Raw genomic sequence first — 72089 nt, 5'->3', positions numbered from 1 at the left:
GAGGTCAAAACCTCTCCAAGTCCAATAAAATCAAATCTCAAACATTTTCTCCCTTCATTCTTAACCTAAATAAACAACTTCTTTTTTTATAAATAGCATTAAAAATAAAGCGTAGACATAAAACTAGGAAAACGGTTCCTATAGAGTACTATAGTCGTTGCGGGTGCCGAACACCTTCCTGTAACGAAAACGACCCCCGAACTTAGAATTTCTAAGGGTTTTCTCAATTTTGCCCTTCCCAAGAAAAAATAGAGAATATCAAAGATTGAAAGGTTCAAGCCTAATTAATGACTTGATACCCCGAAATCGTGATAACAGAAATGGCGACTTCACTGGGGATGTTTTAAGCGGGTCACGCCTAGTTTTTCGTAGTTTATGTTTACGCTTTGTTTTATTGCTTACATAAGTGAATATTTGTTTATTTTCATTTGACGTGTGGGGTGAGAATATCAAAAGTCCTATACCCGGGCTGAGTGAACTTATGAATAGGTAGAGATATAATCGACAATTCGATCCGAGGGTTGCCCCGTGTATTGGGTTATGCGATCAATCTCACATAGCTGAGGCATTTTGGAAGTAATGTTGTCGGCGTGTGTTGTCATGCTTAGGCACTTTGCTTTCAATTGTTCGACGATGCTATGGACCGTAGTTACCAAACCCATCCCTGGCCTTTTTAGGACGTAGTGCGGTGGCTAAATTGAGTGTTGTCTCAAGTTTTAGTCGTCACGCGATACTACACTCAAACTAGACCTTCTTGCGAATAAACATGGAACGGACGTTGTCCCGTGCTACCATGATATACGCAAGAGAGGTTGCAGTTTGGGAACTTCATTAGAACCTCGGTTACTATTATCCTAAGCCCTAGTTTACCGGACACCGTGTCCACCCGTGGCCCCTCGACTTTGAATCTCAACCCTCCATGTTTTCTCTGTAATTGAAAAACAATCATGCATACATGCATTCATGCATAAATTTTTCTCATGCATTCATCGAAGGACTGGACAAATTAAAAACTTTGTAAACATTACAGGTATGAAGAAGACTAAATCCTACAAGTTCAAGGAGGTTGATTTGGTTAGTTTGAGAGAATTGGCACTCAAGGTTAAGAATCAAACAGGTTTCCGACTCCGATATGGTGGTTTGCTTACTATTCTCCGGACCAATGTTGAAGAGAAGCTAGTGCACACTCTAGTGCAATTCTATGACCCGAGTTTCCGTTGCTTCACTTTCTCGGATTTCCAGTTGGTCCCTACTCTTGAGGCTTATTCCTACTTGTTAGATTCGCCTATAGCTAAGGAGACGCCTTTCACTGGTCCCGGGACTTCTCTTACTCCTTTGGTTATTGCTAAGGACCTCTATCTCAAGGCTTCCGATGTCTCCAATCATCTTACTACTAAGTCTCACATCCGAGGGTTCACTTCAAAGTATCTACTTGAGCGGGCTAATCTCAAAACCACTTGTCAAGACACACTCGAGGCTATTCTTGCATTACTTATCTATGGGCTCATTCTCTTTCCGAATCTCGACAACTTTGTGGATATGAATGCTATTGAGATCTTCCACTCCAAGAATCCGGTTCCTACTTTGCTAGCTGACACATACCATGCTATCCATGACCGAACTCTCAAAGGTCGTGGGTACATCTTTTGCTGCGTGCCTCTCCTATATAGGTGGTTTATTTCTCACCTTCCGAGCTCTTTCCATGACAACTCGGAGAATTGGTCTTACTCACAGCGGATGATGGCTCTCTCTCACTCCTAATGAGGTGGTCTGGCTCACTCCCGCCGCTCAGGTTAAGGAAATTATTACCGGCTGTGGGGATTTTCTCAATGTACCTCTTCTTGGTACCCGTGGGGGAATCAACTACAATCCTGAACTTGCTATGAGACAGTTCGGGTTCCCAATGAAGGCAAAGCCCATTAATCTTGCTACATCTCCAGAATTCTTCTACTATTCGAATGCCCCCACCGGGCAAAGGGAGGCTTTCATAGACGCTTGGTCCAAAGTTCGTAGGAAGAATGTGAAACATTTGAGTATGAGATCCAGTATTGCTCATGAAGCCTATAATCAGTGGGTAATAGATCGAGCCGAGGAGATTGGTATGCCTTACCCTGTTATGAGACATGTGTCTGCATCTGCTCCATCTATACCTTTACCTCTACCCCCCACTACTCAGGAGATCTATTAGGAGCATCTAGCCATGGAGAGTCGTGAGAAGCAGATGTGGAAAGCCCGATACAATGAAGCTGAGAATCTAATCATGACTTTGGATGGCAAGGATGAGCAGAAAACTCATGAAAACCTGATGTTGAAGAAGGAATTGGCTAAGGTCCGAAGGGAACTTGAAGAAAAAGACGAGTTGCTTATGCGGGACTCCAAGAGGGCTAGAGGACGACGTGACTTCTATGCTAGATACTGCGGTTCGGATTCGGAGTCCGAGTCGGAGGATCATCCCACCACTTCCTATGCTTGAGAGTTTTATTTGCTTGTATTGTTAAAATTTCAAAGTCTTCCCTTGGCTTAGTACTTCAAAGGGATTCACCTTGTAAAAACTTCGTATTGCTTTGCTTGTTTAATATTGTTTACAAAGTTCCTAATTTGTCTGAAAAACCCTTCGATGACAAAAAAAGTTTTTTGCATTTGCATTTGCACATATCATGCATCATATGCATCATTCATCAGTCACCAAAAGGTTTCCAAGTGCTCACTGCCTCCTGGTTCTTCTGCCACAGTTTGAAAGGTGACTCGTGCTCGGAAAGTCTACGAACCTCACAGAATCCATCGGACTAGATCATACAGAAAGAAGAATTTGGTAGCTATGGAAGAAGAAAATGCTCAGCTCCGTACCGAGTTAGCTTCTCTGAGGGAAGAATTGGCTAAGGCCAATGATACCATGACTGCTCTGCTAGCCGCCCAGGAACAATCAGCCACAGCTATCCCTGTAGCCACAACTATCCCTATAGCTACAAGTGTGATCCCAACTGCATCTACTGACGCTCGCTTCGCTATGCCAATTGGGTTTCCTTATGGACTTCCACCGTTTTTCACTCCTAGTACTGCAGCAGGCACTTCTGGTACCGCTAACAATGGCCCGATTCTTGGGACGAACACTGTCTCCATTAATACTACCTTGCCTCAGACAACGGCAACTGTCACTGAGCCTCTTGTGCATGCCATATCTCAAGGTGTTAACATCAACGCGCATCACGGAAGCATCCCCGTGATTAAAACCATGGAAGAAAGGATGGAAGAACTTGCTAAAGAACTCCGTCGTGAAATCAAAGCTAACCGAGGGAACGGGGACTCTGTTAAGACTCATGACCTCTGCTTGGTACCAAAGGTGGACGTCCCCAAGAAGTTCAAGGTCCCAGAGTTCGACCGATACAATGGGCTGACTTGTCCCCATAACCATATCATCAAGTATGTCCGAAAGATGGGTAACTACTCAGACAATGATTCGCTCATGATTCACTGCTTCCAAGATAGCTTAATGGAAGACGCTGCAGAATGGTATACTAGCTTGAGCAAAGATGACGTTCATACCTTTGATGAATTAGCCGCTGCTTTCAAAAGCCACTATGGGTTTAATACCAGATTAAAACCAAACAGGGAATTTCTCAGATCCCTTTCCCAAAAGAAAGATGAAAGCTTCCGCGAGTATGCACAGAGATGGAGGGGGGCAGCTGCCCGCATCACTCCCGCTCTTGATGAAGAAGAGATGACTCAGAGATTCCTGAAGACTCTGAAAAAGGATTATGTCGAAAGAATGATCATTGCTGCTCCAAATAACTTCTCTGAGATGGTCACCATGGGGACTCGTCTAGAAGAAGCTGTCAGAGAAGGCATTATTGTATTCGAGAAAGTTGAATCCTCTGTAAATGCATCAAAGAGATACGGTAACGGTCATCATAAGAAGAAAGAAACAGAAGTAGGGATGGTATCTGCCGGAGCCGGTCAATCCATGGCTACTGTTGCCCCTATTAATGCTGCCTAGTTACCTCCGTCGTACCCATATGCGCCATACTCTCAGCATCCCTTCTTTCCACCATTCTATCATCAGTATCCTTTGCCATCGGGTCAACCTCAGGTACCCGTTAATGCCGTCGTTCAACAAATGCAACAACAGCCACCAGTTCAACAACAACAGCATCAACAAGCTAGACCTACCTTCCCTCCGATACCAATGTTGTATGCTGAGTTACTCCCGACTCTACTTCTCAGAGGGCACTGCACAACCAGACAGGACAAGCCTCCACCTGATCCGTTGCCTCCCAGGTTCCGTTCTGACCTCAAGTGTGATTTCCATCAAGGTGCTCTGGGTCATGATGTCAAAGGATGCTACGCTTTGAAGTACATTGTGAAGAAGCTCATTGATCAGGGAAAGTTAACTTTTGAGAACAATGTCCCTCATGTCCTCGACAATCCTCTTCCGAATCACGCTGCTGTAAACATGATTGAGGTATATGAGGAAGCTCCCAGACTCGATGTTCGTAACATTGCAACTCCTCTGGTGCCTCTACACATCAAGCTATGCCAAGCCTCTCTGTTTAACCACGATCATACCAATTGCCCAGAATGCTTCCGTAATCCTTTGGGTTGCTACGTTGTTCAAAATGACATCCAGAGCTTGATGAACGGCAATTATTTGACTGTCAGCGATGTCTGTGTGATTGTGCCAGTCTTCCATGATCCGCCCGTCAAAAGCATACCTTCGAAAGAGAATGTTGAGCCTCTAGTGATAAGGCTGCCCGGACCAGTATCTTATACTTCATAAAAGGCTATCCCTTACAAGTACAATGCTACCATGATTGAGAACGGAGTAGAAGTGCCTCTGGCATCCTTGGCCATGGTGAGCAACATCGCCGAAGGAACTACAGCAGCCCTGAGAAGCGGAACGGTCCGTCCACCGTTGTTCCAAAAGAAAGCAGCTACACCTACCACCCCACCCATTGACAAAGCAACTCTGACCGATGTTTCTCATGTTACTAGAGATGCGAGTCGACCAAGCCAGTCTATAGAGGATTCCAATCTGGATGAGATCTTGAGGTTAATCAAGAGAAGTGACTACAAGATTGTAGATCAGCTGCTGCAAACCCCATCAAAGATATCCGTCCTGTCACTACTCCTGAGTTCCGAAGCTCACAGGAACACCCTTCTGAAAGTATTGGAACAAGCCTATGTGGATCACGAGGTCACTATGGATCGCTTCGGCAGCATAGTTGGAAATATTACTGCTTGCAATAACCTGTGGTTCAGTGAGGATGAGCTGCCTGAAGCAGGAAAATATCACAATCTGGCTTTACATATCTCTGTGAATTGCAAGTCTGACATGCTATCAAACGTGCTGGTGGACACTGGCTCATCCCTGAATGTGATGCCTAAATCGACTCTGGATCAGTTGAGCTATCGAGAGACTTCTTTGAGAATAAGTACTTTTCTGGTAAAAGCCTTTGACGGATCCCGTAAGAATGTTCTTGGGGAGATAGATCTGCCAATGACTATCGGTCCTGAAACCTTTCTGATCACGTTCCAGGTCATGGACATCAATGCTTCTTATAGCTGTCTCCTGGGAAGACCATGGATACACGATGCTGGCGCAGTAACCTCTACCCTGCATCAGAATTTTAAGTTTGTAAAGAATGGAAAGCTTGTTACAGTCCATGGAGAAGAGGCATATTTGGTTAGCCAGTTGTCGTCTTTCTCTTGTATTGAAGCTGGATCTGCTGAAGGAACTGCCTTTCAAGGTTTGACTATTGAAGGTATGGAGCTCAAGAAGACTGGGACTGCTATGGCTTCTTTAAAAGACGCTCAGAAGGCTGTTCAAGAAGGACAGGCTGCCGGCCGGGGCAAGTTAATACAACTCCGTGAGAATAAGCACAAAGAAGGTCTCGGGTTTTCCCCAACATCAGGTGTCTCCACAGGAACTTTCCATAGTGCTGGGTTTGTCAATGCAATTACCGAAGAGGCGACTGGATTTGGTCCTAGGCCTGTGTTTGTTATACCAGGAGGCATTGCGAGAGATTGGGATGCCATCGACATTCCTTCAATCATGCATGTTTCCGAGTAATGTGTTTTGTTGCTTAAGTGTTTTGTTTTTCAAAATAACAATCCTCTCGCTCTGCCCGAAGCGAAAGTGATATTTTCTGTAAGGGCATGTTTGTTTCGGCATCGCCGTTATTAATAAAAATCGTCGTTTCTTTCACGACTTTTATTTTTAGTGCTTTTTCTTGGAAATAATGGTAATGCCAGAAAAAAAACCAAAACATCTGTATTTTCTTATTAATTTCAAAAATCTGCATAAAAAAACCTCTTTCTAAAATCATCCAACCATTTTACGCAGATTAAACCATAATAAACCCGTTGGGCACAGTAACCCTACGTTTCCTCCGAATTTTGAATTCCCGATGTATGAAGCCGAAGCTGAGGAAGGTGATGACATACCATATGAGATCACTCGACTGCTCGAACAAGAAAAGAAAGCCATTCAGCCTCACCAGGAAGAGATTGAGTTTATCAACATAGGTACCGAAGAGAACAAGCGAGAAATTAAGGTCGGTGCTGCTCTAGAGGAATGGGTTAAAAAGAAGATCATCCAGCTCCTCCGAGAGTATCCGGATATTTTTGCATGGTCGTATGAAGATATGCCAGGTCTAGATCCTAAGATTGTGGAACATCGGATTCCCACGAAGCCTGAATGTCCTCCCGTCAGGCAGAAATTGAGAAGGACTCATCCAGATATGGCTCTCAAGATTAAGAATGAGGTTCAAAAGCAGATTGATGCGGGTTTTCTCATGACAGTCGAGTATCCTGAATGGGTTGCCAATATTGTACCTGTGCCAAAGAAGGATGGAAAAGTCCGGATGTGTGTTGACTTCAGAGACCTGAACAAAGCCAGTCCAAAAGACAACTTCCCATTACTGCATATTGATGTGCTTGTTGACAATAATGCTCAGTCCAAGGTGTTCTTCTTCATGGATGGCTTCTCCGGTTACAATCAGATCAAAATGTCCCCTGAAGATAGAGAAAAGACGTCTTTTATCACCCCATGGGGTACGTTCTGCTACAAAGTGATGCCGATCGGTCTAATAAATGCTGGTGCTACCTACCAAAGAGGAATGACTACTCTGTTTCATGACATGATTCACAAAGAAGTCGAAGTATATGTGGATGATATGATTGTGAAGTCAAAAGATGAGGAGCAACATGTCGAATACTTGACAAAAATGTTCGAAAGGTTGAGAAAGTACAAGCTTCGATTGAACCCTAACAAATGTACGTTCGGCGTCAGATCTGGAAAGTTACTAGGCTTCATTGTCAGCCAAAAGGGCATTGAAGTCGACCCTAATAAAGTTCGGGCCATCCGAGAAATGCCAGCTCCGCAGACCGAGAAACAATCAGAGGTTTCCTCGGGCGATTGAATTACATCTCCCGATTCATATCTCACATGACCGCAACCTGCGGGCCGATCTTCAAGCTACTCAGGAAGAATCAGCCTATTGTATGGAACGATGAATGCCAAGGAGCTTTTGATAGCATCAAGAATTACCTGCTGGAACCACCAATCCTTGTCCCACCCGTGGAAGGAAGGCCTTTGATTATGTATTTGTCAGTATTTGATGAATCCGTGGGATGCGTACTTGGTCAACAAGATGAGACTGGAAAGAAAGAACATGCTATCTACTATCTAAGTAAGAAGTTCACCGACTGTGAAACTCGGTATACGATGCTTGAAAAGACTTGTTGTGCTCTGGCCTGGGCCGCCAAACGCCTGCGTCATTATTTGGTGAATCATACAACTTGGTTGATATCCAGAATGGATCCGATAAAGTATATCTTTGAGAAAGCTGCTGTTACTGGGAAGATTGCATGCTGGCAGATGCTCTTGTCTGAATATGATATTGTGTTCAAAACTCAAAAGGCAATCAAAGGTAGCATTCTTGCCGATCATCTTGCCTACCAACCTCTTGATGATTACCAACCAATTGAGTTCGATTTCCCCGATGAAGAGATCATGTATTTGAAATCAAAAGACTGCGAAGAGCCGTTGATTGGTGAAGGTCCAGATCCCAATAGCAAGTGGGGATTAGTCTTTGATGGTGCTGTCAATGCTTATGGTAAAGGAATCGGGGCAGTCATTGTATCCCCGCAGGGGCATCACATTCCTTTTACCGCCCGGATTCTGTTCGAATGTACAAACAATATGGCTGAGTATGAAGCATGTATCTTTGGGATCGAGGAAGCAATTGACATGAGAATCAAACACCTCGACATCTATGGAGATTCTGCACTTTTCATCAACCAGATAAAGGGTGAATGGGAGACCCACCACGCCAAGTTGATTCCTTACCGTGATTACGCGAGACGTTTGCTGACATATTTTACAAAGGTCGAATTGCACCATATCCCTCGGGATGAGAACCAAATGGCTGATGCTCTTGCTACTTTATCCTCCATGTTTCGAGTAAACCATTGGAATGATGTGCCAATAATCAAAGTGCAACGCCTTGAAAGACCTTCGCATGTGTTCGCTATTGAAGATATGATCAGTCGGGCTGATGAAAATGTGGTTGACAATAAACCCTGGTATTACGACATCAAGCAGTTCTTGCTAAGCCGTGAGTATCCACCGGATGCTTCCAACAAAGACAAGAAGACCCTGAGGAGATTGGCCAGTAGATTTCTGTTAGATGGAGACATTTTGTACAAAAGAAACTACGACATGGTATTGTTAAGATGTGTTGATGAACACGAAGCAGAGCAGTTAATGCATGATGTACATGACGGTACCTTCGGGACCCATGCTACAGAGCATACTATGTCAAGGAAGTTGTTACGAGCGGGTTACTACTGGATGACCATGGAGCATGATTGCTACCAGCACGCCAGAAAGTGCCACAAATGTCAAATCTATGCTGATAAGATTCATGTGCCTCCGCACGCTCTCAATGTTATTTCATCCCCATGGTCGTTCTCAATGTGGGGGCATCGACATGATTGGAAGAATTGAACCGAAGGCTTCAAACGGTCATCGTTTCATCTTAGTGGCAATTGACTACTTCACCAAATGGGTTGAAGCGGCATCTTATACCAATGTAACTAAGCAAGTGGTAGCCAAGTTCATCAAGAACAACATCATATGTTGATATGGTGTTCCCAGCAAGATCATTACCGACAATGGTACTAACCTGAACAACAATGTGGTGCAAGCTCTTTGTGAAGAATTCAAAATTGAGCATCATAACTCTTCTCCTTATAGACCTCAGATGAATGGTGCAGTTGAGGCCGCCAACAAGAATATCAAGAGGATTGTCCAGAAAATGGTAACCACTTACAAGGACTGGCATGAGATGTTACCCTACGCTCTCCATGGCTACCGTACTACAGTGCGCAGTTCAACCGGGGCAACCCCTTTTTCTCTTGTATATGGTATGGAAGCAGTCCTTCCTTTGGAAGTGGAGATCCCATCTCTCCGTGTGATCATGGAAGCAAAGTTATCCGAGGCTGAATGGTGCCAAAGCCGGTATGATCAGTTGAATTTGGTTGAGGAAAAACGTATGGATGCCATGGCTCGTGGACAGTCATATCAAGCAAGAATGAAGACTGCCTTTGACAAGAAAGTCCATCCTCGAGAATTCAAGGAAGGTGAACTTGTATTGAAAAGAAGGATAAGCCAGCAACCCGACCCAAGGGGCAAGTGGAAGCCTAACTATGAAGGTCCTTATGTTGTCAAGAAGGCCTTCTTCGGTGGTGCTTTAATTCTTACACACATGGATGGTGTAGAACTTCCAAATCCTGTGAATGCTGATATAGTCAAGAAATACTTTGCCTAGATATATGAAAAGAACAGCGTGGTAGGTCGAAAACCCGAAAGGGCGGCCTAGGCAAAAATGCGCTTCCCGGTGGATCGAAAACCCGAAAGGGCGGTCTAGGCAAAAATAAGGGACAAAAAAAAATATGAAAAGCTCGTTGAGATTGTACGCAACTCAGGCAAGAATGAGCGTCTCGATGAGCCGAAAACCCGAAAGGGCGGTTCATGCAAAAATGAGATTGAAACAAAGGCAAGTAACTATATCTGGCCAACCACCGTCCCCTTGGGGCATCTGCAGCTGTTAATGACCACCTTCATCTAAAGCTTCTGTGCTTGCGAATTCAAAGTTTCCAGGAAATGTAGTGATTACTGTGTTCAATGTACCACCAACCAATAAAATTACCATTTTCCAAGCTTTGTAAATCCGTGGAGTCACGCCTTCGGCTGACCACCACTCTTATACATCAATTTGAGCCTGTGCTTTTGTTTGAAACTCTACTATCTTCCTACTTTCAAAGCTATGTACAAAAAACATTTTCTTTCTATTTTGATAATGACAAATGCTTGAAACAAACATCTTGAAAATTGAAAAAGTTTTTTGTCTATTTTGAAAGCAAACCTGAGCAACAAGGTACATTCAAACGAAACATGCATGAGCGAGTGTATGTTGATGTCTATTTCAATATGTGTTACAAGCAGGTTCTTCCCCAGGATAGTCTGTGGTCAATGGCAAGAATGAAAATGCATGAAAATGAATGGGCTTGCTAAGTTGAAAACCCGAAAGGGCGACTTAGGCAAAAATGAGCACCCCACTGGATTGACAACCCGAAAGGGCAGTTCAGGCAAAAATGGGGCGATGAAAAGAATTTATTTCCCCGGTGGATCAAAAACCCGAAAGGGCGATCCAAGCAAAAATGGGATGCAACAAAAAATAAAAATTGAGAAAATGACATGCAAAAAGCATTGACCACAGATGCGACATCCACAGTACACCCAGCACTGAAATGCCCAGCAATGACGGCATTATCCCCAGTAGAGCCTTCCGAGATTCTATCCCCAGCAAGTTGCATAGCTACCTGCCCTCAGCCATGGTTCCGATACGTCTCCCAACGGCGTTATCTCCAAAGAGGATTTCCAGGAATGTGTAATATTGCACGAGCCACTACGTGCCCAATACTCCAATGTCTTGTCTGTCTCTGCGAAACTGTGTCTACAAACTGCCAACAGTCATGCATTACAAGCATTCATACATGCATAATCATGCATATTACGTGCCCATACATTTAATGAAACTGTTATATCATCCATACATATTGCATTTCCAATATCAGCATCAGTCTCAAATCAATACTCATGTCAGGTTCTCTGTCAAAATCTTGTGAGCCAATGATATTGGTCAATTTCTACCTTTCAAATCAAATCGACGTCAAGTCAGTTTCAATCTATATTTTGTCAAAAGCTAATCCCCAGCGAATTTGTTTCTGTTTGGTCAAGTGGCTAGTTCAAGTCCAAGAACAGCTTGTACCTGTCTATTTGTTTCTGTTCGGTCAAGTGGCTAGTTTGAATCCAAGAGCAGCTTGCACCTGTCTGTTTGTTTATGTCTCCAGTGGAGTAACCAGTTTGAATCCAAGAACAAGCTCGCACCTGTCTATTTGCCTTTGCTTTCGGTTGAGTGACCAGTTCGAATCCAAGAACAACTCGTACCTTTCTACTTTTCCGTGTCCCCGGTCGAGTGACTAGTTCGAATCCAAGAACAACTCGCACCTGTCTGTCTGCCTTTATTCCCGGTCAAGTGCCCATCTCAATCCAAGAGCAGCTTGTACCCGTCAGTTCGCTTCTAGTTTCCTGTCCACCTTGTTATCTGTTATCTTGTCGATGTCTATCAGTCCCGCAATGGATATGACATCTTTTGTTAGTTCCAACTCTTGTTTGTCTTGCATTCATAATCCAAATGTTGCATGGCATTCATGATATTTGAAAATGTGTAAGCGTATTTTTACGTCCAAAAAACAGTGCAAATGTTGATATTTAAGTGTCTTCGTCCCGTCAAGCCAAAGACTCCGTCTCTTGACCCTCCGGACAAAGAAACTTAAATATGGGCAGCTGTTATACCCTGATTTTGGACCTAAAAATACTCGTTCAAATTTCTTTTCTAACACTGATATTTGTCAATTTACTGTTGTTTTACTCTGAACCTTTACTCTCTTTTCATCTGCATATTTTACTGTCTCTGTCTCGAAGTGTGTTCAATCATGATTTTCTTGCATAAAACTATCCAAAGTATCTTTTTTGCATTACAAGTCATTTGAAAACTCTCTGAATCATTGCATTACTTTTCTTGCATTTTATTTCAAAAAATCATACAAAAAAGGGTATTTTGGTCATTTCCTGCATTGGAACCCATTTTAGTCCCTGTGTCTGTCTCTGAGTCTTTTTAACTTGTCTGTACAAATCATTGTTGAATCTCTGTCTAAAATCATTTCAAAAATTGCATCTGAGTCAGTTTGAGTCAGTTTAGTCCCTAGGGGAATTTTTGTCTTTTTCTGTCAAAATTTCGGCAGAGAGGTATTTTAAAATACCTCATTTTTGTAATTGGTTCATTTTAGTCCTTTTTGTTGATTTTATTTGTGGTTTCACTTTACGTTTTGTCCAATTTTAGTCCAATTTTATTTTTATTGCATTTTAGTCCCTGAAACAGTTTCTAAAATTGCATTTTTAGTCCAATACTTTTTTAAAATTGCATTTTTAGGTCCTTTTTCTTAATTGCAGTCCAGTCCTTCAATTTTCTTATTTTGCAGAAAGGTCCCTAAGTCCAAAAACAGATGTCACCATTTCATTGGTCCAGAATCACACATGGCAGCCTATAAAAGGTGCATTCACTGCACAAATCTGCAGAGATCCACAGAATCAGTGACACATCACCAAAAACAGAATCACAGTTTCTCTCTCCATTCAGTTAGATCAAAACAGAAAATCATCAAGAACATTCACAAAAACCCTAACTTTCCAGAACCGAAAATCAACACAGAATTCAAGCAAATTCGTCACAATTCTCAGAGATTCAACACTGAATCTTCATCATTGAATCGGCTCCTTCGCAATACAAGTGCGAATCCATCACTGTTGGTGACGGACTCAAGCACGATCACGAAGAAGACTTGAAGTTTGAGAGAATAGAGAAAAGATGAAGAAGAATTGAATCGGTACCAGTGAAGAAGGAGAAGAACCGATTTATTTTCGGATTCAATAACGAAATCAACGAAACAAATCAGATCGAAGTTTTCCGAAGATTTTCGTTCGAAATCTCCGTTTAAATCACAGGTAACACTTGAATCTTCATTTTCCTTTCTCAAGAACAATAACAAGAACGAATCAATGTAGATCTCCCAAGTTTCAAAGAGTTTCTTTCAAAAAAACTAAAAAAAAACCCTTAAAAGAATTTTCGAAAACCGCAAGAAAGATTTTCAGATCCACGTTGCTTCGAGCTTTGCATGCAAAATCCAGTGCCAGATTCGTGTTCAGAACAAAAAAGGATATCCAAAAATGTAAAAATTTTCGAAATCGGAGAAACTTGCTCAACTCCGGCGGCGCCGCCGCCGCCCTTGGGGCGGCCGGCCACCACGCCGGTTGAGCAAGCTTCACCGGAGAAGATGAAGATCATCTTCATTTCCAGAATCCGGCGAGGATGAGAGAAGTGAGAGCTTCTCTCACTAGAATGAGAGAAGAGAGAGAAAGAAGAGGAAGAAATGAAAAAAACCGGTCCCCAAGCCTTTTTATAAACAACTGAACCGGTCCGGTTTATTTCTGGTTCTTTCCCTTCATTCTGAGCCTTTAGATCTAGGGTTTGGCTTCCTGGATCAATCCAACGCTCCCTGTGTATCCGGATCCATGGGTTTTGGGCTTGGGCTTCCAGTTTGTTTGTTTCTGCATTTTTTTCTTATTTCATGCTATTTGCACCCTGCTTCTTGCTATCCGAACCCCCTGCTTGTCCAATTTTCTTGCAAAAAATTCCTAAAAATTCCTATATGTTTCTTGATGTATTTTTAATACTTTTGTGATGTTTTTACATTTTAAAAAATGATAAAAATATATGTAATATTTTCTTGTTGATTTGTTCATTTTTTTTTTATTAAACTTGTGAATTTTCTTGCCATAATTTGTTCATGAGATCTTGACATGATATGAGTGATTGATATGCAATTTCATGTTGAATATGCTACTGGTTGTGTGATTGTTTTACTGTTTTAATGTGATTTGTTAATTTCTTTTGTTACAAGTAATGTGCATTTTTTACATTTTGGTTATTGTTGTCACTTTTGCCGTTTCGACTCGTAATTCTTTTGCTTACTTTTCTTACCATTTTACACCTTATTTTACTAACCATTTTATTTCTTGTTTCATTCACCTCATAAGCATTCTACCATTTCATCTCAATTTCTCATAGTTTAGGCATTTTTACCTTTTAATTTCTATGTTAAAATGTCATGTAATATTTTAGGTAGTTTAAATTTCCTTTTAATTTCTTGCAAGACCATAGAATGTAAATTAGGGCAAATGTAAAGGACAATGGACTCTCTAATGATGTACACCGACACAAGCACCGACACGCACACACGTTGTATGTTTACCGCTTTAGATGTATGCTTAGGAAACGCGATACTTAGAAAAATATCAATTTTCCAAAATAAGCAAATTCCATCACTTGAAATTTTTTCCAAACAAACCTTGGAGTCAAAACTCCATTGAATTTTCCCTTTATTTTCTTAATCAAACTCAAATGAACTATAATTCCAACTTAGACCTTTTTTTTATAATAATTGAACCAACTATTCACCATTTTTTCTCTCATGCCTTTACGGCCTCTTTCTCTTCTTCAAAACCATTTTCCAAAACTTAAAATCAATCAAACACACAAAAACATTTTTGAAAGAGAACTACATGGAATTTTGATCCCTTAAAAGGGTATGTAGGCAAGAGGTCAAAACCTCTCCAAGTCCAATAAAATCAAATCTCAAACATTTTCTCCCTTCATTCTTAACCTAAATAAACAACTTCTTTTTTTATAAATAGCATTAAAAATAAAGCGTAGACATAAAACTAGGAAAACGGTTCCTATAGAGTACTATAGTCGTTGCGGGTGCTTAACACCTTCCCGTAACGAAAACGACCCCCGAACTTAGAATTTCTAAGGGTTTTCTCAATTTTGCCCTTCCCAAGAAAAAATAGAGAATATCAAAGATTGAAAGGTTCAAGCCTAATTAATGACTTGATACCCCGAAATCGTGATAACAATAGAAAACACCTCAGACTTAGATCGAAGAAAATATATCCAAGTAAAACGACTGTAATCATCAATAAATGTGACAAAATATTTATAGCGAGCATGAGAAGCTATAGGAGACATTCCCCACACATCACTATGAATCATCTCAAAACAATTGGATGCACGATGAGCACCTGACGGAAAAGGAAGTGTTTTACTTTTAGCCAATTTGCAAACTAGACATGAAATAGAAGCAGTACAAACGACTTGTTTATTTCCCAACAAACCAGTTTTAAATAAATGAGACAAAACAGTAGAGTTTGGATGGCCCAATTTTCTATGCCAATCCTCATAAGAATTCAAAACATTATTACAAGGAAGAGATAAATGATTAGAAATAAACTGAAGCGGAAACAATCTTCCCACTTTAGGCCCCTTCGCGATCACCTTCCCCGACACCTGTTCCTGCACAACACAACCAGCACGAGAAAAATTAACATTACAATTGTTATCCACCAATTGACCAACCGACAATAAATTAGAAGCAAGTCCGGGTGATACAAGCACGTTACGAAAATCGGAGTTGATGTCACCAACATCAGTGATGGAGAGGTTATTTCCATCAGCAATTTGAATTTGTTGATTACCATGATAAGAAGCTAAATTGTGCAAGTATTCAGAGGAACCCGTCATGTGATTGGATGCACCAGAATCAAGAAACCATGGACGAGAAACATTAGAAGACTTAACATGAATTCCCATATATGATAGAGCAGCAAGTACCATTTGTTGAATCATTTCAGGCTGTAGAGAAGCACCATCAGATGCGCACTAGTAATTGAAGGAGTCGCTGCAGAGCTAGTAGTAGCATGTAAAGCTTGTGTCGGATATTGTGTTCGCCGTGGAGGACGGATGGGACAATCAAAGATAACATGAACATTTTGTTTGTAGTATTTGCAAAACTTAGTGGTACAGCTGCGTGCAACATGTCCAAATTGTTTGCAGGTGAAACATTGTACTTGTCGCATATCACGTCCCTTACCTCTACTTTGAGCAGCATATGCAACTGACATTGGTTCAGATATGAAAGCATCATGAGACATGGTTCCTTGAGTAAGGAGACGTTGTTCCTCCCTAAGAAGTTCACCAACACAAGTATCCAAAGAAAGAACATGATTCCTATTCAGCAAAGCACCTCAAACTACCTCAAATTCCGGACGAAGCTTCATGAGAAATTGATCACGCCTACTAGTGTTGTGGACCTCTTGAACAACCGCCAGAGAAGCCTTGGGAACATCAGCATGTATAATAGTAGAGTGTTCTGTCCATAAGTTCAAAAAACCAGAATAAAACTCTTGAACAGACAAATTACCTTGTTTGTAATTGGTTATCTCTAACTCCAACTGAAAACGCTTGGCCGCATTATCTTGATTATAAATACGCTTCAAATAGTTCCATATTTCTTGAGCAGTTGCAAAGGAACGGAAATTATTAATCAAAGGATCAATGGAACTATTTGCTTAAAACAAATCTTTCAAGAATGTGAAACAAGACACGCTATGATGTTGTACCAACATGTCAAGACATCTAGTCCAACATCTTGCTAGAACACTTGTTTTAACAAAATGCGGCCAATCACAATGTAAAAACCTAACAAAGTGAATAATTGCCTTCATAATTTGTTAAAATTTGACTTTTGATAAGTTGGTTAATCATTTGATGTATTAGGAATAGTTGTATTAATTAATTCATCAAATGTGATTGTTGCTAGTTTTCATTTGATAGTGATTTGTTGTTTAAGTCTTAGGTTTGGTTTTAGACTTTTACGGATCTATAATGAAATTGTGAATTATTTGATTGTGATATATTAATCCAATTATGAACATGTTGTTCAAAATTGGTTGATCATGAACATTGTTTTAGTGAGATTTTCTTAGTAGACTCGTAACCGTTTTGATAGTTAAACGTTTGGCAAAACTTTTTAAAATTGTTCCCGTACGTAAATTTTTAGAGTGAATCTATTCACACCCTCTCCCTCTAGATTCTCAGTGCTATCGTCGTATCAATCAACACTTGGGAAGCTAGTTGTTTTAGATCATGAGAGACTTGTGATTACACGTCATCTTACGTTATTTTAAGTATGCCTTCGAGTCAGTTTATTAGACAATGGAATAATTGTAGAGGAGTTTTAGAGAAGTTATTCATGGTTTAATGGAAATTTTGTATTGTTTCAACTGAGTCTTGTAATTTTGTTTCTTCCCTAAACCATACAATTTCATAGGTGTTTGAGTCTTTGTTGATAGATCATGCAATTCGGCAAGCAATACACCTCATGGAAGTTTTGTAAGACATGGAATGAAGAGGATCAAGGTTCAATTAGGATTTGAAGACATTATAAGTTGAGAAAATTCTATCCAAAGTTCCAAGAACAAGTCGGAGAAGGAAAACACTCAAAGAACGACAGAAAAAAAAGGCAAAATCCACACTTGAGGCTGAAGCCATGCGCCCCTCCTATGGCTCACGCGCCCTGCACATGCTGTTTTGAAAAAAACAATTTTTTACTGGTGTTTCCCTGTGGGTCGGGGGGAAAGCCCTGAATTTCATACCAATATCATTTTATTTTAATACTCTTCTTTCTTTGATCAGTTCAGTTCGATTCTGTCGCGTTCTAAATTAGTTATGTTTTGATTTAAGGAAGGCTAAGCCTCCATTTTATTTTTGTTTGACACGTTTTATGCCTATGTTTAATAACGAACATTAGTATGTTTGGTCTCATACTTTTCAGTTTTTCTTTATAAAAAAATATTTTATTTTTGACTGATGAGTATTTTATATCAAAATTGATTCAACGATAAAATGGATTGGTCTTTTTAATTTTATATATCATATTGCAATTTTACAAGTTCTATTTAAGATAATTAACTTCTCGTGTTTCACACCGATCTAAGTACTAGTTATTAATTGATAGTTGGTAATTAATATATTTTTTTGTAAATATTTTAAAAAAAATAAGACAATAGATTACATCATTGGGATGCAACCATCCTTCATACTTTAAAAATAAATAAACAATTTAATAAAAAGAAAAAACCTTGATTGATACCTATAAAGAAAAGACAGGTAAAACAGAAGTATTTTTGTGTATGACTTGAAAAGGGGTATAATTGAAAAAGGGAATAATTTTTTTTAAGCAAAAAAAGGGAATATTTTAAAAAAAAGTCTTCCTGAGAATCTTAAAAAGTTATATTCAATATTTAACTTTTTTTTCATTATTAATTACTCTTTATGTGTATTATATATAAAAAAATTACTAAATATAAAACAATCTTTTCTAAGAAAACTAAAAAAGAAATCAAATTTTATTATAAAAACTTAAAAATTATAATTATCTATATTGGAAGAAAAACAATAATTTTGTTATGTAATTCTATTTAAATTATTTATAATTGATTGCTTGATTTTTTGGGATGATTCTTACCAAACTCAAATCCACGAAACTGATGAGCGCTTATTTTTTAGGCAATTTCATCCACTAGTACCCCTTGTATTGTGTCAAAGACTAACTTGGTATTTGTTGATTTTTCGTAGCAAAAAATAACACTTTTCTTTATTCTCGTTTTTTGTGTATGCAATTCGTAATAAATAGTATCTCTCTCTCTCTCTCTCTCTCTCTCTCTCTCTCTCTCTCTCTCTCTCTCTCTCTCTCTCAATACTTGTCAATATATGCCTCTGTCAATTTAAAGTAATATATAAACACACACATGTTTTGATAGTCATCCACATTCAAAATACCCTTCAACCATGGCTTCTAATATTTGTCTCTGGTTATGGTTTTCCTATATTACAAGTCTTCACGTGATTTTCACATTGGCTCTCTCTGATAATTATATTATTCATATGAATTTATCAGATATGCCTAAATCTTTCTCAAACCAACATAGTTGGTATGAATCCACTCTTGCTCAAGTTACTACTACCAACAATAATCTCAATAATTCTACCTCATCTAAGATCTTTTATACGTACACCAACGTTATGAATGGTTTTAGTGCAAACCTATCACCTGAGGAGCACGAATCCCTCAAAACCTTCTCGGGTTTCATTTCTTCAATACCCGATTTACCCTTGAAGCTTGACACAACACACTCACCTCAATTTCTTGGCCTTAATCCATATAGAGGGGCATGGCCAACTTCTGATTTTGGTAAAGATATCATTGTTGGTGTAATAGACACTGGTGTTTGGCCAGAAAGTGAAAGTTTTAGAGATGATGGAATGACTAAAATACCCTCAAAATGGAAAGGCCAATTATGTCAATTTGAGAATTCCAACATCCAGTCAATCAATTTATCTTTGTGCAACAAGAAACTCATTGGAGCTAGGTTCTTCAACAAAGGCTTCTTGGCAAAACACTCCAACATTAGTACAACAATTTTGAACTCCACACGTGACACAAACGGTCACGGGACACATACTTCAACAACAGCAGCTGGAAGCAAAGTTGATGGTGCATCTTTCTTTGGCTATGCAAATGGAACAGCAAGAGGTATAGCTTCATCGTCTAGAGTAGCTATATACAAGACTGCGTGGGGAAAAGATGGAGACGCACTTTCATCTGATATAATAGCTGCAATTGATGCTGCAATATCTGACGGTGTTGACATTCTTTCAATATCACTTGGCTCTGATGATCTTCTTTTGTATAAAGATCCAGTTGCAATTGCGACATTTGCAGCTATGGAAAAAGGTATTTTTGTGTCTACTTCTGCAGGTAATAATGGACCCTCGTTTAAATCTATTCATAATGGAATACCATGGGTGATAACTGTTGCTGCTGGTACTTTGGATCGTGAATTTTTAGGAACTGTTACACTTGGTAATGGAGTCTCACTCACTGGTTTGTCTTTCTATCTAGGAAACTTCTCTGCTAACAATTTTCCAATTGTTTTTATGGGTATGTGTGACAATGTTAAAGAATTAAACACAGTGAAGAGAAAGATTGTGGTTTGTGAAGGCAATAATGAAACTCTTCATGAACAAATGTTTAATGTGTATAAAGCAAAAGTTGTTGGAGGTGTTTTTATATCAAATATCTTAGATATTAATGATGTGGACAATAGTTTCCCATCCATCATTATTAATCCAGTAAATGGAGAAATTGTGAAAGCTTACATCAAGAGTCATAACTCTAACGCTAGTTCAATAGCAAACATGTCTTTCAAGAAAACAGCTTTCGGTGTTAAATCAACACCTAGTGTGGATTTTTATAGCTCAAGGGGACCATCAAATAGTTGTCCATATGTGTTGAAACCTGACATCACTGCTCCTGGTACATCAATCTTAGCTGCATGGCCCACAAACGTTCCTGTGTCCAATTTTGGGACTGAAGTCTTTAACAACTTCAATTTGATAGATGGAACATCTATGTCATGTCCACATGTTGCAGGTGTAGCAGCGCTTTTAAAAGGGGCACACAATGGTTGGAGCCCGTCATCTATTAGGTCGGCAATTATGACAACATCAGACATATTAGACAATACTAAGGAACATATCAAAGACATTGGAAATGGTAACAGAGCAGCAACTCCTTTTGCATTGGGAGCTGGTCATATTAACCCTAATAGAGCACTTGATCCTGGTCTTGTTTATGATATCGGTGTACAAGATTATATTAATCTTCTTTGTGCACTTAACTTCACACAAAAAAACATCAGTGCCATTACAAGATCTTCTTTCAATGATTGCTCTAAACCTTCCTTAGATCTTAACTACCCTTCTTTTATTGCTTTCTCCAATGCTCGTAATTCTTCAAGGACAACAAATGAATTTCACAGAACAGTTACAAATGTTGGTGAGAAAAAGACAACATATTTTGCTAGCATTACTCCCATTAAAGGGTTCCGTGTCACTGTTATTCCAAATAAGTTGGTGTTCAAGAAGAAGAACGAGAAGATAAGCTACAAGTTGAAGATCGAAGGCCCAAGAATGACACAAAAGAATAAAGTAGCCTTCGGTTACCTCTCTTGGCGGGATGGGAAACATGTGGTTAGGAGCCCTATTGTGGTAACCAACATCAATTTCAATTTGTAGATCACTATATCAAACCAAAGATAATAAAATAGTACAATTTGATTAACAAACTAGTACTTCCTACAATTTAGTTCAACAACGATATTTATGATCATCATCACTTAAATCTACCATGTTTTACTGTTTTTTACATTTAAAGTTTCATAAAAATACTGGTAATAACACCTATAATAATTTAATTTATGCAATAACTTTTAATATCTAATTTGTTATAATTGAAGATGACAAGTCCATTTAAGGGTGGATAATTTTTATCTGAATTTATAGTTAAAGTACAACACAAATGATTTTGCAAAATGTAAGAGAACTATATAAGTGATTCTGAATACAACCTATGATATTTGAGCCACTCAAATGTTTTTTTTTTTATGTAAACTTAGGATGGACTTGTATTTTCTTCTGATATTGGTTTTCAGTTCACAGTTATACCTTAGTGCACGGTGGACCATAATTATGACAAATCCATCGTGATATCAAACATGAACTTTATTAATTATCGTTTGAGAGTTGAGACAGTTGTTATAATCTTTTAGTTCAAGAAACTGTATGAAAAACAACTACTTGTCATGTTTTTTGAAGCCTTAGTTTATATGAATCTTTTGTGTTTTTTTAATAAATAACAGAACTTGGTTTGGTATAATATATCTATAATGTTGGGTTGCTGTAAACTAAGGATGTATCTATTTTTCATATATTGAGTTTATGCGATGAGTAGCAAAGAGTCTTACCGAATTAATGTTCATATTGTTTCAGTTTAAATGTTTGATAGGGCATATCGTTTACCACCAATTAAAAAAGTTGAATTATATATTAAGAAAATAGACAGAAAAAGTGAAATTGATGGAACTAGAGATGAAAGCAAGCCCCGATTTTCATGCAAACATGTTGCATTCATGATTTTATTTCTTAATTTTCAACGGTATAAACTCGTTTAGTATTAATTAGTCTCAATATTTAAATATTGAAACAGTTTTAGTCAATGCTTAGCTGATCACATCTTATTTACTAAACATAATCGGTCTATTGCTTAACTAGTTTAGCTGGCTGATATTGTCTTGGTATATGATTCCTCCACAATTACATGTTATTAAAGGCATTTTACATAGTCATATTTTGTAAAACAAGTTACTAATTATTATTATATGTCGTAAATATATAAATCCTATTAAGTCTCCTACCCTACATCCGAAGAGGGAAAAATCTCCGCCAATTGGGAGGGATCCTACATAGCCGAAACGGGAGCCTTTGAACTCGAAGATCTTCACAAGGGCACAATTCCAAGAACTTGGAATGTTGAAAACTCAAAAAGTATTACACTTAGATGGCCGACCGAGCCAACCTGCTCTAAGGTACATGCTTAGTTCGACATAACGAACTTCATGCTCTCCATAAACGAGCAAAAATAAACGAAAGAGGAAAGTCGTGCCACTCCGAATCCAAAAAATTAAAGGATAAGTGAAAATCTACACAACAGATTCATTTACTCTTCAGTATGTACGCTAGCAGCTGCGACATCACTGCTCGGCATGTTAGGTAGAACCCCAGCTCGCAATGGGTGATTCACGCCTCAGTGCGTTGAACTTAGATTGATTTCTTCGTTCATCCGATGTTCTCCATCCGAAAACACAACTTTGGACACACATTCAGATAAACAATCTTTTGGATGTGAAATACTTCTAACGAATACTCCGCGTAATAGTTAGAACTCTCATGCCCGGATTTTCTCTTGCGAAACAACGCAAAAGGTAAGACGTTCCAACAAGAGCAACAAATACCTTGTAAAAAGAAAGGCAAAACTTTGATTCAAAACAACGAATTAAAGCAACAAGGTCGCAGGAGGACATGAAAAAACTCTCCAATCATTGATTCATTTCATCGAAACAAATGACTGCCGGGGGGTAAACCATTCCACCTTTAGGATTAATACCAGTACTAATTGTTATACCCTGTTTTTGGACCTAAAAATACTGGGCCCAATTTCATTTCAAACTTTGTCAAATGTCAAATTTCAACTGCACAGTTCAATTTGTCTCTGCTACGCAGTGTTTTCAATCACATTTTTACCTATGTTTTTCTTGCATAAAACCTTTCAAAATGTCTTTACTTGTCTTGTAAGTCATTCAAAAGTGTCTCGGAATCATTACATTGCTTTTTCTACAGTTTATTTCAAAATTTGCAAAAAGTCATACAGAAGGGTATTTTGGTCATTTCCTGCAGTGGGACCCATTTTCATCCTTGTGACTATCTCTGAGTCTTTTCAAATTCATTTTTGACATTTCATCAGTAAACCCTGTTTAAATTCATTTTAAGTTTGCGTCTGAGTCAGTGTCAGGTCAATTTGAATCTGTTTAGGTCGTTTTTAGCCCTAGGGGCATTTTGGTCATTTCACGTGAAATTTTGGCATGGGGAGGTTACTTTGAAGTACCTCATTTAGGCCATTGGTTCGTTTTAGTCCGTTTTGTCAATTTTATTTTGGTTTCACTTTACGTTTGATCAAATTGCGTTTTTTATTCAAATTTTATTTTTTATTGCATTTTGGTCCCTCAATTAAGGTCCCAAAATTGCATTTCAGTCCAAAAGTTTCTAAAAATTGCATTTCAGTCCTTTTATTATCATTTTTTTTGCAGAGGCGCCCCAAAGGGCATTTTGGTCCAATTTTCGCACAAATTTTAGTCCAGTCCAGGTGTCTTTTTTTCATTGGTTCAGGTACACATGGCAGCATATAAAAGGGAAACAGTGTCAGATTTTTTCAGAGGATTCCATTCACACAGTGACACATCACAAACAGATCAAAACTTTCTCTCTCCATTCTGTTAGATCAAAGAAAACAGAATCACCAAGAACACAGAAATTCATCAAACCCTAACACACAAATTCATAACAAAATCATCAAAATCCATTGAAATTTCTGCAAATCTCAGGAGATTCGTCAGAGAATCATCATCATCGATTTGTTCCTTTCGCAATACGAGTGCGAATCCGTCACCGGACTCAAGCACGATCACGAAAGGCGTGCGAATCCGAGAAGAAGAAGGGAAAAACAGAATCTGTACAGAAGCACGCAAGCAACGCGCACGCAAGCAAGCAGCGCGCACGCAAGCAAGCAAGCACGCAAGCAACGCGCACGCAAGCAAGCAGCGCGCACGCAAGCAAGCAACAAGCAAGCAAGGACGCGAGCAAACACGCGGAGCAACAAGATCGTGAGGTAACCGCCGTCGTTCCTCCTCTTTTCCCTTCCGTTTTCTTAAGTTTTTTCATCAAGGTTCAAGTTTAGATCTACTCCGATTCAAAGCTCTTTTGAAAAATCTAAGCTCGGATTCGAGTAATACATAAAAAAGGATGTTTAAAAACGTAAAAAAAATTTGAATCGGAGCAGTTTCGAACTCCGGCGCGGAGGCGCCACCGCCGTCCGCCGCGCCGGAAAAGCCATGCCAACCGGAGAAGATGACCGGAAAGTTAGAGAGAAGTTGGAGCTTCTCTCTCTAAAAAGAGAGAAGAAAGAGAAAGAGGAGTATCAAAATGAAAAAAACCGGATTTCACCTCTATATATAGAGACTTGAACCGGTCCGGTTTATTTTCGGTTTTACTCTCTCATTCTCAGCCTTCAGATCAATCTAACGTCTCCTGTGCAATCTGAGTTTTGTGTATTGGGCCTTTGGTTTGGGCTTTGATCTTTTACGTTTTTGTTTGTTTTCCTGCTATTTGCACCATATTTCTCTGCTGTTTGAACCCCTGCATGCTTAAAATTTTCTCCAAAAAAATCTCCAAAAATTATCACATGTTTCTTGATATTTTCTTAGTGTTTTTATGACATTTTTGAACATTAAGGATCTATGAAATTTTTGTATAATTAATTCATAGCATTTTAATTCTCTTTGAATTATTTGTTATGGATTCTTCTTCACACATTTGTCCTTGATGTGAGAATATGTAATAAAAGCTACTTGACGTGTTAATATGAGAGATTTGTGCCACTAATTTCATGTTGATTTGCTGTTTTGATTTGGTTCATGAGTGCTTGATTTTATGAACAATATATGCATATTTTGAAAGATATAAAATGCCAAGTTTATTCTAGAAAATATGGCATGAAACCATGTTTGCATGTTTCCAATAATTCTATGCTATAACTTGAGATAAAGAAAACTCTTGCAAAATTTGTTAAAGCATGAGAATTAGAGGCCAAGAATGCTTTAGGTTTCATACCTAAGTTTTTAGGGTTTAATGTCATTTTGTTAACTTTTTGTGCCATCTTGCATGCTTTTATTTCTTAGTGCTTATTATGTTCTTTCTTTTGACTAACAAGTTTATTTCCATGTTTCATGCATCTCATTTAGTATTCCCTCCACCTTCTTTAGCCTAGCATTTATTTTTTTTTCAAGTTTTAATTCATTTAGAGATGTAATTTGTCATCATTATTTTGTAGCTTGGCAAAGGGGCCATAGAATGTATTTAGGCAATTTTTGTAATATGGACCATGGACACTATGACGCACCGACACGCACACACTCACCTTAGATGTATGCATAGGATTGTATGGTTAAATAAGCGTTTAGGTTTTAAACACTTAGAGAAAATCCATCTTTTTTCAAAAAATAATTGAACTTCACTTCAAAAACTTTCATAATAAGTATGAAGTCAACACTTCATTTTTTTCCTTTCTTTTTTTTCTTAAGAAAAAATTCAATTCATCTTAATCATTTAGACTTTCTTTCTAATCACTAATCAAACCTCACTTTTTTGCTAAATCTAATGCTCATGAAGCCTCCCAATCTCCTTCTTCAAAACTTTTTTTTTCAAAACTTAAAATCAAACAATTAAAACAAAAAACAAGTTTTTTAGTAAGAACTACGAACGGTTTTGATCCCTTAAAAGGGTACGTAGGCAATGAGTCAAAACTCATCCAAGCCGAAATAAAATCAAATTCTACTTCTTCTCACCCCCATTCTTAACTAATCACATTTTCTTTTTTTACAAATAAGCAATAAAACTAAAGCGTAGAAATCAACTTAGGAAAACGGCTCCTATAGAGGACTATAGTTACTCCGGGTGCCTAACACCTTCCCGTAGTAAAACCGACCCCCGAATTCGGAAACTCAAGGGTTTTTCTCCTTTTACCCTTCCCAAGAAAAAAGAGAGATATCAACGGTCGAAAGGTACAAGTCCAATTAATGGCTTGGCACCCCAAAACCATGATAACAGAAATGGCGACTTCACTGGGGATTCTTTTTAGCGGGTCGCGCCTAGTTTTCCTTAGTTTATATTTATGCTCTATTTTATTGCTTATATATGTGAATATTTGTTTACTTTCATTCAACGTGTGGGGTGAGAATATCAAAAGTCCTAACCCGGGCTGAGTGAACTTATGTTTAGGTAGAGATATAATCGACAATTCGATCCGGGGGTTGCCTCGTGTATTGGATTATGCGATCAATCTCACATAGCTGAGGCATTTTGAAGGTGATATTGTCGGCGTGTGTTGTCATGCTTAGGCACTTCACTTTCAATTGTTCGACGAAGCTATGAACCGTAGTTACCAAACCCATCCTAGCCTTTTTAGGACGTAGTGCGGTGGCTAAATTGAGTGTTGTCTCAAACTTTAGTCGTCACGCGATACTACACTCAAACTAGACCTTCTCACGAATAATCATGGAACGGGTGTCGTCCTGTACTACCATGATATATGTGAGAGAGGTTGCAGTTTGGGAACTGTGTTAGAACCTTGGTTACTACTATCCAAAGCCTTAGTTCACCGGACGCCGTGTCCATCTGTTACTTTGAATCTCAACCCACCCTGTTCTTTGTAACTAAACAAAACAATCATGCATACATGCATTCATGCATAAACATTTTTCATGCATTCATCGAAGGGTTTAAACAAATGAGAATTTTTGTAAATAATCACAGGTATGAAGAAGACTAAGTGCTACAAGTTCAAGGAAGTGGATTTGGTTGGTTTGAGAGAGTTGGCACTCAAGGTCAAAAGTCAAACAGGGTTCCGACTCCGGTATGGGGGATTGCTTACTTTGCTCCGAACCGATGTGGATGAGAAGCTAGTGCACACTCTAGTGCAATTTTATGATCCGAGCTTCCGTTGCTTCACTTTCCCGGACTTCCAGTTGGTTCCTACTCTCGAGGCTTACTCCAATCTAGTGGGTTTACCTATAGCCGAGAAGACACCTTTCACCGGTCCCGGGGCTTCTCTTACTCCTCTGGTTATTGCTAAGGATCTCTACCTCAAGACTTCCGACGTCTCCGACCATCTTATTACCAAGTCTCACATCCGGGGTTTCACTTCGAAGTATCTTCTTGATCAGGCTAATCTCGGTACTACTTGTCAGGATACACTCGAGGCTATTCTTGCTTTGCTTATCTACGGGCTCATTCTCTTTCCGAACCTCGACAACTTCGTGGACATGAATGCTATCGAGATCTTTCATTCCAAGAACCCGGTTCCTACTTTGCTAGCGGATACTTACCACGCCATCCATGACAGGACTCTCAAGGGCCGTGGGTATATTCTTTGCTGCATATCTCTCTTGTATAGGTGGTTTATTTCGCACCTTCCGAGTTCCTTCCACGACAACTCGGAAAACTGGTCCTACTCGCAGCGGATTATGGCCCTCACTCCTAATGAGGTCGTCTGGATCACTCCCGCCTCTCAAGCCAAGGAAATTATCATGGGTTGTGGAGACTTTCTCAATGTACCTCTTCTTGGTACTCGTGGAGGAATCAACTACAATCCCGAGCTTGCTATGAGACAGTTTGGTTTTCCTATGAAGTCGAAGCCCATCAATCTTGCTACATCTCCAGAGTTCTTCTTCTACACGAATGCTCCTACCAGACAAAGGAAAGCTTTCGTGGATGCTTGGTCCAAGGTTCGAAGGAAAAGTGTAAGGCATCTAGGTGTGAGATCCGGTATTGCTCATGAGGCCTATACTCAGTGGGTGATAGATCGAGCTGAGGAGATTGGTATGCCTTATCCAGCTATGAGATACGTGTCTTCGTCTACTCCATCTATGCCTCTACCTCTACTTCCCGCGACTCAGGATATGTATCAGGAGCATCTAGCTATGGAGAGTCGTGAGAAGCAAGTGTGGAAAGCTCGGTACAATCAAGCTGAGAACCTAATCATGACTTTGGATGGTAGAGATGAGCAGAAGACTCATGAGAATTTAATGTTGAAGAAAGAACTAGCTAAGGCCCGGAGGGAATTGGAAGAGAAAGATGAGCTGCTTATGAGGGACTCCAAGAGAGCTCGAGGACGACGAGATTTCTTTGATAGATACTGTGATTCAGATTCCGAGTCCGATGATCTTCCGACTACTTCCTATGCTTGAGGGCTTCATCTGTTTATCTTGTTGAAATTTCAAAGTCTTTTTGAAAATGCTATGTAGTTTTGATTATTTGCAAGATTTCTAATTTGTTTAAAAATCCTTCGATAAAAAAAATAAGTCTTTCGCATTTGCATTTGCATATCATGCATCATATGCATCATGCATTGGTCACAAAGGCTTCCAAGTGCTCACTATCTCCTGGTTCCTCTGCCGCAGTGTGAAAAGTGGCTCGTGCTCAGAGAGTTTACGAACCAGATAGAATTGATCGAACCAGAGAATACAGAAGAAAGAAAAGGGCTATGGAAGAAGAGAACGCTCAGCTTCGCACCGAGTTAGCCTCTCTAAAGGAGGAATTGGCTAAAGCTAATGACGTCATGACTGCTCTACTAGCTGCTCAAGAGCAATCAGCTACAGCTATCCCTACAACCACAGCTGCACCAGTAACTACAAGCGTGCTCCCTACCACTTCTGCAGACAACCGCTTTACTATGCCAGTGGGGTTTCCGTATGGGCTTCCACCGTTCTTCACTCCCGTTGCTACAGCAAGCACCTCGGGCACTGCTAACAATGTTCTGATCCCTGCAACAAATGCCGCATCCATCATTGCTACTTTGCCACAAACAACAGCAGCTGTCACTGAGCCTCTGGTACACACTCTGCCTCAAGGTGTTAACATCAACACACAGCACAGAAGCATCCCCGTAACCAAGACTATGGAAGAGATGATGGAGGAACTTGCTAAAGAACTCCGTCACGAAATCCAGGCCAACCGAGGAAATGCAGACTCTGTCAAAACTCAAGACCTTTGCTTAGTGTCAAAAGTGGATGTCCCTAAAAAGTTCAAGATTCCGGACTTCGACCGGTACAACGGGCTAACTTGTCCTCAAAATCACATCATCAAATACGTCCGGAAGATGGGCAATTACAAAGACAATGATTCCCTTATGATCCACTGTTTTCAGGATAGTCTGATGGAAGATGCCGCAGAGTGGTATACTAGTTTGAGTAAGAATGACATCCATACCTTTGATGAGTTAGCCACCGCTTTCAAGAGCCATTATGGGTTTAACACTCGACTGAGGCCAAATAGGGAGTTTCTCAGGTCCCTATCTCAGAAGAAGGAGGAAAGTTTCCGTGAATATGCGCAAAGGTGGAGAGGGGCGGCTGCCCGTATCACTCCTGCTTTAGATGAAGAAGAAATGACCCAGACATTCTTAAAGACCTTGAAGAAAGATTATGTTGAGAGGATGATCATCGCTGCCCCGAACAACTTTTCGGAGATGGTCACTATGGGAACCCGTCTTGAGGAAGCCGTCAGGGATGGAATCATTGTGTTTGAGAAAGCTGAATCTTCTACGAGCGCATCGAAGAGGTATGGTAATGGACACCACAAGAAGAAAGAAACTGAAGTGGGGATGGTATCAGCTGGAGCCGGTCAATCAATGGCTACTGTTGCTCCTATCAATGCAGCTCAAATGCCTCCGCCATACCCATATATGCCGTATTCTCAGCATCCTTTCTTTCCGCCATTTTATCATCAGTACCCTCTGCCACCGGGTCAACCTCAAGTGCCCGTCAATGCGATTGCCCAACAGATGAAACAACAGATGCCGGTTCAACAACAACAACAAAATCAGCAAGCTAGGCCTACTTTCCCTCCGATACCGATGTTATATGCTGAGTTGCTTCCAACTTTACTCCAGAGAGGGCATTGTACAACTAGACAGGGCAAGCCTCCACCTGATCCGTTGCCTCCAAGGTTCAGGTCTGATCTCAAATGTGACTTTCATCAAGGTGCCCTAGGTCATGATGTCGAGGGGTGTTATGCTTTGAAGTATATCGTGAAGAAGCTCATCGATCAAGGGAAGCTGACTTTTGAGAATAATGTTCCACATGTCCTCGACAATCCGCTACCAAATCATGCCGCTGTGAATATGATCGAAGTGTGTGAGGAAGTTCCTAGACTTGATGTCCGCAACGTCGCAACTCCTCTGGTGCCTTTACACATCAAGCTGTGCAAAGCTTCTCTGTTCAGCCATGATCATGCCAAGTGTCTAGGATGCCTCCGTGATCCTTTGGGTTGCCATGCTGTTCAAGGCGATATCCAAAGCTTGATGAATGATAATCTTCTGACCGTCAGTGATGTTTGCGTGATTGTGCCAGTTTTTCACGATCCGCCTGTCAAGAGTGTACCTTTGAAGAAGAATGCTGAGCCTTTGGTGATAAGGTTGCCAGGACCAATTCCTTATGTTTCGGACAAGGCAGTGCCATACAAGTACAATGCTACTATGATAGAAAATGGAGTAGAGGTGCCTCTAGCCTCCTTTGCCACAGTAAGCAATATTGCCGAAGGGACTTCTGCAGCGCTAAGAAGCGGGAAAGTCCGTCCGCCGATATTTCAGAAGAAAGTAGCTACGCCGACCATTCCACCAGTTGAAGAAGCAACTCCAACCGTTGTTTCGCCCATTGCTATAGATGTGAATCAGCCAGGCAAATCTATAGAGGATTCGAATTTAGATGAGATTCTGAGGATAATAAAGAGGAGTGACTACAAGATCGTTGATCAGTTGCTGCAGACTCCTTCGAAGATATCCGTCTTGTCATTACTCTTGAGCTCTGAGGCTCACAGGAATACCTTGTTGAAAGTGCTGGAGCAGGCTTATGTTGACCACGAAGTCTCGGTAGATCGTTTTGGTGGCATAGTGGGAAATATCACTGCTTGTAAGAACATCTGGTTTAGTGAAGAAGAGTTGCCGGAAGCGGGAAAGAGTCACAATCTGGCTTTACACATCTCGGTGAATTGCAAATCAGACATGATATCAAATGTGTTGGTGGATACCGGTTCCTCTCTCAATGTAATGCCCAAGACAACTCTAGATCAGTTGAGCTACCGTGGGACCCCGTTGAGAAGAAGTACTTTCTTGGTCAAAGCTTTTGATGGATCTCGAAAGAATGTGCTGGGAGAGATAGACTTGCCGATAACCATTGGCCCTGAGAATTTTTTGGTTACTTTCCAAGTGATGGACATTAATGCATCCTACAGTTGCCTGCTGGGAAGACCGTGGATACACGATGCAGGTGCGGTTACTTCCACCTTACATCAGAAGTTGAAATTTGTGAAGAATGGAAAACTCGTTACAATCCATGGTGAAGAAGCATACTTAGTCAGCCAGTTGTCTTCTTTTTCTTGTATTGAAGCAGGGTCTGCTGAAGGGACTGCTTTCCAAGGTTTGACCATTGAAGGTGCAGAGTCTAAAGAAGCTGGGGCTGCTATGGCTTCATTGAAGGATGCTCAGAGAGCCATCCAAGAAGGTCAGACCGCCGGCTGGGGCAAGGTGATACAGCTCTGCGAGAACAAGCGTAAAGAAGGTCTCGGGTTCTCCCCGTCATCAAGGGTTTCCTCGGGAGTCTTCCACAGTGCAGGGTTTGTTAATGCTATCTCTGAAGAAGCCACTGGATCTGGTCTCAGGCCTGTATTTGTTACACCAGGAGGCATTGCGACAGATTGGGATGCCATTGACATTCCTTCAATCATGCATGTTTCTGAGTAATGTGTCTTGTTGCTTTAATGCTTTGTTTTCAAAATAACAATCCTCTCGCTCTGCCCAAAGCGAGAGTGATATTTTCTGTAAGGGCATGTTTGTTTCGGCATTGCCGTTGATTAATAAAATTTTGTCGTTTCTTCCACGACTACTTTTTTTTAGTGCTTTTTCCCTTGGAAACAATGGTAATGCCAGAAAAAACCAAAACGTCTGTATTTTCTTATTAATTTCAAAAATCTGCATGAAAAAAAAAAAAAAAAACTCTTTCTAAAATCATCCAATCATTATATGCAGGTTGAACCATAATAAACCCGTTGAACACAGTAATCCTACGGTTCCTCCAAATTTTGAATTCCCTGTGTATGAAGCCGAAGATGAGGAAGGTGATGACGTACCATATGAGATTACTCGGTTACTTGAGCAAGAAAAGAAAGCCATTCAGCCTCACCAGGAAGAAATTGAGCTTATCAACATAGGTACCGAGGAAAACAAGCGAGAAATCAAGATTGGTGCTACTCTAGAGGAAGGGGTTAAACAGAAGATCATCCAACTCCTCCGGGAATATCTGGATATTTTTGCATGGTCCTATGAAGATATGCCCGGTCTAGATCCTATGATTGTGGAGCATCGGATCCCTACCAAGCCTGAATGCCCTCCCGTCAGGCAGAAATTGAGAAGGACTCATCCCGATATGGCTCTCAAGATCAAGAATGAAGTTCAAAAGCAGATTGATGCGGGTTTCCTCATGACAGTTGAGTATCCCGAATGGGTTGCCAATATTGTGCCTGTGCCAAAGAAGGATGGTAAAGTCCGGATGTGTGTTGACTTCAGGGACCTGAACAAGGCCAGTCCAAAAGACAACTTTCCATTACCTCATATTGATGTGCTTGTTGATAATACTGCTCAATCTAAGGTGTTCTCCTTCATGGACGGTTTTTCCGGTTATAATCAAATCAAGATGTCTCCTGAAGATAGAGAAAAGACATCTTTTATCACTCCATGGGGTACTTTCTGCTACAAAGTGATGCCGTTCGGCCTAATCAATGCTGGTGCTACCTACCAAAGGGGAATGACCACTCTGTTTCATGACATGATTCACAAAGAAGTCGAGGTATATGTGGATGACATGATTGTGAAGTCAGCAGATGAGGAGCAGCATGTTGAATACTTAACAAAGATGTTTGAAAGGTTGAGAAAATACAAGCTGCGATTGAATCCCAACAAATGTACATTCGGTGTCAGGTCTGGAAAGTTATTAGGCTTCATTGTCAGCCAAAAGGGCATTGAAGTTGATCCTGATAAAGTCCGGGCCATCCGAGAAATGCCAGCTCCACGGACAGAGAAGCAAGTCAGAGGTTTCTTGGGACGTTTGAATTACATCTCCCGATTCATATCTCATATGACTGCAACCTGCGGGCCGATCTTCAAGCTACTTAGAAAGAACCAGCCTGTTGTATGGAATGATGAATGCCAAGAAGCTTTTGATAGCATCAAGAATTACCTGCTGGAACCACCTATCCTTGTCCCACCCGTGGAAGGAAGGCCTTTGATTATGTATTTGGCAGTATTTGATGAATCCATGGGATGTGTACTTGGTCAACAAGATGAAACTGGAAAGAAAGAGCATGCTATCTACTATCTAAGCAAGAAGTTCACCGATTGTGAAACTCGGTATACAATGCTTGAGAAGACTTGTTGTGCTCTAGCTTGGGCTGCCAAACGCCTGCGTCATTATTTGGTGAATCATACAACTTGGTTGATATCCAGAATGGATCCAATAAAGTATATCTTTGAGAAAGCTGCTGTTACTGGAAAGATTGCACGCTGGCAGATGCTTTTGTCTGAATATGATATTGTGTTCAAAACTCAAAAGGCAATCAAAGGCAGCATTCTTGCCGATCATCTTGCTTACCAACCTCTTGACGATTACCAACCAATTGAATTCAATTTCCCTGATGAAGAGATCATGTATTTGAAATCCAAAGACTGCGACGAACCGTTGATTAATGAAGGTCCAGATCCCAATAGCAAGTGGGGTTTAGTCTTTGATGGTGCTGTCAATGCTTATGGTAAGGGAATTGGGGCAGTCATTGTATCCCCGCAAGGGCATCACATTCCCTTTACCGCCCGAATTCTGTTCGAATGTACCAACAACATGGCTGAGTATGAAGCATGTATCTTCGGGATCGAGGAAGCAATTGACATGAGAATCAAACACCTCGACATCTATGGAGATTCTGCGCTCGTCATCAATCAGATAAAGGGTGAATGGGAGACCCACCATGCTAAGTTGATTCCTTATCGTGATTATGCGAGACGCCTTCTGACATATTTTACAAAGGTTGAGCTGCATCATATTCCTCGTGATGAGAACCAAATGGCTGATGCTCTTGCTACTCTATCCTCCATGTTTCGAGTAAACCATTGGAATGATGTGCCTATGATTAAAGTGCAACGCCTTGAAAGACCTTCGCATGTGTTTGCTATTGGGGATGTGATCGATCAGGCTGGTGAAAATGTGGTTGACTATAGACCCTGGTACTATGACATCAAGCAGTTCTTGCTGAGCCGTGAATATCCGCCAGGTGCTTCCAAACAAGACAAGAAGACCTTGAGAAGATTGGCCGGTAGATTCCTGTTAGATGGAGGTATTCTGTACAAGAGGAACTATGACATGGTATTGTTAAGATGTGTTGATGAACATGAAGCGGAGCAGTTAATGCATGATGTACATGACGGTACCTTCGGGACCCATGCTACAGGGCATACTATGTCAAGGAAGTTGTTGCGAGCAGGTTACTACTGGATGGCCATGGAGCATGATTGCTACCAATACGCCAGAAAATGTCACAAATGTCAAATCTATGCTGATAAGATTCATGTGCCTCCGCATGCTCTCAATGTTATGTCATCCCCGTGGCCGTTCTCAATGTGGGGCATCGACATGATTGGAAGAATTGAACCGAAAGCTTCAAATGGCCATCGTTTCATCTTAGTGGCAATTGACTACTTTACCAAATGGGTTGAAGCAGCATCTTATACCAATGTGACCAAGCAAGTGGTAGCTAAGTTCATCAAGAACAACATCATCTGTCGATATGGTGTTCCCAGCAAGATTATTACTGACAATGGTACCAACCTGAACAACAATGTGGTGCAAGCTCTTTGTGAAGAATTCAAAATTGAGCACCATAACTCTTCTCCTTATAGACCTCAGATGAATGGTGCAGTTGAGGCCGCCAACAAGAATATCAAGAGAATTGTCCAGAAGATGGTAACTACTTACAAGGACTGGCATGAGATGTTACCCTATGCTCTGCATGGCTACCGTACTACAGTGCGCAGTTCAACCGGGGCAACCCCTTTCTCTCTTGTATATGGTATGGAAGCAGTTCTTCCTTTGGAAGTGGAGATCCCATCTCTCCGTGTGATTATGGAAGCAAAGTTATCTGAGGCTGAATGGTGCCAGAGCCGGTATGACCAGTTGAATTTGATTGAGGAAAAACGTATGGATGCCATGGCTCGCGGACAGTCATATCAAGCAAGAATGAAGACTGCTTTTGACAAGAAAGTACATCCTCGAGGATTCAAGGTAGGAGAACTTGTATTGAAAAGGAGGATAAGCCAGCAACCCGACCCAAGGGGCAAGTGGACGCCTAACTATGAAGGTCCTTATGTTGTCAAGAAGGCCTTCTCTGGTGGTGCTTTAATCCTTACACACATGGATGGTGTGGAACTTCCAAATCCAGTGAATGCCGATATAGTCAAGAAATACTTTGCCTAGAAATATGAAAAGAACAGCGTGGTAGGTCGAAAACCCGAAAGGGCGGCCTAGGCAAAAATGCGCTTCCCGATGGATCGAAAACCCGAAAGGGCGGTCCAGGCAAAAATAAGGGACAAAAAAAAAAACAAATATGAAAAGCTCGCTGAGATTGAACACAACTCAGGCAAGAATGAGCGTCTCGATGAGCCGAAAACCCGGAAGGGCGGTTCATGCAAAAATGAGATTGAAACAAAAGGCAAGTAACTATATCTGGCCAACCACCGTCCCCCTTGGGGCATCTGCAGCTGTTAATGACCATCTTCATCTGAAGCTTCTGTACTTGTGAATTCAAAGTTTTCGGGAAATGTAATGATTGCTGTGTTCAATGTACCACCAACCAATAAAAATTACCATTTTCCAAGCTTTGTGAATCCGTGGAGTCACGCCTTTGGCTGACCACCACTCTTATACATCAAATTGAGCCTGTGCTTTTGTTTAAAACTCTATTTTCTTCTACTTTCAAAGCTATATACAAAAACATTTTCTTTCTATTTTGATAAAGACAATGCTTGAAACAAACATTTTTTGAAAATTGAAATTTTTTTTGTCTATTTTGAAAAGCAAACCTGAGCAACAGGGTACATTCAAATGAAACATGCATGAGCGAGAGTATGTTGATGTCTATTTCAATGTATGTTACAAGCAGGTTCTCCTCCAGGATAGTCTGTGGTCAATGGCAAGAATGAAAAAAACAGAATGAAAATGCATGAAATTGAATAGGCTCGCTAAGTTGGAAACCCGAAAGGGCGGCTTAGGCAAAAATGAGCACCCCGCTGGATTGACGACCCGAAAGGGCAGTTCAGGCAAAAATGGGGCATTGAAAAGAATTTATCTCCCCGGTGGATCGAAAACCCGAAAGGGCAATCCAGGCAAAAACGGGATGCAAAAATGAATGAAAATTGAGAAAATAACATGCAAAAAGCATTGACCACAGATGCAATGTCTACAACATACCCAGCACTGAAATGCCCAGCACAACGGCGTTTTCCCCAGTCAGGTCTTCCAAGATTCTATCTCCAGCAAGTTGCATATCTACCTGCCCTCAGCTATGGTTCCGACACGTCTCCCAACGACGTCATCTCCAAAGAGGATTTCCAAGAATGTGTAATATAGCACGAGCCACTACGTGCCCAATACTCTAATGTCTTGTCTTCCCCGTGAAGTCGTGCCTACAAACTGCCAACAGTCATGCATTACAAGCATTCATACATGCATAAGCATGCATATTGCGTACCCATGCATTTAATGAAACTGTTATATCATCCATGCATATCGCATTTCCAATGTCAACATCAGTCTTAATTCAATACTCATGTCAGGTTCTCTGTCAAAACCTTGTGAGCCAATAATATCGGTCAATTTCTACCTTTCAATTCAAATCGACGTCAAGTCAATCTCAATCTATATTTTGTCAACAAACCAATCCCCTGTGAATATGTTTCTGTTCGGTCAAGTGGCTAGTTCAAGTCCAAGAACAGCTTGTACCTATCAATTTGCTTATGTTATCGGTCAAGTGCCCAGCTCAATCCAAGAGCAGCTTGTACCCGCCTATCTGTCTCTGTTCGCTCAAGTGGCTAGCTCGATCCAAGAGCAGCTTGCGCCTGTCTATTTTGTATTTGTCTCCGGTGGAGTAACCAGTTCGCATCCAAGAACAAGCTCGCACCTGTCTATTTGCCTTGCTTTCAGTCGAGTAACCAGTTCGAATCCATAAGAACAACTCGTACTTGTCAATTTCCCCAGTCGGGTCACCAGTTCGAATCCATAAGAACAACTCGCACTCTCCAATATCCCCAAGTGAGCTACTAGTTCGAATCCATAAGAACAACTCATGTTTGTCCAGTAACCTCTATCCCCTGTGAAGTGACCAGTTCGAATCCATAAGAACAACTCGCAGTTGTCTGTTTGTTTCATCCCCGGTCAAGTGGCTAGTTCGAATCCAAGAACAGCTTGTACCTGTCCGACTTGTTTCTAGTTTCCCGTTACTCTGCTATTCACTATCTTTGTCAATGTCTACCAATCCCGCAATGGATACGACATATTTTGTTAATTCCAATCCCCATGAGGTCTTGCATTCATAATCCAAATGATGCATGGCATGCATATTATTTGAAAATGGGTAGGCGTATTTTTACGTCCAAATACAGTGCAAATGCTAATATTTAAGTATCTTCGTCCTGTCAAGCCAAAGACTCCGTCTCTTGACTCTCCAGACAAAGAAACTTAAATAGGGGCAGCTGTTATACCCTGTTTTTGGACCTAAAAATACTGGGCCCAATTTCATTTCAAACTTTGTCAAATGTCAAATTTCAACTGCACAGTTCAATTTGTCTCTGCTACGCAGTGTTTTCAATCACATTTTTACCTATGTTTTTCTTGCATAAAACCTTTCAAAATGTCTTTACTTGTCTTGTAAGTCATTCAAAAGTGTCTCGGAATCATTACATTGCTTTTTCTACAGTTTATTTCAAAATTTGCAAAAAGTCATACAGAAGGGTATTTTGGTCATTTCCTGCAGTGGGACCCATTTTCATCCTTGTGACTATCTCTGAGTCTTTTCAAATTCATTTTTGACATTTCATCAGTAAACCCTGTTTAAATTCATTTTAAGTTTGCGTCTGAGTCAGTGTCAGGTCAATTTGAATCTGTTTAGGTCGTTTTTAGCCCTAGGGGCATTTTGGTCATTTCACGTGAAATTTTGGCATGGGGAGGTTACTTTGAAGTACCTCATTTAGGCCATTGGTTCGTTTTAGTCCGTTTTGTCAATTTTATTTTGGTTTCACTTTACGTTTGATCAAATTGCGTTTTTTATTCAAATTTTATTTTTTATTGCATTTTGGTCCCTCAATTAAGGTCCCAAAATTGCATTTCAGTCCAAAAGTTTCTAAAAATTGCATTTCAGTCCTTTTATTATCATTTTTTTTGCAGAGGCGCCCCAAAGGGCATTTTGGTCCAATTTTCGCACAAATTTTAGTCCAGTCCAGGTGTCTTTTTTTCATTGGTTCAGGTACACATGGCAGCATATAAAAGGGAAACAGTGTCAGATTTTTTCAGAGGATTCCATTCACACAGTGACACATCACAAACAGATCAAAACTTTCTCTCTCCATTCTGTTAGATCAAAGAAAACAGAATCACCAAGAACACAGAAATTCATCAAACCCTAACACACAAATTCATAACAAAATCATCAAAATCCATTGAAATTTCTGCAAATCTCAGGAGATTCGTCAGAGAATCATCATCATCGATTTGTTCCTTTCGCAATACGAGTGCGAATCCGTCACCGGACTCAAGCACGATCACGAAAGGCGTGCGAATCCGAGAAGAAGAAGGGAAAAACAGAATCTGTACAGAAGCACGCAAGCAACGCGCACGCAAGCAAGCAGCGCGCACGCAAGCAAGCAAGCACGCAAGCAACGCGCACGCAAGCAAGCAGCGCGCACGCAAGCAAGCAACAAGCAAGCAAGGACGCGAGCAAACACGCGGAGCAACAAGATCGTGAGGTAACCGCCGTCGTTCCTCCTCTTTTCCCTTCCGTTTTCTTAAGTTTTTTCATCAAGGTTCAAGTTTAGATCTACTCCGATTCAAAGCTCTTTTGAAAAATCTAAGCTCGGATTCGAGTAATACATAAAAAAGGATGTTTAAAAACGTAAAAAAAATTTGAATCGGAGCAGTTTCGAACTCCGGCGCGGAGGCGCCACCGCCGTCCGCCGCGCCGGAAAAGCCATGCCAACCGGAGAAGATGACCGGAAAGTTAGAGAGAAGTTGGAGCTTCTCTCTCTAAAAAGAGAGAAGAAAGAGAAAGAGGAGTATCAAAATGAAAAAAACCGGATTTCACCTCTATATATAGAGACTTGAACCGGTCCGGTTTATTTTCGGTTTTACTCTCTCATTCTCAGCCTTCAGATCAATCTAACGTCTCCTGTGCAATCTGAGTTTTGTGTATTGGGCCTTTGGTTTGGGCTTTGATCTTTTACGTTTTTGTTTGTTTTCCTGCTATTTGCACCATATTTCTCTGCTGTTTGAACCCCTGCATGCTTAAAATTTTCTCCAAAAAAATCTCCAAAAATTATCACATGTTTCTTGATATTTTCTTAGTGTTTTTATGACATTTTTGAACATTAAGGATCTATGAAATTTTTGTATAATTAATTCATAGCATTTTAATTCTCTTTGAATTATTTGTTATGGATTCTTCTTCACACATTTGTCCTTGATGTGAGAATATGTAATAAAAGCTACTTGACGTGTTAATATGAGAGATTTGTGCCACTAATTTCATGTTGATTTGCTGTTTTGATTTGGTTCATGAGTGCTTGATTTTATGAACAATATATGCATATTTTGAAAGATATAAAATGCCAAGTTTATTCTAGAAAATATGGCATGAAACCATGTTTGCATGTTTCCAATAATTCTATGCTATAACTTGAGATAAAGAAAACTCTTGCAAAATTTGTTAAAGCATGAGAATTAGAGGCCAAGAATGCTTTAGGTTTCATACCTAAGTTTTTAGGGTTTAATGTCATTTTGTTAACTTTTTGTGCCATCTTGCATGCTTTTATTTCTTAGTGCTTATTATGTTCTTTCTTTTGACTAACAAGTTTATTTCCATGTTTCATGCATCTCATTTAGTATTCCCTCCACCTTCTTTAGCCTAGCATTTATTTTTTTTTCAAGTTTTAATTCATTTAGAGATGTAATTTGTCATCATTATTTTGTAGCTTGGCAAAGGGGCCATAGAATGTATTTAGGCAATTTTTGTAATATGGACCATGGACACTATGACGCACAGACACGCACACACTCACCTTAGATGTATGCATAGGATTGTATGGTTAAATAAGCGTTTAGGTTTTAAACACTTAGAGAAAATCCATCTTTTTTCAAAAAATAATTGAACTTCACTTCAAAAACTTTCATAATAAGTATGAAGTCAACACTTCATTTTTTTCCTTTCTTTTTTTTCTTAAGAAAAAATTCAATTCATCTTAATCATTTAGACTTTCTTTCTAATCACTAATCAAACCTCACTTTTTTGCTAAATCTAATGCTCATGAAGCCTCCCAATCTCCTTCTTCAAAACTTTTTTTTTCAAAACTTAAAATCAAACAATTAAAACAAAAAACAAGTTTTTTAGTAAGAACTACGAACGGTTTTGATCCCTTAAAAGGGTACGTAGGCAATGAGTCAAAACTCATCCAAGCCGAAATAAAATCAAATTCTACTTCTTCTCACCCCCATTCTTAACTAATCACATTTTCTTTTTTTACAAATAAGCAATAAAACTAAAGCGTAGAAATCAACTTAGGAAAACGGCTCCTATAGAGGACTATAGTTACTCCGGGTGCCTAACACCTTCCCGTAGTAAAACCGACCCCCGAATTCGGAAACTCAAGGGTTTTTCTCCTTTTACCCTTCCCAAGAAAAAAGAGAGATATCAACGGTCGAAAGGTACAAGTCCAATTAATGGCTTGGCACCCCAAAACCATGATAACACTAATAATAACTGCAATAATCAAACCATAAATACCCAAAACACCGGCCATAACAACAGGAACAAAAGATTTCATAACAAGTTAAGGTCTCATCACTCCCAAGGCCGGACCTTGGGGTGTGCAAGGAGCTCAATGGAACTGGGCCTCCCCAAGGTATGGGCCTAAATTTTTTTATAGCTCAGCAGTACTACTAAGCACTACCCCACTAAAAAAAATTCCTTATTCTCTTTCTCTTTGATACCACGCGTTCCATCATCATCACTCCATCAGACTTTCCTTTTCTTCTTCCCCAATTTGATTTCCTTTTCCTCATCTGTTGTCTTGTTTTATGTCTATTAGAATTGGGTCCTCTTGCTTTAGGTGTTAGGTGGGTGTTTTTTTAGGAGGGTGGTTTGTGGTTCCTCATGTATACGGTAGTGATTTTCACATTTTGATGTATCACATATATACGACACCGTGTATTTATCTTTTAAAAAATTTAAATAGAACATTGTTCTTTTAAAAAAATACATTTTTATTTTATTACGGGTCTCTTTTCACTTACAGAGCCGACCCTCCAGATTCGTAGGAACAACCCTGATCACTCCCATTGATGCTGCTCCTACACCACTCTTCGTTGTTCCGCATGCCACTCCCATACCTGCAACACAATCAATAAACGACATCGTTTCAGAGATTATTATTATTATTATTCAATTATTATGATTGATGCTTACATGAGAAAACAAGTGTCGCGGCGGCACCGAGGAAGCCGAAAAAAGGAGCAGTTTCGTCACCGATGAATGGAGCCATTTTCGTGGATCAAATAATCCATAAATTAAATATTCAATTAAATATTCTTCTTCACTAACTTCAAATAACCCAAAAATTCATCAATCTCACCAAGAATTTCAACATGTGATGAATTAGATCTAATTGTGTTAATGTGTTGTTGTTTTAAGGTGTTGATGAAGGGTGAGTCTTGTTGTTGTTGTAGATTCATGATTATGGATATTGTTTAAAAAAAAAATACTATACTTTTTTTATTTTTTTTCTAGGTTTGTGCTATGAAGGTATGAAGATGGTGATGAAGATAATGAAGAGAATGAAAGAATAAGATGAAGAAAGTTTAAAAAAATTGGCGGTGGTGGTGTACAATTAGATATAATAGACATGCATGATCTAATGGTTATATTTTCAAAAAAAAAGATCAAACAATTTAAACTAAACAAATTAACAAGGTCTATGATTGACCACCTACAATGTTGGTCCACCATAGACATTTGAAGTTAAACTTAACAGTCAGAAATTTATTTAACAAATGGAGGAAAAAATGAAGACTAAAACAGAAATTTTATGAATTGTGTGACCAAAATGAAAACTTGAAATTAATTAAAGGACCAACTGAACAAGCCTAAATTTTAAGGTATAAGCTACTTAATTGATTTATCAAACAATTTTTTTTTTTGAGAGAAAACAGATTTTTTATTTATTTTTATTTTACAAGGGTCTTCGGCATCGTAATTCTGGTTACTAGAGTGAAATCGGAAAAACTAGAAGAAACAAGCGAGATAACAGAAATGAAGTTAGCTCCAATCACAGTGTTTATGTTTAGAGACTCCGAGGGTTTCGCCTCTGCTATCTCTCAAGCTCTTTCTTCTTCCTCTTTCACTCGCTTGTAACTTTTCTTTTTCTCATTCTTATTCTTATTCCTATTCATTTTTTCCTCCTTAATTTCATTTTAATTTAATTTAATTTAATTTTGGTTTCAGAGAGGACTCGTTTGAACTTTCTTTGGAGGGTTATGGAATCAAGGATCACAAAGCTTCTGGGAACGTTCTTCACTATCTTGATAATCATCGGAGTTATAAGGTAAGCTCCTCATTTTTTTTCCCATTACTATTCTTCTCTTATGTTTTTTATTTGAACAATATTCTTGTCTTATGTTGTTATGTCATACTAGCAATTATCTCAAGAAATTGGGATTAAAGAAACTCTCTTTTGAACCCACTTGGTTGGTATTAGCTTGGGACCCAGGAGTGTGATCCTCCTCGAGCTCAAGTTCGATTCTCCCCGATGCCAATTTAGATGGGCTAAGCTAGCTTCTTGAAAATAAAATAAGATTGAAACTCTCTCTTGTGTCTGTAAAGCTTAGCTCAATTGACAATGTCGATATTGCTAGATAGACAGGACACCTTTGTCGGATTTGATGGTGTTTGCCACTTCGGCTAGAGACAAAAAAAAAAAAAAAAAAAAAAAAAAAAAAAAGAAAAACCTAGTGTGTTTTGTCATGATCCTGATTTGACCTAGTTGGTTTATCATAATTCTTTCAAAAATAAGGCTAAAATAACTTATTTTTGATTATTTTAAAGTCCCCAAAATGAAACTATAGAAGAAAATTAAAATGAAATAGAGCAATGCTCCTCACAGAAGTGATGAAATTAGAGACCACACACAAATGACATAACTATGGAACCCCTTTCTCGAGGAAGACGAACCAACTTCTTCAATCAGCCAAGCCCAATGTTCCTTTTGCAATTTTCTTGTTACCCTTTTGGTTTCATGGCCCCCCTTTCTATATCCCGTGAAGACCCTATTTTTTCCCCATGAAGCTGAGTTCCCACTTCGCATATTAGATTGAGCATGTCCCTAGTAAGTTAGAGAACCATATCACCCTTCTATTGCTGTTAGTTGCAACCGCCCCTTCCACTTGCACCATTTCGTTTGCTCTCCTGCGGCCTCTGTGCCCTGACCTGGGCCCAGCAGATTTGGCGGTTTATGCTTGACTGACATGGTTGATGCCTTTCTTCTGTTTGCTTTGGTTCCCTTATGAACAATATTAGACAGCTTGGATACATGCCACACCCTCTTTTTGTAAAGATGTTGAAACTGTGGTACAAACAGTGTAGCACCTTTGCAACCGAGAATACTTTTGTGATTTTAGGTTATTGCAGCGGGAGTTTTGGCAGCCGTGTTTCATTCGATTCACCCCTGGCTCAGGCTGTTTCTTCCCTTTTTAGCATTGTCTCTGTTTCTATGCCATTGTGCACACCATAATTGTCACTATCCTCCAACAAAATACCCTTTTATGCGGTGCTCTCTACTGTTGCTCCTTCTTGTTTCTCTAAAATTCTGAGTTCACACTCGTGTTCCATTCATTTTTCAGATTCGATTACCTTGTAATCCTGCTTCTCATCTTCTGAATTTTGAAGGAAAGCCCATAAACCTGGTTGGAACTTCTTGATAAGTGCCTTATCAAAAGTTTTCCAGGTTGTCATCGGATGGTCTTGCTTTCATGAAGACCAACATATTCAAGCTTCTCCCCTCATAGAAAACATAACGACCCACATTAGCTTCATCTCCTCTAGTACTCCTATTTTTCTCAAAATACTGATCAAGCTAGATCAGCCACTAAATTCTCCCTCTCATCAAATGTTGGAATTTATTTCCTCGGATTGCTCCTTACTCTCAATTCTTCCAACCTTCTCACCCCTTCCAATTTTTTTACATACTTCGGAATATTTTCTTCATTCTTCATGACTGGTTCATTTATTTAAGAATCAATTTAGTTGTCTCGTAGATTGATTGCTTTAAAAAAATTATTGGCCTTTTAGGGAATAAAATAAACCAAACATAAAAGAGTGTTTTCTTGGTTTCTATTTAAATTATTGTTTATTTGTCATTTTTAATGGCCCTTGAACGAAATGAGATACTTTCTTTTCAGGAAGCTTTCATTCTTCCATCTAGGCATACATCTGATTCTGTTAGGGTATGTTTGGATGGAGGGTTTTGGAGGGGAGGGGAGGCGGGAGGCCTTACTTTTCTCTTTTAAAGTATAGACACTGTAAAATGTTTTTTAAAATCAATTAAGTTTGATTGAAGTATTATATGATCATTTCAGGTGTTCTTCTTTGAATTTTTTTAAAATATAATATCAAATATATTTTAAAATAGCCATTCAAAAAAAATAAATATATATATATATATATATATATATATATAGACTTAGCCCTCCAAAGCCCTCCCTTCAAAACCCTCCTAAAACCCCCTCCCAAACAAACCCTTAAACCCTGATTCTGTGAAGAGCTTGTATTACATTTCATTTCCAAATTTTTATTTTCTAATGTCTGAAGTGATTAATTACTCTTTCAGAGAGCCATAACTCACCACTTATTACTTATTAGCATGTATTGATCATTGCTACTAATTATGGATTATGGTCGTCCTAAAGTGCTATATGGACAACAGTTAAAGAACCAAATATATAGAAAGTTTTATTGAGAATCATAGCATTCAATGCATTCATAATTTTAAAAGCTAAAATTTTCGATAAGAACTTTTAGGACCCTGGTGACACTATCATATCAATTTTAATTCCTATGATTTTAAAAGAAATTCTTGGTTAAACCTATGTCTCAATTGTTTTCCTAGAAAATTAGTGTATCCTTGTGTCTTAATTTTCCTTCTAGATATACATCTGATTTTGTTAACTCTTCATATCCAGGTGTCAATCGTGATTATGCAGCATTATGAGCCGCCAGTACTAGCATGTGCTCTTAATGAGGTCCTCAATAAAATTGTTGGAGGCGATCCATCCTCGATGCCTACACTTTTGGTACCTTTTTTGGTGGAATCATCCAAAGTTAAAGGGAACAGTAAATCCCTAAGATCAGATGAAAGCAGGGCATTAACTTATGGCATACAGATTGGTCAAATTACAGAAACAATGCAGACCTTACTCAAGAAAACCCAGGAACCACCATCTTCACTGCGGATTCAGCAGGAAAATTTTGCATGTTTTCTTCACTTTGTTCGTGTAATGAAGTTACCAACCTTTTTTCTAATCGGACAAACTAGCCAATATTTGGACAATAAATCTCCCAAACAGCATGAGGTATTCATTTTCTTACCACTTCTTTAGCACATATATAATTAGATTTCCAGAAAAAGAATGGCCATTATTTACCTTGCTATCTAAAAAGCTTCCATTAACATAAACTGGGGTATCGTTATGTGTTGATTTTACTATTTTCACTGTTCAACCATTAGGCACCAACCTGAGCCCTCGATGAAAAATATAATTACTCATGTTTATTATAGAAAAAAGGGAAACCGTGTAAAATATTTTTTCTGCAAAAAAGGACCTTCTTGTCAAAAAAAAAAAAAAAGGACCTTTTCTCCTTGGAAAGGACATGGAAATTATTTTATGAAAGTTGTGAACTAGAGTATGATCTAGTTAAGGGGAGAATAGATCCTCTGTGTACCAATTTTCTTTGCTATCATTAAACTTTAGGGCAAATGTCCTGATAGAACTTTTTTTTGAACAAGCATGTCCTGATAGAACTATTGGGCCTAATGCTTATGAGAGGCCCAAACCTAAGGTGTGGAGAGTGTATGTCCGAAAGGGTAAGAAAGAGAGGAATTAGTTAGTTGGTGACATGGCTGGGAATATCCCTGGAATCTAGGGAATTCTGTTAGCAGAGAGGGATGTAGTGAGACGGAGAGTGTATGCAAGTTTATTGTTACAATTGAGATAGGAGAATACTTTCTCCGGTAGGAGCACATTGCTCTGGATTCCTCTTACTGTTTTAACTACTCTTTTTTCATCAAATGCTATCAATAAACACTATCTCTTTTATCTATTTTTCTGTTTGATTATCTTAATTTCTGAGATTTTATCATATTCTCATTTCCCTAATCATTGAAGGTTAGGATTTGTGGGATCCTAACAGCAACACCCTTGAAAAAAAGGCGAAAAGATTTATTTTCTTGAAAAATCGGCTTCCATTTTGTTCTGCAATAAAATGGGTGTAAATGACATGGCTAATTTTGTGGTTTTTGCTAGGCAATTTGTGAAATAGGTGAGATTTTGGCTAGCAGTACAGGTCTGGAGTTTTCAGAAGACAGAGTGATATGGAATCCAAAAAAGACATTAAAGGAGATCAAGGAGCCATGGCGCGATTTATATGGTTGAATCACAGGTCCCTTACATGCAAAAAAGGAACAAGTGTTTTCACGGGTCTGATTCTAGAACGGCAATCTTTCTAACTGTTTTCCTTTTAACATGTTTACAAGAACTATTTTTCGCACTTTCTCTGTACCTTTGAAGAATCTTAGTCTCGCTCTTGTATTGCGTGCAGCAGTGAGCTGAATGCCGGCATGACATGTAACTGCAAGTTCTCTTTGTTCATGTGGCTTTTTATTGTATTTACTTTTCAAAGGTTTGGTTGAATAGGCTTGGATCGATTAAGACATTCATCTCATACTGGACTGCTTTATTACATCTACAACATGCCAAGGGAGATACAGATCCGAGGCAGAAGTTTTTCCCAATTTTTTGTTTGTTTCTGTGATGGTAACAAACACTTCAGTAATGAGTTTGTACTTTTTAGGTCCCACAATTTTGGTAAGGTGAAGAAAATAAACATTCTACAAATTTTTAGGGTAAAAATCAATTCTAGAATCATAAGCTACAATTTTTAGCTACGAGTAGAAACAATTATGGAGGCAAAATCAATTTTACTGAGAAACTAAACATATCAAAAATCATTTTTACTGTTCTAGAATCAATTTTGTCGAAGAACCCTAATTTTGTTCTTAACTTATTTTCTAGTATCCCACAAATTTTGTTCTTAACTTATTTTCTAGTATCCCACAATTGGCCTCACATATTTTTCTTTCTATTTATTTTCTTATTTACTTTGAAGCCTTAAATATTCACTTATATGTTCTGTAAGTTTGACAAACAAAATTTAAATAATAAAAAATACATATCATTTTATGAATTTGGCCGGAAAATATTTATAAAGTCAACTCTATAATTTAAAAAGTTACTAAATAGTAAAAATGAAATGATTTGTAAAAAAAAGTTGAATATGACCAGAACATTCTCCCTCTTTTTTTTTTTTTTAAGCAAAATAGAAATAAGATTAAAATAAAGAGGAAGTACAAGATTGGGGGGACATGGATCTGACCCCGTAAATCACAAAGGAACCACCAAAAGGGTAAAAAACAAAACTCAAAACAACAACAACCACGGACAATCCAGCGCACCCACGTATGGATGCGAAATCGAATTGCAAAAAAACATAGTTCTAGTGTTTCAAGCTTCTAAATAGGCGTATGAATCGTCTGTCAACATAGTGCGATTCAAGTTCCAGCAACTCCTTAAACATCAAGTCATACACGCCCTTTTGGGCCGAACCAATCCAATCATTGTCCAGATCGAGGGATGAACAAACGAAGGAACTCCAACACAGTCCACCGCAGAGAAATAGTAGTAATAAGTATGATTTGACCAGAACATATTTATTTGACTAGGTCATATTCAACTCTAAAAAGTTATTCCGGTCGTCCTAAAATAAGTGTCACATTTAAAAAATAATTGTTTTTAAAATAAGTGTTGATTTTAGTTTTCAATGCAATTTTAATTTCTTTTTTTCAATGTGTCCTCTAATTAGAGATAATAAGAATAAGAGTTTTTCTATTTACACCCCATGTTTTTCTGGTTACACCCAAATTTTCTTAAATTTTTTTATAATACCAAAATTGCCCTTTTATATAATTTTTCTTAAAACCCTAATTTTATTCATTGTCAGTGAGTTTCACCCTCTTTCACCACACAAAGCGATCGATCAAACAATTTGATGTTCAATATCAATCTCCATGAAAATTAAAGAGTGAATCAAAATATTTTTCATCCATACTCAATTGGATATAAGTAAGTGAATTTCTTCTTCTATTTGCTAGTTTCAATTTTTTTCCTTCAACTGCAATGATGCACTGTACGATTACGGTTTTAATTTACATTGACAAGGTTAACTTAAATTCAGTTTAAGTAGGTTCATGTAAACTTAATAAACTAAGTTTACATGAACCTACTTAAACTGAGTTTACATGAACCTACTTAAATTGAGTTAACATGAACCTACTTAAACTGAGTTTACATGAACCGACTTAAACTGATTTTACAAAATCGCAGAACAAGGAAAACACAAAATCAGAACTGAGAACCCATAACAAGAAAACACAATCGATTGAAGAACAACACTTGCTAACCTGATTTGCTTCGAATTTTCTTTGAAATCATGAATGGACGTGAGAAAGTATAGTTTTGAAAATCTTCGCAGAACACAATCGATCGATTGGAGAATTATGGTTTTGGAAGAAGGGTTTTGGGGTGTAACCAAAAAAGAAGGAATAGGCTTTTTGAAAATCAAATTTTATGAAAGGATAATCTTGTCATTTTAGGGTGCAACCATGATTAACTAGGGTGCAAGTAGAAAAACTCTAAGAATAATTTGGTAAAGTTATCATTCTCTCTTTCATTTATTGTGTTTCTTAATTTGTGTGAAATGATAAAATACGACACTTATTTTAAAATGGAAGGAGTAAATAATACAATGATTTGTCGAAAAAAGTGACTTGCATTGAAATTTTGACTATAAACAAATTATTGAATATTATCAATAATCACAATAACTCCAGCCTTAGTTTTCTTTTAAGGATCCTCCAGCCTTAGTTATACGCAAAATTATGTTGTTTCACACATTATTGTTCTAGTTTGACCAATTATTGTTCTAGTTTTTTTTTTTTGCAAAGAATTTATACAATTATCGTTCTAGTTAGAAGTATAACAAAAATCAACCTATTAAAGTTGTTTAAAAAAAATAATATCAACCTGTTAAACTATTTTTGAAGGAAACTTATTAAACTATAATGACAAATCATAAAAACCATTTAAATATCATATTAGCAGCACGGACTCCTACACTGATATTTTTTTTGAAAGATCCTACACTGATTTATTATAACATAATCAAAACTTATACCACAATAAAAAAATTATATATAAAAATTTATAAATAATTACTTAAAAATAATTTAAGTAGTGTAGATATCATTTTTTTAAAATTACAAAAAAGACCGAAGCCCAACTATAGGTATCATTTGAAGTCACTATACTTTAATATGAATTAATCATAACAAGGATAATAATTCATTGATTAATAATAACAATTTTGTAAACGTGTTCTACTTATAAGAAATAATTCATCCATTAAATCATTCTTGTGAAGAAACCATACACAATAATATTTTTTTCGACCGAACTCAGATTACTAGGGCTTTTTTCCTCTGGAAAACCGTAGGGTTAAACCAAAAAAGTTCAACAATTTCCATGTATAATTTATTCTATAGTACAATTCTCTCACATCTAGAATTAGTTTAGATGTAAACCTTGACACTCAAGATTTTCTGGCTGTTTAGTACAATAATCATATATTAAATACTTGCTTCGCACATTATTGTAAGCTTGCTTTTGATCAAAGTTAAGCTCCCAATAATTTTCAGTATTCCACCAATACCTAAAGGAATTACATTGTTCGATATTAGGGTTTTGGGATTGACAAGCATTGATGCCAAATCCTCTATAGTGAGCTTCAAAGGGTGCTTCATTCCAATTGATTGGAACTCCACCAGAGCCCCATGGACTACTCCATATTGTTGCATAAATCTTCATTGCTTGTGTTGGATAGCTTCCTCCTTTATCTGTGTTATTCTTGAACACTCTAATTGGGATGTTATCCACAAAAAATCTGATACAAAAAAACAAAAATGACATGTAAATACTTGAAAGTTATATATTTTTCGACGGATATAAGGCAAGGAAAAGAGAGAATAAGAATGATATAATTATTACGTACACTAATTGTTTTTCGTTCCAAAGAAACGTATAATCATGAAAATCTGCAGTGGGATCAAACCAAAATTGAAATTGTTGCTCCCTACCACCTTGCCCATTAGTAAAAATGTTTGTGTGCAGTATATGAGATCTTTCCTTATTTCCACCTAAAAATTCAAAGTCAATTTCATCTCGAGTAGGTCCATCAACTGAAATCAACTGCAACAAAAAAAATAAAAATGGGAAACAATAATAAGATTATTTAAATATAATGCGTAAATTAATACTATGAATTAAAATAAACTCAGTGTATATATGTGCAAGACTAAAACCACAAATAAGATAAATATATTAGAAAAAATACATAGAAGGTTGTGATCACTTCCGTAGAATCATTTTGAGGCAGCTTAATTTTCATGTTAAACCATCCAGAGCTATATTTATGTATAGACTGAAAACCAGAACCTATGAGACATAAACAATTGTTAGATTTTCTCTTTTATAAAGATATAGAATCAATTTGTTAAATAATCTTAATGCCTTAAAATTATAATTAATATTGTCATATATCTGTTATCTCACATGACTGTGTATATATCATATCACTATAAAAAGTCAACAATAAAGATTAGATAGGTATAATTTTTTTTTCATGCATTATTAAATTTGACATCGCTAACACTTAGTGACGATTTGTGAAAAAAAAAAAACATAATGAAGAAATTTACATTTTTTGGTGCTTGAATTTTTGTTGGCAATATAACTTTTTTTAATAGGTAGAATTTGTGTACGAACATATATTCTACATATTACCTGATTCTTGATTCAATGTAAGTTGAACTTCCCGACTTTGGTTGAGAATTTGCATATTTTCTTGCCCCCATAAAGGAGCATAGTTTTGCATGAATGGAACATTGTCCCAATCAACACCTTTGACGTTTAATGGACCAAGAAGAAAAACTATAAGAAAAGATAGTGGTGAAAGACACATTATTTTTTTTAATATGAAAAATTGTTTAATTGAGCTTGATTATGAGGTATTCATTTGTTGTGCGTGGAGTGTATACATATATATAAGACCTGTTTAATGTCTAGGTTAAAAGAATATTAATTACTAATTTATTTCTATAAAATATAAAAATTTGAAATCTGATAAAATATAAAATTAAATTGATATTAGATTAAAAAAGTAATAATAATAAATTCATTTAAATTACAATATTAAAAATAAATTATTATATACTTTGACCAAAAAATAAAATTAATATAAAAAAAAGTTTGAATATGAATTTAAACTTTTAACACATTAAGTAATTATATTTTTTAGATCAACTAATATATATAATAGAATTATATATTTACTCATCTAAAAAAATAAATACTTGATAATGATATGTGGGTAAACTGTCCATTCAAGAATCGTTGAGTTTCGTTGAGTTTTGTTGATGAATGATGAGATTCAAATTGTGACCAGTGCCGAGTGTACCAGCCTGTTTTTTGCTAAAATTATCTTAATTATTTATTATGTGTGATTATATGCGCTTGTGTGTGACTATTTGTATCTGTGTGTATTTTATTTGTGATTAGTGAATTTTTGGCCTAGAAGAGTATTTTAGTCATTTTTAGACTTAGGGGTATTTTGATCATTTGTTGAGCAAGGGTAAATTAGTCATTTTTATTAAGAGGGTTATTTTTGGTGGTTTGGGTGAGAATAATTATTTTTACTAAGTTAATAGTGAGTTTGAGTAATTATTTAGAGACGGTAATTATTCGGTATTTTGACAGTTTAAGTGAGTAGTAACTTTTGAGAATTAGTTGGTAAGAATGTTTAGCCCATTATGACAATTAGAAACCTAACCCAATTAAAATGTGATATATAAGCATAACTCTTACTTTAAGATAATTAGGTTAAACCTTCGTTATTTCATTTCACAAAAACATAAGAGGTAGAGAGAGAAAGTAGATCAAGAGGATAGAAGACCAGGCTAGAGAGAGAGCTTGAGGTTTGAAGAGCTAAGAGCTAAAGTGAAGCAGAAGTTAGGATTCTTGAAGACTAGAGGTAAGAGGGATGATTCCTTTTCATAATTAAGCTATAATCTCTTATTTTCAATTATGGGTTTAACTACTTTTGTGTTAATTGTGACTATTGTGATTTTTGAATGATGAAATTTGTGCTCCTAATTCAAGTGAATTTGTGGGTATGATAAACTTCATGAAATTGTTGTGTTATGTGCTTAAACTTCATGGTTGTTGTTGTTGTTGTTAAGTTGTTTTGATGATTTTTGATTAATTGAGTGTAAATCATGAATTGGTGAGTGATTGTTGTTGAAACATGTTTGAATTCACTTCATGAATGTTTTTATGTTGATGGGGTTTAAATTGGTGTGGTTGTTTGTGAAATTTGAATGAAAATTGAGAAAATTATGGGTTTTGGTAAATAATGAACATCATGATGATTTTGGTGAAAATTACTGTCAAACTCGCCCAGCGAGTGGCAGCTCACCATGACGAGTTGCCTAGTGACAGCAACCCTAGATTTTGGCGTTCCGAGCCTTTTGGGTGTTTCTCGGACACCTCTAAGTGTTCCTTTTGATGTGTTTGACTACTGTCTTGCTTTATAAACATGGGATAACCTCTTTTACTTGGATTGTAATTGATTTTGTGAATCAAATCGAAAACTTTTAGAAAAATGTTCAAGAACAACAATTTTTTGAAACTTGTTTTTCTCAAATGGTAGGGTTAGGGTTGTTTACTGTAACCTTGATTTATAAAAATGGTTTGGATGATAATCATGAGCTTTAACTTGGTTTTACTTTGAAAATTGGAATTCTTTTCGAAAAATGATAAAATGAGACGAACTTAGTGGAATTTTGAAATTAATCGGACTTGGCATATGATGCTTATATGCATATGCTACTGTGATCATATGTGAGTAGTGTATATGCTTGGTTGGAGTGTTTGACCATGTTTACCTTGTTTTGTGGAATTACTTAGAAAATGTAGAAAGCGGTGAAAATAGACGAACGTTGTTAAAATGTGGTTTCATGACCGGATAACTTGCAAATGGTTTTACCTTCATGATAACATGATAGAATAAGATTGAGTCAATGAAGATTGCGTGTCAAAAATGATGAATGACATAATGTGGTTAGTTGTCTTTCTTTTATGTAAAATGTGATTGTTAAAAGGTGATGTTTCCTTGAAGTGATAGTTATTGATGATTATTCTTTGGTGATTTTAATTTGATGAATTGATGATGACTCTTGTTGAATTATAACTTATGAATTATGAAGTGAAGGTGTATCTTTTGGCGATGACTAATTGATGAATGTTTGGTGATAAATATGATTATGTTTTGATGTTTACTTATGATGATGTTGATGATGATTTGTTATGTATGGATTGTAATTACTTGACGATGCAAATGAGGTGTTAATTAATGGTGAGAATCACAAAGATGGGATATATATATTATATAATGATGTAAATTATATAACGATGATGAGTTTTTAGTCATGCATTGTCGAGTCATTACTTGAAGTCAATGCATTCATTGAGTATGTAATCACGAAGATGGGAGAATGAATCGATATATTCGATTGTATCCAAATTAATCACGAAGATGGAAATCACGATGATGGGTGGATTATTCGATAATATTACCTCCGATGTCCAAAATTTGGTACCACATGTATCTAGAGAAGAGTCTAGAACATTGCATGCATTTGAATACTTGGTGAGTCGTGTCATAATTGAATATGTGACTTGGTGAATTTGGGCATTGGTGAAATTCGGTGAACGTTGTGATTATGTGAATTGTGTGAAGATGTGTGCATGTTGATATTTGATATTTTGGTGATGCTTGTGTACTTGGTGATTTTAATTGATGATGTTTATTTTGGTGATAATAATAAGCGTGAATTACATGTATATGATTTGATGATTTCTTTGGTGTCGATGACTTCTTTACCTAAACTTTGGAAATGAAGGACTGTAGTTGTTAAGTCGATTAGGCAAGGGTTTAGATGACATATATGATTGGTGTGAATTAGATGATTTGTATATATTATGATAATATGTACTTTATGTAAAATGAATAGAGTGACATGTAGGATTATAATTCCTAAATGATGAGATTAGTGTAGTTTGATTATTAGGCTAAATAAGAAATGAGGTGAGAAATTCTTATATTGATCGGTGTTGTTAGGCGATAAGCTTGTGATGATAATGTTGATTAAGAATGAATATGTTGATATGATATGATAGTGGAAATATAATATCCATGTGGAATTAGTATTCTAAGAATGTTAAGTATGTATATGTGTTATGCACAAATCCTTTAATGCTTATGTTTGATTGTACTTTAATTATGAGATGTGAACTAACCCACATTGGTCGTTTGGTTGACTGTCTGCCTTATTCTTATGAATAGGTAGACGACGTGTAGGAGCAGTTTGCTTTACTTGGTGAGTTGCTTGAGGATAGCTTGGATCTACCTCGTCTACTGCTTTTGGTGTCTTAGTCTCTAGGGCTCCGAGTAGGTGTCAGTCTTTGGTGTTTACCTTTATTATGACTATTGAGGATTTTTGAGACTATGTATTGATGATGGTATGTGTAGTATGTTGACATGGCTATTTTGGAGATTTTCATTTAACTGTTGACGAAATGTGATGATATTATATTCCGCTGCGATGTTTTTGAGAAAAATTAATTATGCATGTTTAAACTTATAGAAGAAGTAGCATCTAGATCCTTTGTATAATTGTATTATTTGCGTGATTTATCGCTTTAAGCGTTTAAAGTGTTACACCGAGTGTCTGTCTTGTCACATATTATTGTGTGCGCATTAAAGAGTTCCATGGTAGGGGGGCATAATTGTCGACAATTCTCACAAAGAGAAAATATATTTTCAAAGAAGAGAAAATCTCCCTTTGAAAAGGAGGAGGAAAGTCGTATTTGTCATTGATCAGTCAAATCAAAACATGATGAAAGTGAATTGTAACAAATTCCAACAGAATTTGAAAGGGGCTCTCAAAATTTCTCTCAGTCGTCAGTTAGCTTATCTCTATTCACATTGTCAAAACGGCTTTCCCGGTTAGTTTACGGCCGGTTCTAACGAGCTTTGAGCTTTATTGAACTGGGTTAAAATTCCCTCTATAAAAATACTGAAGGTGAAAAACACAAGAAGGGGGGGGGGGGGGGGGGTTGAATTGTGTTTTCTTTTTCTCTTAAAAATTACTTCTTCTGATAAAACTTCAGAAGCAGTTTGATTGCTTCTGATGAAATGATCAGAGTCAGATTGCAGCGGAAAAGAACAGAGCAGAGAAAAGAAAGACAAAGACACAGGCAGTTATCCTGGTTCCTTCCACAACACGGAAGTAGTCCAGTCCCCCTTGCACTTCCAAGGAGATTTCACTATAATCACAAGATTACAACTGCTCAATACTTTCTAAGTATGAGACTTCACAAAACTATGCTCAAGCACACACGCAAGAGTCTTCCAATGCTCAAGCACTAAGCAAGAGACTTCTAATGCTCAAGCACGCAGGCGAGAGAATTGAGTTTGAATTGAACACTTGATATACAATCAGTGGTGTTCACAATACAATACAGAAAAGACTCTAGACTTTGAATTTCTAAGATGTATCAAATCAGTGCAGAAATTCAGTGTGCTTTGTAGAATCAAATTGACAGAGTTTTGGCGCTTTTAAACTTGTGTATCTCTATATTTTATCTTCAAGTCTTCACTCCTTTATATAGAGGCGTGAAAGAGACGTTGAGATAATCAGCACGTCTAAAGAGTCGTTTGAAATCCTTTGATTATCCACCAGTGATCCTTTGCCTGATTTGGGTGTAGTCCTTTGAAGAATAAACTTCAAATTCATTCCCATCTTGAGTGTACAATTCTGCAGGCATGGCTGTTGTTTTGTCTTGTAGCGTAGACAGAAAACAGAGTAGTGGAGGTAGTGGTTGTACACTTGTACTTTGTCAACTCTATTAACGAGAGACAAGAGCTCAGTGCTATCCATATATCCGTTGATACCTCCCTTTCAATTCTTCGTTCTTCTTTGATAAGACTGAATTGAGAATCAGCTACTTTGAATCTTCAGTTTGATTAAAGGATCAAATGTAGCTTCTGGTGAAGATATTGCTTCTGATGAAAACTTTTGCTTCTGATGACTTTCTGCTTCTGATGACGTCATCTCTTCAGGAGCAGTTTAGCTTCAGGAGCAGTTTTCTTCAGATGCTCAGAATTTCTTTTTCTTTCCATTGTTCTTCCAAGACCTATTGAAATAACTTGAGTAGCCTTTGGTCCTGTACACTTGAACAATTATTAGTAATAACCAATTGACAATTTTTAATACCTTGTTATCATCAAAACTTAATAAGGTTCATTGTGAAACACATTTTGTTCCAACAAATACAAGACTATTACTATTTCCATCCTTAGCTATTCTCATGCGCCCTGCAAAAATGACAAAAATACCTCTGGTTCGGATTATATAATCTGAACCAGATTGTTAGCATTTTTCGGATTATAAAATTCGAATTAATTTGAACTGTGATCTTTAGTGTTGTATTTGATGTCAAAGGTCTTTGCTGAATATCGTATAATCCCCGCATAAGCTATAAAGCAACTGCAGAGATTATATGAACGGTCAACAATGACCAAGATACCATAAACACTCCTAAAAAACTATTTTTTTTTAAGAAAAAAGGTGAAGTGAAGAATGAAGAAATTTGATGAAGATGGAAGACTATTTATAGCCTTAAACAAGTCCTAGATTATAACTACAGTCAAATAAAGCGTTTTCCACCTTCCAACCATCCAAAAATTCATTAAACACACCACAAACCGTCCAAATCTTTGGATGAAACGCCACCATCCAAAAAAACTGAATGTATTCGAATTATATAATCTGAAATTGCGTAGAACTAGTAGATTTAATTTAATTAATATGAACTCAAATCATTAGTGTTCCAACCCAACAAGGTTGGAGAGGACACTCTATCATGTACTAGACTTGGATGTAAAAAAAAAAATACACTTCAATACATTATTTATTTGAAATAGGTTACAAAAACACCACAAGAATGCTCCAAGATCCCTATAGAACTCCTAAACCTATATAAACCAAGAAAACAATATGGCTCCAAAATTGCTGCCAGCCTGCCCTCATAACTGATGACTGTGAAAGCAGCAATAAAACTTCCAGAGCACTTCCACTATGGATACTAAACACTGACTAGGAAGTTGTTACCAGAACAATTAATAGCAGTAAAATGGTTAATTGCACCAAGACCTCTACACGAGACAAGCACCATCTCTATCACAGAAAACTTGTGATTTGTTGTTGTTGTCATCATCGTTTGTTGAAAAATTACAAGTTTTTCAATTTTAATAGGTGTTACTTCTATAGGGATGAAGAAAAACGGGTTTTCAAAGCTTAATGGAAAACTCCGGCGCCTTCGAAAGTGGTGGCGTTTGCTTGGAGGGCTCTTCTTAATCGATTACCAACTAAAGTTAACGTTGCTTGGCGGAATGTCATATCTCCGGATCAATCCATTCTTTGTGGGCTTTGTGATAGGAGGGAAAAATCGTCCTTACACCTCTTCCTCCATTGTGATTTGGCAAGCTCGGTTTGGTTGTTGTTAATGTCGTGGCTAGATGATTTCTTTCTAACCCCTCCGAATCTTTTCGTTCATTGGGAGTGTTGGGGAGGTTGGGAAAGGAATAAAATCATTAAAAAGGGCCGTTGGCTTATTTGGCTCTCAACGTTATGGGTGTTGTGGAAAGTCCGGAACGATAAGATTTTCAATGGGAGAAGTTATGTGGTGGGGTATTGTCTTGGAGGTGGATCTTGAGTAGGACGCATATTCCGATTTGTCTTTTTTATAAGTGGAGTTGGAACCCGATATTGTGTCTCGGCAGGGTAGGTAGGAGGTAGGCGCGCAGCTGCTGGCAGGGGTTTTTTATCAACTGGTTTGAATGCTGTCTGCGGTTTGCTGCTGTTTTTTTGGCAGGTCTGTTATGGTTTTTCTGCTGCTGTTTGGGCAGTTCCTGGCTGGGCAGGTGCGCTGGTTTTGTTGTCAGCCAGTCTGATATTGTTTGAGGATTGCTTTTTAGGCCCCCTCAATATCTCTTTAGACCCCCTAAAAATACAAAAATAACCTTTATACGACTTCCGGTAGATAAATACCGGTAGTTCATTTTAATTTTTCTCATTTTGCACCTCCGGTATGTACATACCGAAGGCACATTTTCAAACTGTTGGAATTATTAAATTGAAAACATTCGCAGTATTTTTTGTACACTTAGACCTTTTGCAATTGCAACCTCTTTTGTGTCTTAGGTCCATTGGCATCATCAGTACTTGTTTTCTTCCTATATAGAGCAATGCAATATTTGGTAAAACTAGCAAACATGTAAAGAATAAAAATTATGACCTATGAGAAAGATCATGATGACTAAATTTTTCCTGGAGGTGCTAGAATGGTTGAATTCCTCAGCATTTGCAGGGCTTACTTTCCTCTTATAAGGTGCGTTTTCCGGATATACGTCGATGGTTTTTGTCAAGATAAGAGACTCGGAAGTGAAAGAATCTGCAACTACTGAAGCATCAGTTTCATGGCTCTCATTCCTAGTATCAATAAAAGATTGACCAATGACCATCCATATTGAACGGAGTTAAGGATCTTGTCACGTTTTCCACTATATGCAAACTTATAGAAGATTTGGACCCCGGTAAACCATCTGATAATTTCATACATGTAGTTGAAAATGTGCCTTCGGTATGTACATACCGGAGGTGCAAAATGAGAAAAATTAAAATGAACTACCGGTATTTATCTACCGGAAGTCGTATAAAGGTTATTTTTGTATTTTTAGGGGGCCTAAAGAGATATTGAGGGGGCCTAAAAAGCAATCCTCATATTGTTTTGGGCTGTTCGGGAGTGAGGCAGTGGTATGCTTGACTCATGCAAGTATATTTCAGCCTCATTGTTTGAGGCCATTTGTGGCGGCTCTTTGGTGCTTAGGTGTTCGCGGCATCTTTTATGTAATTGTTCTTTCTTTTTTCCGTGAGTCTTTTTCTGCGTCTTGCATATTCTCGACGTGAATAATATTTGCCATTTCAAAAAAAAAAAAAAAAGGTGTTACTTCTGTTTCTTTGGTATATTAATTCTTTATCTTGATTATTATCCAAATATTTTATAAAGAAAAATGAGATCGATTTTGCCAAACATTAAAAAGACACAATAAAATTTAAAACTATAAATTTAGGCCCCGTTTGTTATAATTTTTTTTTTAAATAGATTTTTGTAGTGTAACATGTTTTTGTTAAAGTTTTTTTAAAAAAGAAATTTTTAAGAAAAGTTTCAAATAAAAAATCGGTTTGAATAACTTATCTTAAAATGTCATTCTAGATATTTCATCATTTTGTTATAATTTTTTTATACTAAAATTTTGAAAAAATCTTTAAGAAAAACTATTTCAAATAGCTTTTCATAAAAATCATTTTTGAAATATATCATTTTAAAAAAATATGCGAGTTTTACTATGTAAAATCTCGAACAATGAATATTTAGGTTAGTGAATGTCAAAATATCTTTTTTAATTTATAACAAATGAGTTTGAAATAACTTATACTATTTTTGAGTAAATTTCCAAAAAAAACTATTTAAAAAAATACAAAGGAAAATCCATTTTTTTTAGAATCTATAACAAACAGGCCTTCAAACGAAGGAAGTAACAATGATGCCTCTCAAGTCACATTACACTGCAAGCTTCAATTGCATTTACATTCCACCTACAATTTCATTGTAATTTGCACTTCACTTCAATTTCAGTTTCATCTAGTTAGTTAGGACAGTTACGTGTAGCTGGCATTTCTCTCTTGTATATAAAGATAAGAGAATGTTAACCAGTGCCCTAGGGGCATTGGTTAAACACCAAATGAAGTAAGTTTTCATTAAAAAGTAATGTAATTATTACTTAATAAAAGTGACACTTTATATTTCCAAGACAGAAAATTCTATGTATAGATTCCATAAAGATATTATCTTGTACTTCCCTATTCATTCATGAGAAATCAATCTCAATCTGCTTTCAAAAGGCTATCATGCTTGCTTCGGCTCTGCAATATCGCAGGCAGAGTTTATCCTTGCACATTCATATTCATCATGTTCTTATCCTTTCATTCAGAGAATCGTAATCATGGTGAGAAATAACAATAATGCTTAGAATTCAAATAATCAAAATCAAGGTCTTGATCCGTACTATTATGTACATTCTTCTGAAAATCCTACTTCACTGTGTGTGACACTACCATTATCTGGAGATAATTACCATGGTGAGATATGACATAATATTGAAACATGTTAGAAGAAGCATAGTTCTCCACCAATTTTTGGCCGCAGAAATTCCTAAACTAATCTTGTCGATGCTGAGGAATCAAAAGGAAAGTCAGCAGTAGGATCTTCCATCATGAATGAAGAAGATGGAGCAATGACTTTGACTAAAGATTAGTACTAAACTTGATGACATACTTGAGAAGAACACAGTTGACACCAAGTATTCAACAAATATGATCAAAGGAAACAGTGGAACTACATACATGAAAGGTAACTCCTGTTTTAATAGGATTTAACTATTCTTTTAATTAATAATTTAAGTAATAATATAAAAAAGATAAAAGTAATAAAATATAATAGTTTAAACGAAACGTAAAAATGGAAGGAATAAAAGCCAGTTCATACTAATGTATCTGCTTTTCTATTGTGTGTAATGATATATCTATTTAGTTGCATAGATATACGCTCTGATAGATATACTACTGACTCTAATAATCAAACTTACCAAACCTGTTTGTTCCTCATAGTCCCATACAGTTTCACACACACACACACACACACATATATGTTTAAAAAAATCGGGGGAAAATATAGCAAGGAAATTCTCACTGTAACTAAAAATCAGAGAAGTATAGAGAGGATAAAGCACTTCATTTATCTATTTTTTTACAGAGGATAAATCACCTCATAAGTCATGGAATGGTGAAACTGCACCCCATCCCACATCTGCTCCAAAGGCACACGTCCCAAGATTATATAGTCCCATACCCAGATATGAATCTGGTGCAATAATTGAAAACCAAATCAGAGATCAAATCAGTGAAGCCTTTGGGTCATGCTTTAAATTGGTGTGATCGGCACAACCATGATTGAACCGGATGACAAATAAATAAATATTAAATTAAAAATAAACAAAGAGAAAAAAATACAAAAATTAAGAACTGGTTGAACCAGCTGCGATTGAAACCGGTTCAAACAAACTAATTAAAGGCCAGATCAAACAAACAAGAGAAGTATTCAGTTTCCAGTTCATCCCGTTGGTCTTGTCCAATTTTTTAAACATTGAGATTCCAATGACTAAACGATATCAGGCATTCAAAATTCGAACACGCAAATAAGCATCTGTATTAGGGAAGGGTAAAGAGAAATTTCTCATAATTCTCGAGACAAAATCAGTAATTAGTATTAAAAGAAAACTAAATTTTGGGATGAAGAACAAATATGCAGAGCAAGCTGTCTGAAAGCCTTTCCAACCTCAGATTGAGAGACGCCATGTTGACTTAAAAGGATCTGCTAGAGAACATAAAAAATCCTAACCCTTTTGTGCTTCCTTTCTCTGCAACTCAATTGCATCCATGACCATTAATTACCACCAAGAACCCCATTTCCAGAAGCAGCCATTCTAATCCTTCCTTCCCTTTTATATGCTTACCAATTTTGAGCGTGTATCTTCTCATGTACTCCTTCCCTTTCCTTGTCCACCGCGACTGAGGGACTGCTAAGAGGCTCTTTGCATCATCAAGCAGTCCTAACTCAACCCACAGATACAAACAAGAATAAAACTCGGTTTGCTAGAATTTGTAAAGAAAGAATAGTTTGCACCTAAGTAACCTACTTTGTGAAGAACTAGCAAGGGAAGTCATTCTCCTCAGTTCTGCAATAATCAGACCATCTTAGTCATGAAAGCATGCAATTACACAAATAAGCTAAGATGATCAAGATGTAATAATTCTTTATACATTTCATCTGATTACGGCAGCCAATGAACTCTGCAGGCCTTATCACGGTGATCTCTCCAACCAGGCAGCAAAAAATTATTAGATGCTCACTTCAAGCTTCAATTGCAGTCAGTTTCGAATGAGAGTAAAAAGTTTTCTTTATTCACAGCACAATAGAATCTTTGAGTAATCTACATGAAGCTGATGCTTCTACTAGTTAAAGTGCTAGCTCAACATTGCCAAAAGGGAAAATATTATGTCATAAGCCATAACTTCCAATAACCTGTCAATTTCTATCAATCACGACACTGCTTCCCCCCATGCTATACTAGAATACTGAATTTGCAGCTGCATTGATAGCAACTGCAGCCACATTTGTTGCATTTATCTGAAATTTCAAAAGTCATAATCTAATTGCAACTATGACCACGGTTTAAATATTGGTCATCAAATAGGTTCCCACATGCTAGAAACACTTTATTCCATACAAACGTTTACATGAGAACCCTTCCGGTTTTGACTATCAATCCAGCTCTTACCAGCCATCTTCTTAACCCCTCTATCTTCCATCAACTTCCTGATCTCCAGAGCATCATCCCACCGGCCAACTTCTCTGTAGATGTTATTAAGCAGAACATAACTCAAATGGAAGTCAGGCTCCAATTCAATCATCTTCCTTGCGACGCGTTCGGCAGTTCTATAATCGGAACACTTAGTACAAGCTCCAAGAAGAGCTGCCCAAAGTGATTTATCGTATCTGCAATCTGCATTCTCCAACAAACACTCGGCCTCGTCTATAAACCCGGCACGCCCCAACAAATCAATCATGCAATTATAATGTTCCACGACAGGCTTAATCCCATATTCTCCCATCAAAGTAAAAACCTTTCTTCCTTCATCAACCAAACCCGCATGACTACAAGCAAAAAGAACCGCAACAAAAGTGATGGAATCAGGTTTAATCCCTTCCTTAATCATATCTTCAAACAACGCTAATGCCTCAACCCCTCTTCCATTCTGCGCAAACCCACTGACCATCGAGTTCCAAGTGATCAAATTCCTAACCTCCATACTTGCAAACATTGTACATGCAAAATCAACCATACCACATTTAGCATACAAATCAACCAATGCAGACTCAATGATAACGTCTTTCGATCCACCTTTCCTCACATACATACAATGAACCTCCTTCCCATGATTCACCGCAGCCAACCCCGAACACGCGCGAAGAACAATCCCAAACGCGTAAAAATTCAAATCCCCCCTCTCCCTAACAAGATCAAGCACATTCTGATACTCCTTATTCTGACAATACACACCAAGCATTGCAGTCCAAGAAACATTATTCTTCTCATCACTCAACCTCTCAAACACAATCCTAGAATGTCTAACACACCCACATTTCCCATACATATCCAACAAACTACTCTCCACAACAACATTCCCCCCAAAACCTAAACCAACAACCTTCCCATGAACCTCCTTACCTTGCCTCAACAACCCTAAATTAGCACAAGCCGTCAAAATCGTCCCAAACGTATAACCATCCGGAACCACCCCACGAACCCTATTCATAACATAAAAAAACTTCAACGACTCCTTAAACATATCATTCCTTGTAAAACACGATATAATTGAAGTCCAACAAAACACATCATCTTTCACAAACAATTCATCAAACACCCTCCGTGCATCATCAACAGCGCGATTCCAACCATACATATCAATCAACGAACACGAAACAACAGTATTCCAATCAAACCCACGTGTTAAAACCATAGAATGAAAGCATCTCCCAAGGTTTACGTCATTTAACGCAGAACAAGCTTTGATAACAGAAGATAGAGTAAAAGCATTGGGTTGAACAGGAAATGCCAACATTTCGTAGAATAAAGATATCGATTGATGTGGCAGGTCGGAGCGAGTGTAACCGGAGATAAGTGAAGTCCATGAGATGACATCTTTGACGTGAAGTGAGTCGAAGAGATGACGGGCGTGAGATAAATGGGGGCCGGGGTTTAATTTAAAGTAAAGAGTAAGGAGGCTGTTGCCGACGAAGCGGTCGGAGTGGAGACCGGATTTGAGGACGTGAGCGTGGACGGAGGCGCCGTGGTGGAATGAGTTGGTTTTGACGGAGGTTTGAAGGAGGGAAGCGTAGATGACTGGTTTGAGTGAGAGGGTTGGTTGTGATGTGTTGAGGAGATGGATTGCGTGTGAGAGGGAACCGGTTTTTAGGTGGTGGAGGATTTCAGAGTCGGTGGAGATGAAACTGTGAGTTTGCTTCACGGGGAGGTGGTGGTGGAGCTTCTTCATGGAACTCTCAAACAAATTGCTACTGTTTTTTGTGTTTTTGTTCTATGGCAAAATAAGAGTTTTTTTTTCTTCTTTTTTTTCTTCTTTTTTCGCACCGGTTTTCGACCCACCAAAGGCGGGCGATTAATTCGGCTCATGCGTAGAGGCATGCGCATTAGCCAATATTATGGCTCCTTGCCACTGGAGCCCAAGCAACTTGGTCATTTAACTATAGCAAATTACACTCACCTACCTATTTCTTTGAACACCCCTCAAGTTTAAAAATATGAAATTAACCTCCTTTATTTGTTTTGAAATTAACATATAGCTCTCTTGTATGTTAATGTCGTTAGTAGTCTGTTAACTTCTTTGCTGTAGTGGAAGCTTGTGTTAGCTTAGATGTTTATCACAATGGCAACTCTTTGAACGAGAATTTAGTTCCTCATTGAGAAAAATTACGCAATGGAGAAGTAAAATGTGACTAAATAAATGAATTAAAGCCATAATATTAGCAAACAATTCATCAATTAGTAAACACGAGTTTGATTATGAGTGGAACAATTTTTGACAAAATTTTGATTCGAATTGATAGTTTGACTTAAATTTTAGTCATAAGTACAAAAACCTTCGAATAGACTCCATCGGCACTTTGGAGAAGCTATGTCATCAATTCACCGCACATATCGTGCAAGGGAAGAACAAACCTTTATAAGACTACATCTAGAGATTCAATAAAGAAGCAGTTCAAGTTCGAGGAACAGATGAACCATTAAAAATCTACCTGTTAGACAAACCCTACTCTCTGAACAAGTTCCTAAACATGGCAAAGACGAACATCAAGTATGAAGAGAAGCTTCACGCTGACAACTTCACCAAAACGAGGAAGGAGGATCCTCAAGCTAAAACCTCCAAAAGACCCCTTCAAGAAAAGAAAAAAGAAAGAAAGCCTCAAAGAGAAGCTTGACGAGGACCTTTAAGCCGATTCAGTGAATATACATACACCCCTTGCGGTGTCGAGGGATCATAAACTTTCAAGAGTTTCACATCTGATGTAATATTATTATTTATTGGAATGAAATACATGAATAACTAGAAATCAATATTGGTACAAACCGTTTAAAAATAAATAAAAATAAACATATTGGTCCAAACTTTTAGTTTATTTTAACATCATCAAACAACCATTTTTCAAAGGCTTTGGATGTTAGAACTTTAACTTCATTGTCAAGGATATTGAAGTTAAGCTTGGACCTTTGAAGGTTGGTGTTGATCATGAAAATAGTGTAGAGACTGTTACCAAGAAAGATGATAGTGACACCAATATAAACTATGACAGTAACAGAAGTGCATAAGCTTCTAATGTTAGTTCAGCAAATAAATCTGAATTTATGTGACATCTTAACCATGCATACTGCAGAGAATACTGGAAAGAGGGAAGAAAGTGAACATAATCGCACTAAAATCACGGGCATTGAAGAAAGGATACATACATACGTACATACATACATACATGGACTGCAATAAGTTCTTACTTGGCAGCGTTATAGTTTAGTTCATATTTTCAAAGTTATTATATTGCTAAAACAAATTATAAGTTATAATAAGTAACTTTTGAGCTTAATTCAATCGTAGTTTAATATTAACTTGGGAGCTGACGGTATTTTTACAGAATACGTTCGATTAAATCAGAAGCTATTTATCTCTATTTACTTTTGTTTCTCTTAACAAGCTATCACAATAAATAATTACTTCTCTTATACATATATGTGGATATCTGACATTAAGGAATTTGAAAACTCATCGGTAGATCCTCTAACCAGATATTTGACATATGAGTATGATAACTCATATTTTCTTAATTTTTTTTTTTTTTTGACAAGATATTTGCTTAGTTATATGTGTGTTAATATTTGAGTTAGTGGGAGTTTTCATACGAGATATGTATAAAATGACATAATTCTGATTTAATTTTCCCATAAGATTTCATTTCTGTAATGTTAAAACTTGTGTCTTTTATTCTATTTTGTAGACAAGTGATATTATAGATAATTGATATATTTTAATAATTAATTAAAGTCATCCAAATAGAACAATTGTTGAATTTATGGGTAACCTTAATTAAATAAAATAAAATATCATTAAAATACCGATGAGTTTATTTTATATAAGAATGAATGTTGTATTGGGTTATGATTGGGAATAATCTGCGATGAGTTTGATTGTTCTGTTAGTAAACTCATTAAGAGGTTCATGCCTTACTTGATTGGTATATATTACAGAGTGTTACTTTTCCCATCATACTGCCTTTTCATGCGTCCTGCAAAAATGCCAAAATTATCTGTGGTCTGGTATATATTATACACTTACATTTTAAAAAATAAAACATAGTTTTTAATTTATACATGCAACAAAGTCAGGTATCCTGCCACCTGACTGCAGTTCCAACGTGCAGCATTGTTGAGCTCCCTATACAAGTGAGCTAGTGTCACAGCTCCCCATGAATAATCAGCAACAAGATCAAGGTCTCTAAAGTACTTCAGGTACACAACATCCACAAAATTCTGGCTCTTGTCAGTGAAGATCGTGATCCCCACAAGAATAGCAAATATATGCGGACAACCTTGTCCCACAACCTCTTCACCTCCTGAGTCACACCATACTCGGTCACCAAATCCCTCTGCTCCTTCAAACACTCCTTGAAAATCCTCTTCAAGTAGCCAAATTGGCAATGTGCACATTTGGTCTTTTCGACCTCAATAAGAGCATCACTTGTATCAGACCCCAAGTACGTCTCCATCAATTCCATCGCCTCGTCCCATGATATGGACCCGTGGGACAGGAGCATGCCGTCAATGGAGAGATGCAGCAAACAGGCCACATCATCAAGTGTGACTGTTATCTCCCCAAATAGGTGGAAGCTGGAAGTCTCCTTGTGCCACCTCTCCACAAAGGCATAAATTAGACCATGGTCAATCAGGCTGTAGCTGGTATCCTGAAGCCAAGTAACGCCAATGCCCTGCAATCTGTCCTGCCGCCACCGTGCAGCCATAGTAGGGGTGGTTTCTTTGTCATGTATCTCCCCAATCTTCTTTTTGTTGCTGATGCATTTTAATTTGCCACGCCACTGCAAATAAATAAAAACAATACATAAACATTAGTTTACACTCATGGCTTCACAAACAGACAGTTTAACCAGTACAAAGAGTGAGTTTAACATTAATAAAAACCTCGCCATCAGCCGCCTTCCTGGCCACGTGCACATGGTACCTCCACAACAGGCCAGTGTCGTGTGGGCCACCGAGATAGTCATCAAGTGGCTCAGGGTCCACCACCTTCTCCTTCTTCTTTCGCCTTTGCCATGGCTCGGCATCTTCCATTTCCTCGTCCATAGCCTGAAGCTTCTCCTCAAGCTCCTGCTCCTCCTTATGTTGCATGTCCACGACATCTTCCATATACTCTTGCTGCTCTGGCTGATGATCGACATCAGCACGGCCTTCTTTGACACCACCCCGACGCCTCAAAACAACACCTTCCTCCTGCAACCGTTTGGTACGCTCTCTCCTACGGGAAGTATGCCCTGCCTCCCATACGAGCCGAGTGGATGATGAACCTTCTGTAACACGCACACAACACAATCAGAACAAAACCAGTACAAAACAGACGCTGAAACACATATTCTGGGTGTTTCCGAAATTTATTTCCGAACTACATCAATCTAGTTCGGAAAACGAATTCCGAATTGCTTCAGTACATAGGAAAAAAAACAGAACAAATTACTTGCATGCATACAGAAATTGAACTAATCTTCCATGTGATGTTTGTCAAGGATTGAAATGCGGTCCGTTTGAGCAAAATTTCACCGATTTTGGTTGGATTTTTGCAGTTCGGATTCTGGGATTAGAGGGAGAGAGAGAGAGAGAGAGAGAGAGAGAGTAAGTAAGTAAAAAGTGAAATTGTAAAAATGGGGGGGTGAACGTTCTTTTATACTTCGAATGTGTCCAGAATATGTAATCCGGACCAGAAGTTAATTGTCCGGATTTAGTTTTTCGGAGGACAATTTTGTAATGTTTGCATGGCGCGTGAGAAGGGCATAAGATGGGAAAAGTTAATTCTCTGTTTTTTTTTTGGTTACAAAAATTTTAGGGTGAGGGGATGGTGCCCTAGTCCAAGGCAGAGAAGACCTTTGGGCTCAAAGAGCACTTACAAAGGTATTTACATTTACCTCCCTCCAAAGGCACTAGCGGGGCTCAAACCCGGGTTCTCTCGAATTCAAGACCTATCATTTTACCACTAGAATTATCTATTTTATTTCATATACGTCATAATTTTGTATCTATAATTTGGGCGTCTCTATTAATATTTTCAGGTGACAGTGAAACTGAGAAAATGGAAAAAGAGACCTCTATTAAGTGTGACCGTCATTCTACCAAAAAATTTATATTTTTCAAATTTATCCTTTATTTTTACCAAATTTTTTCAAGCATAACTTTTTTTCTCTATTTTTCTTTCATCCGTTTTTCTTTGCAGAATCAAACATACCACATATCATAAAAATTTAAATTAACGTCAGCTTATTTTTAATTTATTTTCCTTCCTATAAACTAAATATTAATTGAAATTTTGTAATATTCATATTTGATAATCGAGTTTCCTTAAAAAAAAAAAAAAGGTATGAAAATTGGCACCCAATTTCGACAAGGGAAAAGATTCATAGACATCCTTTTAGTTGATACACCCTTGTACCACTACTGACTTGTCAAAAGAAAGAATAAAAAATAGACCCTAGTGACATGGAAAAAGACTGATTTTTCCCTCAATCTCTAAACTCATTCTACCATCTCTCTCTTTCCCTCAACAACGGTTACCACTTTCCTCTCTTAACCAACAACCACGATCTCCTCTCCCTCAACCATCATTACAATCTCCTCCCACCGCCGCCGTCTCCTCTCAACCACCGTCGGCTCAGCTTACACTCAACGTCGCATCATAGTCTATGTGCGACCCTATTCCCTCTCTCCGTCATGACCTAGTTCTAAAATCATTGGAAATCACATCATCGGAATCAAGTCGGAAACTTAATCTCTTTGTTGAAGGTGACCTTTATCTCAAATTTTTCATTCCATTTTGTGATGTGGCTTTGTATTTAACGTTTGTGGATTTTGATGGTTGTTCTAAAAAATGGGTAAACATTGATAAGTAATTAAAGTTATGAATTTAGTAAATTATGATTTTGAATGTTTTGTACTGTAAAAACTGGTATTGGTAACACTAACAGGAAGATGGGTTTTATACTGTACTGTAAAGACTAATATTGGTAACACTAATTAGTTTTGCAAGGCTGTGAAATATTTTTGATTTTGAATTTTTTTTTTCTTCCAAAGTTGACATTTGTTAAGAAACTAATTGTTAAACCTTATATCCAAACATGTTAAAGACTGAAATTTGCTTTGAAATCAGTTTACAAATTTTGAAATTGTTTTCCAAAATTATTTTTGTAAATTAATTAGAAATCCATGGTGAAAAAATGAATCTTATAAGTGTATGATACTAATTTGTGACAAATATGTGTTAAATGATGAATGATTGTATTAATATGTTTCATTTGATTGCAGGAATACTCAATCACTCAAACTTGAGGTTTTTGATGATGACATTGGGCAAAAGAAACAATTGGGAATGGAATTGTAATATTACCCCTTGACCTGAAAGCACAAACTAAAAAGGAGCTTCGATTGAGGTTGATGTCATGACTTGATATGCCCAAGGTGAAAGATAAGAAAGATCATGGAACCATGACAGTCAAGGTCTTGTATTACCAATTTAACAAGGGCAGGAATCAACTGCACTAGAAGAAAGGAAGGAAAGTATATGTGAAGGACCATAACAGATCATAACGGCTGAAGAAAGAAAGAATGAGTGGTTTTTCTACTCTAGTTCGTAATTCAATTCTTGCTTGTAAAATAATGAATTAAATTGAACCTACAGAGGTTCAACCTTAGGTTCAACCTTTGATAATTGACAAATTTCTTTGTAATGTTTTGACTTGGATGTGTAATATTAAGGTATTGTAAACATTCCTTTGCAAAAAAATGGTTTCACTTCTGTAAAATTATGGTTATAGGCATCAAATATTTGGTTATATGTAGTTTTCTATGAAAACAATATCATTTTAAAGCAATTTATCACTGAAATATTAAAAGTGATAGATATTCTATGTTTCTTGGACTCTTAATTGCATTAGTTTTCTATTGTGAGACAGCTAAATTTATAGACGGCCAATTTTGAATGTCGGAATAAACATGGTTACACCTTTGTAAAATTGTGGTTACATGCTTCAAATATTTGGTTATCTATAGTATTTCTATGAAAACAATATCTTTTTAAGTCAATTTATCACTGAAATATTAAAAGTGATAGAGATTCTATGTTTCTTGAACTCTTAATTGCATTAGTATTATGTTGTGAGGCTGGTAAACTTATAGACGACCAATTTTAAACACACGAAAAAAAAATGGTTATGCCTTTGTAAAATTGTGGTTATACACTTCAACAATCTGGTTATCTGCAGTTTTGTTGTGAAAACAATATCTTTTTAGGGCAATTTATCAATGAAATATCGAAAGTGACCAATATTATATGTTTCTTGGACTCTCAATTTCATTAGTTTTCAGATGTGAGGTTAGCAAACTTAGAAACAACCA

General features: G+C 37.7%; 4 protein-coding genes across 6 annotated transcripts; 2 read left to right on the top strand and 2 right to left on the bottom strand.

Annotated features, from left to right (window-relative positions):
- The first annotated feature begins 18863 nt into the window (after positions 1-18863).
- On the top strand, positions 18864-21232 carry LOC11412682 (subtilisin-like protease SBT1.9). Its single transcript, XM_003595503.2, has one exon. It carries the CDS (start codon positions 18873-18875, stop codon positions 21159-21161), a length of 2289 nt encoding a protein of 762 aa, XP_003595551.1. The 5' UTR covers positions 18864-18872; the 3' UTR covers positions 21162-21232.
- Positions 21233-42828: 21596 nt separating this feature from the next.
- On the top strand, positions 42829-47673 carry LOC11409001 (uncharacterized). The gene is made up of 4 exons (XM_003595500.4): positions 42829-43018; positions 43113-43212; positions 45845-46234; positions 47186-47673. The coding sequence occupies exons 1-4, from the start codon at positions 42921-42923 to the stop codon at positions 47312-47314; spliced, it is 717 nt and encodes a 238-aa protein (XP_003595548.1). The 5' UTR covers positions 42829-42920; the 3' UTR covers positions 47315-47673.
- Positions 47674-50560: 2887 nt separating this feature from the next.
- Positions 50561-52013, bottom strand: LOC11411657 (xyloglucan endotransglucosylase/hydrolase protein 2). The gene is made up of 4 exons (XM_003595499.1): positions 51836-52013; positions 51387-51487; positions 51045-51241; positions 50561-50936 (listed from the first exon to the last, which is right to left on the bottom strand). Exons 1-4 carry the CDS (start codon positions 52011-52013, stop codon positions 50561-50563), a joined length of 852 nt encoding a protein of 283 aa, XP_003595547.1.
- A 10449-nt stretch (positions 52014-62462) lies between these two features.
- Positions 62463-65435, bottom strand: LOC25486714 (pentatricopeptide repeat-containing protein At1g03540). 3 transcript variants are annotated; one of them, XM_024775805.2, is made up of 3 exons: positions 63115-65435; positions 62991-63029; positions 62463-62903 (listed from the first exon to the last, which is right to left on the bottom strand). In XM_024775805.2, the coding sequence occupies exon 1, from the start codon at positions 65407-65409 to the stop codon at positions 63571-63573; it is 1839 nt and encodes a 612-aa protein (XP_024631573.1). In that variant the 5' UTR covers positions 65410-65435; the 3' UTR covers positions 62463-62903; positions 62991-63029; positions 63115-63570. The 3 variants fall into 3 exon arrangements, with proteins under 3 accessions (XP_024631573.1, XP_024631572.1, XP_024631571.1); XM_024775804.2 differs by having other exon boundaries at positions 62991-65435; XM_024775803.2 differs by having other exon boundaries at positions 62463-63029.
- Between the last annotated feature and the right edge of the window lie 6654 nt (positions 65436-72089).

This window comes from Medicago truncatula, chromosome 2 (genome assembly GCF_003473485.1).
Source record: "Medicago truncatula cultivar Jemalong A17 chromosome 2, MtrunA17r5.0-ANR, whole genome shotgun sequence".
Taxonomy (NCBI): domain Eukaryota; kingdom Viridiplantae; phylum Streptophyta; class Magnoliopsida; order Fabales; family Fabaceae; genus Medicago; species Medicago truncatula.
The sequence above is the reverse complement of the archived record's forward strand: the minus strand, read 5'-3'. Positions and strand labels throughout refer to the sequence as shown.

Excerpts from the sequence above, each read along its gene's own strand:
- LOC11412682 (XM_003595503.2), top strand. The coding sequence starts at position 18,873 with ATGGCTTCTAATATTTGTCTCTGGTTATGGTTTTCCTATATTACAAGT.
- LOC11409001 (XM_003595500.4), top strand. The coding sequence starts at position 42,921 with ATGAAGTTAGCTCCAATCACAGTGTTTATGTTTAGAGACTCCGAGGGT. Across the intron at positions 43,019-43,112 it reads TCTTCCTCTTTCACTCGCTT|AGAGGACTCGTTTGAACTTT; the intron begins GTAACTTTTCTT and ends TTTTGGTTTCAG. Across the intron at positions 46,235-47,185 it reads AATCTCCCAAACAGCATGAG|GCAATTTGTGAAATAGGTGA; the intron begins GTATTCATTTTC and ends GGTTTTTGCTAG.
- LOC11411657 (XM_003595499.1), bottom strand. The coding sequence starts at position 52,013 with ATGTGTCTTTCACCACTATCTTTTCTTATAGTTTTTCTTCTTGGTCCA. Across the intron at positions 51,488-51,835 it reads TACATTGAATCAAGAATCAG|GTTCTGGTTTTCAGTCTATA; the intron begins GTAATATGTAGA and ends TATGTCTCATAG. Across the intron at positions 51,242-51,386 it reads AAGTGATCACAACCTTCTAT|TTGATTTCAGTTGATGGACC; the intron begins GTATTTTTTCTA and ends TTTTTGTTGCAG.
- LOC25486714 (XM_024775804.2), bottom strand. The coding sequence starts at position 65,409 with ATGAAGAAGCTCCACCACCACCTCCCCGTGAAGCAAACTCACAGTTTC.